The sequence below is a fragment of the Hyaena hyaena genome, unplaced genomic scaffold (genome assembly GCF_003009895.1).
Source record: "Hyaena hyaena isolate Hyena2069 unplaced genomic scaffold, ASM300989v1 scaffold_592, whole genome shotgun sequence".
In the NCBI taxonomy this organism is placed as follows: domain Eukaryota; kingdom Metazoa; phylum Chordata; class Mammalia; order Carnivora; family Hyaenidae; genus Hyaena; species Hyaena hyaena.
Genome location: NW_024081223.1, coordinates 383,594 through 455,682, shown reverse-complemented (window position 1 = coordinate 455,682; position 72,089 = coordinate 383,594). Strand labels below are relative to the sequence as shown.

At 37.2% G+C, this 72,089-nt stretch overlaps 1 protein-coding gene across 4 annotated transcripts; it reads left to right on the top strand.

The window, feature by feature from the left end:
* Positions 1 to 17,829: 17,829 nt before the first annotated feature.
* TMEM144 (transmembrane protein 144) lies at positions 17,830 to 61,682 on the top strand. 4 transcript variants are annotated; one of them, XM_039256880.1, is made up of 12 exons: positions 17,830 to 17,999; positions 31,594 to 31,765; positions 34,093 to 34,215; positions 36,171 to 36,270; positions 38,080 to 38,160; positions 44,089 to 44,170; positions 46,335 to 46,411; positions 48,867 to 48,985; positions 51,766 to 51,885; positions 53,000 to 53,097; positions 55,576 to 55,629; positions 60,947 to 61,682. In XM_039256880.1, the coding sequence occupies exons 2-12, from the start codon at positions 31,657 to 31,659 to the stop codon at positions 61,028 to 61,030; spliced, it is 1,047 nt and encodes a 348-aa protein (XP_039112811.1). In that variant the 5' UTR covers positions 17,830 to 17,999; positions 31,594 to 31,656; the 3' UTR covers positions 61,031 to 61,682. The 4 variants fall into 4 exon arrangements, with proteins under 4 accessions (XP_039112811.1, XP_039112810.1, XP_039112812.1 ...); XM_039256879.1 differs by lacking the exon at positions 17,830 to 17,999 and adding an exon at positions 28,148 to 28,267; XM_039256877.1 differs by lacking the exon at positions 17,830 to 17,999 and adding an exon at positions 28,282 to 28,409.
* Positions 61,683 to 72,089: the final 10,407 nt, after the last annotated feature.

Below are 72,089 nucleotides of genomic sequence, written 5' to 3'. Positions count from 1 at the left end.
AAGGTGGATTTCAGCAACCAGGCAACACCAGGGTGTTAAAAGGTTATTATTCAAGATGGAGGAGACTTGAAGCCTGAGATCTGGGAAGGGGCATTCCCTAGGGCTAATGACCATCCCTATGAGTAAAAGCAAAGCAAAATGGAAATAGGCATAACAAAGCTGAAAAACAAGTCTTGACTGGATCAAGGCCATTCACTGTAACTCTTTGACTAAAAATCTTAATACTTTTTGGAAGAATATCCTATAAAGCCTCTACAGTTTATCATTCATAATCTGAAAAGCAACTGAATTTATAAGCATGCTATAAATAAAAGAAAATTACCAATATGAAAAGACAAGAAATAAAGAGACATAGGTGCCATCCACAGGGCCACCACAGAGCCTGGTGTACACTGGCCGGCATCACCTGGAGAAGCCCAGTCCAATGCTATTTGGCCACTATTTCACCTGGGAGCGCACCTCGCTTCACACTGGACTTCCTCTAGCCCAGGCTACTGTTTGGTCAGTCTTCTTCCCATACACTTCTGTAAGTCAATGCTCTCCTGCACCAAAATAGCTCCCATCATAGGCTACCGGTGGTCATCTCCTCCCAAAAGGCAACTGAAAATTTCTTGTCAGAAGAAATTTGGCTGGCATCCCCACAGTTCTGTAAAATAAGACTTGAAAACTTTGTCCTTCTCTCTGATTTACATAAACTTTGTATCAAACATTAAAAGGCAGGGAAAAATGGCTGTCCATCACATTTTTAGCTGCTGAGAGGTACTACAGCTTTAACCAGGAGATGACTGACCTGTACTTACAAGATTCAGACTTTTTAGAAAATCATTTGTTCACTGTAAAAAGAGTTTAAAGAAATCATGATGGAAGGCAATAAATTTCACCTCGTAATCTTTATAGTATCCACATGACTATAGCAGGCTATAGTCTTTATAGTAGCCACATGACTGTTCAAAGTATAAACACATTTATCCTAAGAACTGGGTAGTAGATAAGAGCCTTTTGTAAAGTGTTGCTTATTTGTAAACTGGTATATATGAAATGGTCCTAATGAACAATGAGGGTTACCTAGATTTGAAACAAAGAACTTTGTGCCTGTGAAAGTTATAGCGGTCTTTCTTATTTCACGTGTATTATGGTACTCACTCACTTTTTTTTATTCTTTAAACATTAAAGTATGCCATACTATAAAGTACTATAATCTTGTTACTGAAACAAGAAAAAAATTTCATAACGATTCCCACTTATGTATAAAATGAGATGTTCTGCTGCCTTATTCTTCTAACTGTCCAATATATTCATGATCCCCTGATGTGCTTTGGGGCAAGTCCATGAATTGACAGACTTTCTGCTAGAATTAATTTAAGAGAGTCTGATTAGATGGTGAACAAGTAGGCTGAGGCAAACCTCAAGTGATAATGTCTTTTTCTTTGCTGTGGTTTTAGCTTGATAATTAAGGTATATTTCTGTTTAAAACCAAATGGCATTAGTTTTTATCTGTTTCTGAAACTGAAAATCTTTTTTAGTCGATATTTTAAAGAAATAGGAAACCATAACTGTTTTACTCTGAAGTGCTAATTAATGAATGCAAAGAGGCTAGAGAAATTTAGAGCTATTCATCATTTAATGGTATTTAATGTTTACTTTCAGTGTGTTTAATATGGGTAATTTTTGCAAGTCCTCTAAAGAGGAATCGTGCTTATTGATTAAATGTGGGAAATTATGGTTATGACGCGAAATTCTGCTTAAGACCTGTGACTGTATTATACATTATACAGAGGATTTCATTTTTCATGAAATGTCTTATTTTTCTGAGCCATAAAATAGAGATAATGATTTTAAAGAGAGAGAAAGAGAGGGGTGCCTGGGTGGCTTAGTTGGTTAAGTGTCTGACTCTTGATTTCGGTCATGTCATGATCTCATGGTTGGTGAGTTCGAACCCAAGCCCATGTCGAGCTCTGCACTGATAATGAGGAGCCTGATTGGTATCCTCTCTCTCTCCCTCTCTCTTTGCCCCTCCATTGCTTGTGCACATATGTGTGTGAGCTCTCTCTCAAAAGTAAATAAACTTTTTAAAAAGAGAAAGGGAGAGATAAAGAACTCACAGGTGACTCAGACTTTAAAATGCTAAGATTAGAAATTTAAAAAACAAAAGATGAGCAGAAAAGATGAAGAGTGAGAAAATTTCAACAGAAAATTGGGACCACGAGAGAGAACCAAATGAACATTCTTCATCTGAAAAATAAAAATATCTACAATGAAAAGTATTTATTTGGGTTTGAAAGGCAGAGTGGACAAGGTAAAATGCAAGGTTTGTAAAATCAGAAACAGGACCCTAGGAAATATAAAAACTAGGTATCAGAGAAGAAGATGGGGAAAAATAAAAACTGAGTGTTTAAGAGTTACATCTGACAGAATTAAAAGATCTAATATATAACTGGATGCTCAGAAGAAAAGAGAAAGATAATATGGCAGAAACAATACTGGAAGAGATAATGACAGAATTTTCAAACTGGCAAAAGACATAAATTCAAAGTTGCAATACACTCACTGAACTCAAGGAAAGATATGTCAAGGAAAAGTATCAATAACCACCTCTCAGCTAGTACTAAAAAACAAAATAGATACAGCTGAGAATTTGTAAACTGAAAGGTGGGTCAGAAAAAGAGATACAAACTGAAACACAGACAGTTACGAGGATAGGAAATACAGAAAGGAGTTGAAGAGAATTCTTTGACATGGTTATGAGAAAAGATTTAAAACAAGAATAATTTTAGACATAGAAAGAAAGGAGAGAATCTGACAAAAGCAGAAGCTGAAGAAAAACAAATGGCCGCCATAGATGAGATTCAAGAAAGGCTACAAACCCCAGGAAGGGTTATTACAAACAAACGTTTTACATAAAGGACACAGTATCAAGTTTGGATAGCTGTATTTTACAGTGGAATCTTAGAACTGGAAGAAGCCTGGGAGAAAAGCTGTTGTAACACACTGATTTTAGAGAGGAAGCAGATGGAGACCAGCACAGGCAAATGACCTAAGGAAAGGCACAGATAAGGCACGGCCAGATTCAGAATTCTTGAATTCAAATTAGTCGATACTTTCATATACAAGGCTTTCTCTCTCATTTAACTTTATGTGTCAGCAGCCTTATCCAAAGGTATAGATCATTCTATCATTTTTAAATTATATTTTCTTTTTTTTTTTTTACATATAGTTTATTGTCAAATTAGTTTCCACATAACACTCAGTGCTCATCCCCAAAGTGCCCTCCTCCATGCCCATCCCCCCCTTCCCCCCACATCCATCAGTCCTCAGTTTTTGTCAGCATTCAAGAGTCTCTCATGGTTATGCTGAGCGAAATAAGTCAGGCAGAGAAGGACAAATATCATATGTTTGCACGTATAGGAGGATTAGGAGGAACTTGACGGAGGAAATTATATTTTCTTAATTAAACTATTTTTAAATCTTTCTTGCTGACTTCCAGATTACCAAACAGACTGACAGTGTAAAAAAGTAATTCTAGGTCAATCAGGCTGCTTAATGTTAGAGGTAGAGCAGGGACAGAAATTCAGATTATTGAACTTCAATTGCAGAGTACTTTTCATGTCCAGCCTGTTGGTGGTGTTTTTTAATAGCTCTTGAGGATTGCATCAAAGACCATAAAACTCCTGTTCTTTTACATTCAATTTTAGCAATTATTATCTTGTGACTCAATCAATTTTTGTTTCTTTAGTGATTTTTTCCAGATATATTTGGGTATAATTGACAAATAAAATTGTATGTATTTAAAGTGTACAGTGTGATGATTTGATATATGTATACATTGTGAAATAATTTCCACATACAGGCCCATGCACGTGCGTGAGTGCATACGCGTGCGCGCACACACACACACACATGTACACATAAACACACAGCTTCTGTCTCCAGCAGCTGGTCTATCTCAGCCAGATTTCACCTGTTTTCTGCACACTTCCAGTCTGGGGACGTGCTGTGGAAACCCAGTTCTTAGTGTTCAAGGAAGAGTTGCGAGCAGGGAGTAGTTCATTGGGGTCAAGTACAAGGTCCAGGTACTTGATGGGGTTTACCAGGGCTTAACTAAAAGCCAAAAAAAGGTAGAAATAGTTCAATAGTGTCATCAGCCCACCTTAACCCTGCCCACAACCCAGAAACACCACCGGCTTTTAGAGACTGACCTTTAAATTAGGGCAGCCAGATTGCCAATGTGCAGCCAGGCCTGCTACTTTGACTACAGCCAAAAGGGGCAGTGTAAGTGAAGGGCCCTGGAGCTTACTCCTCTTTAGGTTCATGCTACATCTATGTCTACATGGAAGCCTGGGTTAAGAGAGACCCATTTTGCCAGTAGCCAAGCAACCCTGGAGAGTTGGACAATCAGGCACTATGCTGATAGAAAAGTTGAATTCTCTACCTCACAATACAGGAAATTTTATTTTCCTGCCCTCCTTTCTCCAAGATTAAGTTAGTATTTACCTATTCTTTCTCCCTTGATTTATTCTTTCTCTCTACATCCAAGAATTCCCGCTGCTTGTTTCCATTATTCCAACTCATCCCATGGTATTGTCATTTGACATTAGTTGGATATTCTTTTCAGTTTCTGGCAACAGAAAACCCAGAGACCCTACTCAAGCTTCCACAAAAAGAATTTTATTGGCTAGTTTCGCTCAAATATCTAGAGCTAGAGTAGGCTTGAGCTCAGTTCAGCCATGTCTGGGCTAAGTTTCTTTGTGACCTTTTAGGCTGTATCCTTGGCTGACTTTCCTCCTGATCACAAGGTGGCTTCTTGAAGAAACCGCAGACTCTGCATGCTCCCTCTTTCGCATCTAGGTAAAAAAGATTATAAGCGTCTCACAACCATCAAACAAGATTTCTGAGCTTTGTGCAGAATGCAATCACTATAGATAAGAGTGTCATAGAGGTTTACACCTTGGCTTCATGCTTATTGCTGAAACAATAACTGTTGTAAATGATTTTGAATTGCCCCTGGAGCTGGATGTGATATCCATCCAACACGAATCCTTAATCTCCTGGCTGCTACACAATGGGAAACAGAGCGGTGTTAGGCAGACAAACAAAACATCCATTATAACTATGGTGGACTTTTTTTCTATTGTCTCTATAAAACCACGACAGCCCAGAAGATAGAGACATATCTCTGTATCTTCAGGCCTTACCTCATGGCTGGCATATAATCAGTATTCAATAGTCACCTGAAAGAACAAATAAAATAACTGATTCTCCTCAGAAATCTATTTGTCATCAACCATCCTGTAATTCTCAAAGTATATTGTGGTTGTAATAATATTTGCACAACACTTTATTGTTCAATCCCACCCTTTGTGGTTATAATTTTTACCTATTCCTTCCTGGGTGTTCCACTTTGTTTCAACACATTACCGATTATTTTTAGAGCTGCTATTAACACAGACTTCAATTGCTGTCCTGTTTTCCCCTTGAGCAGTGAAGCAGTTGTCATGGAAACAGAATCCAATCTCTCTCTCTCTAGAGCCTCACATCAATGCAATTTGATGTGGGGGATGAACACACTACCTCCTACCTGTATTTTAGAAGTCTGAAGATATATTACCACAAAAGATGCAGGTCGTTACTGGGTTAAGGCATACTCGATGAAGTATGGGTTTGACAGCTTGTCCAAAAGATGTATCAGAGCTCTCATCTGGAATTAATACCCTAATCAGAGTTGGAGAAAGGTTTTCATGCCTGAATTGACTAAAAATTCTAAGTCCCAAGGTAAATTTTATTTAAAGACGGGAGGAAGGATCATTTTCATTGGCACCACACATTCAGCACAAAGTCACAGACACATAACCTTTCTCAGAGAACCATGTATAGTGATTACATGGGCTCGTCCCCCCTCCCACCTCAACTCCATCGCACCAAAAAAGTGAGGTTTGAAATTGAATCCAGGTTGACTGATAGGGTAAGAGAGGAATAATTTCCCAAGAATCTCGGCTGAGTCGGCTCCCATCAGCCAAGGACAATTCTCTCAAAAAGTTGTAGATCTAAGGCTTAGCTTCAGTGATCTCAGCAGGTGGGAGAAGGATACACTAGTTATATGGGAGACTATGTAGGGAGCCAGCAGCATCGACTGCATATGAGTAGAAATGTTCACCACCAGGTCCTAAACTCTCAGATGAAACAAATTTTCATAGTGTAAAACCAAGCTTTGACTTTGTTGGCACTCCGGAATCTTTTATTTGGTGGCCGGATGTGTCATGATGGAATTTTCTATCCTGCAGCGAGATATTTACATAGCCCATCTCTATAGGTATAAATCTGAGGTAACCTGAGTTAACCCAAGGACATGGAATAGAAGAAATGAGGATGAGGTAGATACAGGTGAGAAGAGGGCAAGCAAGAGAAATATTAAAATACTAGGCCCAACTGTATCAACAGGTACCTAAAGTATAGAGACCTAAGCAAAGTGAGTAGTGAGGAGACAAGATGCAGCCAACTAATCATAAGGGGTATTGAATCTTAGAGATAACAGTGAGCACATAGATGAGAAATACAGCAAAAAAGGGACATGTGCAGACTGAAACAGCATCAATAGACTGAAATCATGGCACCAGAAAAAGAGAGGAGGCTAGGCTATAAGACAACAGTCAGGATCCCACCCTGATTTCGTTGTAGGATTCTAATAGATTCTGTTATGGGATCTTTTTCTTGGTGCAATATTTTTCAACTGGCAAAGCCCAAGACTTGTTTTTTGGATTCGTTTTGTTTTTGACTATCTGCTTGTTTGGTTTACAATCCTGACCCTATCAAGGTGACATTTTAAAGATCATACTCAGTATTATCTACTTTCAGGCTATGCCTTTTCTGTCTTTGGGGGGAAAAAAAGGAAGCTTATCCATGAGATAGATCAAGCCTACTTCTCCAAATTCCCTGTTTTCCAGTTCCGCTCTTTGTTGTGTTAACCCTTGTCCTCATCCTATAGCCTCATTCCAACTGCTCCCTGGGAACATTCAGTTCTCATGATTTTCCCAGGAGAGAAGCAGGTCAATATTATTAGTGGAGTGTATTCTGCATACCAGCAGCTTTGGAAATACTTTTTGTCAAGACATGCATAGGCATTCTCACACTGAATATCTACCTCCACAACAAAGCTGGCCCACACTTGGCCCATTTCTACCCAGGACTCAGGAGCATTCAAGCTTGCCAGGTTCTCTGCAAGGTATTAGTTGGGGCTGGGGTTTTTTTTAGTTTAGTTTAGTTTTGTTTTGTTTTTTGGCTCCTTCATACTAGACCCATTTCCAAGTGGTTGGGTATAGGTCTTGTTCTTACTTGCTTTGCTTTGGAAAAATTCCTGACCTTCTCATATTCTGACTCTCTTTTTTCTCTATACTCCTTAAACCCCAACCCTCCACACCTGCCCCCACTTCATTCATTATGTCTGTCCTTGCTTGCTCACTCATCTTATTTTCACAACCCTACTACATTTTACTCTCTTAGTCCATTATAGAATGGCTAGAAGGGCTAGACTGGATTGAATGTGGGAATGTCATATGAAGAAATGTCAGAGGATGGCTTAGAGCAGGGCCAAGGCCTTGTAGGCCATTATGAAGACTTTAGCTTCTACTTCTAAGGAAATGGGGAGCCAATGGAAGGTTTTTCAGCTAAGGAATTGACATTGTCTAAAAATGATGGAAAAGAATCACTCCAGTTGTTATTTTAGGGACAGACTGGGGTGAGAATGAGGGCTAGGAGGGGCCACAAGAGTGAAAACCAGGAAACCATCTTCTGGCCACCATAAAACAATTTAGATTGAGATGATGGAGGCTTGACCCAAGGCGGTCACAGTAGAAGTGATAAGATGAGGTCAGATCCAGACATAAATATAGATACAGATATAAATATATGCACACACGTATACATATGCATATACATGTATATACACGTATGCATATATATATCCATAAGGTAAAAGGATTTCTTGACAGAGTGGACATAGGGTATGATAAAAAGGATAGAAATGAGGTTATTCCTATGGGTTTCTATCTGAACAATTATTTAAACATTTACAGACTATTTCAGGAAATCATGATTATGCCAGGCATTATCCTACGCCTTTTGCCAATCACAACTCATTTAATCCTCATAACCTTATGAGACATATGTTATTAGTATTCTCATTTTATAGATATGGAACTTGATACACAGATTGCTTAAGTGACTTGTGTAAAATCCTTGTGGCTGTTGTTGCCATTAACTGAGATGGATCAGTGTAGGAGTGGAACAGATGTGAAACAGGTTTAGAGTCCTACTTTTCTACTTTTTAAGATCTAGAGACCCTTAACTGTCCAGGCTCAGTCCACATTTGCTTTCAGCTACTATTAATCCATGGTATATGTTTTTTACCCACTAGGATTATAGCGGATGCTCCAGGTTGGTACCAGGACTCCCACACCTTGGTCTTCTACTAGAAATAGGGTTGACTGGTAACATTTACTAGTCCTTAGGGTGGGGGTGCGGGGTAGCATTTTCTGAGTATTTGCTGATTTTTGTGATGTAAATATTCTCACCATAGCCAATTTCAAACAACATGATTTTTCTGAATGTAAAATTTGGAAGAGATGCACACAATTTGCCCTTAGCTATAGCATACCACTAATTGGAGCCTTGACAATAATTTTAAAGCACTAGTAACTACCTAGCAGTTGCAATTCAGGGCTCTCAAATCAGAGGGAGAATTTGGGATTGGAGATATAGCTGAACTAGTTGGGAAAAATAATTTATACCTGAACTAGAAATTGAAGTTTAGATGATAAAGCAAGAATAGACAGAATAAACCCAAGAATATGGAATAATGAAGGGGCTATTTAACTACAGGAGAGGTCAATGGTTGAAATAGCTGATTCCCAATTGATGGCACAAAGGTCTAGAGCAGAGATGACTAGGATGTAAACCTGAAGAGACAGGTTCAGCCAATCAGAAGTCTCAGGAATAGGTAGAGGAATCAGAGAACTTCAAAAGCAGGCAGTAGCAAGAGATACTCAAGCACAGTGTTAGCCAAATGAATGTTTCTACAAACCATCTGCTTCTGCTTCTGAATCTCTAAAAGGCATTTAAATAAAATATTTCAGATGCAACCTGGAACCTGCTTAGGATTCTGTGTGTCCTTCTCTCTGTTTGCACTCTGTCTCCTTCTTTCTCTCAAAAATAAACATGAAAATATCTTTTAAAAATAAAACATAAATAAAAATAAATAAAAAATATTTCCGATGCAATATGTCTGGGTTGAGTAAGAGCCAAGCTCCATAAGTGATTTATATGTAATACTACATTTGAGAACCTGGTAAATAGTAAAGGTAGAAAGAGTCAGGTTATCAAGGTATTCCAAGAGCAAGTAAAAGATACCTGATTCGATATTGGCATTTAGGAAAAGCTTTTCAGCAACACCTGCAAGCAACAGGACAAAGATAATACAAAGCGAAGTAAATGTGACACACAGGTAAGACGGATGCTAAGACCTTACCTTAGTAAAAGTCCACAAAGAGACACCAAGGGACACATGAGGCATCCTTAGCAAAAGTGCATAAAAACTTCTGTACACAGAAGATGTTTTTAGCTTCTTGGCAGTGAGTGCCAAGAGAAAATTTTATTCAGGGACATGACACCACTATTTTACCTGCACACTAGGGTGGAGGATGGAGTGCAAAGAAACAAGACCAAAAGTAAGAAAACTAACTAAGGGAGTAAATCAAGCAGATGATGCTAAAAGCATAAAGAACAGTGGTGACAATACGATGGAACAGTGAAGTTGGTTTGAGAAGTATTTCAGTTAGAACTCATCGGATATTTGACTGGCTATAGAGAGGAAGGAATAGGCAGAAACGGAATAGGATTCCCACATGTCCAAAACGGGTGATTCAGCAAACACTTCCATTCTGAGAGATAAGCACCTAAGAAATAGAGAGATGAAAAAGTGTATATTCGTCAAGACTCTTGATTGCAAATGAGAGAAAATAACTCAATTGACTTAGGGGGTAAAATGACTTCTCTTGCCACATGCAATCTAAGAAGGTATTAAACCAACAACAGTGTAGCTAACTGTGATAGCTATGGTGTTGTCTTCCTAGAATATATTTTGATATCCGTTTTAATAAGACTTGTTATCTTTTGAGTACAGCTATGTCTGGCCTACCCGCACACCTAGAAACAGCACACGACTTGGGCCTGGCCAATCAGAACAGGCCATGCTTTTGGCCAGAGTGATTAGCTCAGAGGTGGGCCTAAAATCTGAGGTGAGCCAATCAATCAGGAGCCTCGGGAGACTTTTCATTAAAACTAACAGAGATTTCCCCCCTAGCTTTTGTCTTTGGGGTCACGGTTTAGGAAGGACGAAAGAACGCCGCAGCTTACAACTTCAGCAACCTAGAAGAAGCCTAATTGCATGGAGTTCGATTGAGACCAAGTCAAAAGCTGAGGCAAACTGAGATGAGAGATGGATAGAAAGAGATCTGGCAGTTCTGAAGTGTGAGTTCCAGGCATAAATAGAGGCCTGGTTAATGCAGTTATTTCACTGATCCTATTAGCTACTTTAAGCTCCTTCCCAACCATATAAGAAAATAAATTCCTTTTTTCTCCCCTTAGTTGGTTAGCAATGGGTCTCTGTAATATAAAGTATACTATTCTTCGTTAATACCTCTGAAAGGCCAGAGATACAACTGAGCCTCAGGGAAACTAGATCCAGGGACTGAAATATGACTAGTCCTCCCCTCTTTCATCCATGCCTCTCTCTGGATACTGGTTTCATTCTCTCTCACTATAGACTACTTTCTTTTACAGAGTTGGAAATGTGGCCACAACAGCTCCCTGCTTTTACTTTTCATAGGTTCTATCTCTATTTTTGAACCTGGTCCTCTCTATTTTTAAACTAGGTTTTTATCTCTATTTTTGAACTCGGACGCACAGAGAGTAAATGGTAGTTTTACTCTCTGCCTTTTACTCTCTGTGCTTCCGAGTTCAAAAATTGTAAGAAAGGATTCTAATTGACCTACCTAGTGTCATATAATAATAGATCAGTTCATTGTAACTAGGGTTTTGAAAGACTATGATTGGCTTGGTTTAGAGGAGGTTGACATCCCTGAACCAACCAAATGAGGCCACTGGGACAGACTCATGTAAGAAAATAGCAACACTCAGGGAAGCTCAAGGAGGAGACAGAGGAGTAAATCCAAGAGTAATTGAAGTACTAGTTCCAAGAGAAGAGTAAACATAGCTGTCAGTGTCCCTTACTGGAAAGATGATGTTTTAAACGTGGTTGAATTTGAGTCCCAGTGCAGGGCCAAAAGAAAGCCAAGGAAATGTGGCCAGTTAAAATTATCAGCCAAGTCTATCAGGGGTAATTTATGGATATAATTGATTCTGATGAAACAGGTCACCTCAGACTATAAACTGCAAATGTAAACTGTAAACTATATATAATTTTACCCTAAGATTACTCAGAATTCCAGTTTTCAAATACAATCATGCACACTTTAATGTGGTTGTATGCTGTAGTATAGTGACATTGTGAGGTAAGAGAAGAGAAAGCTTTGAGAATCACAGAGGCAGGACCTCAGGAGCAAAATATCCTGATCTACGTCTCTCTCCTGTTGGGCAGGAGACAAGGTTATGGAGTGGCAGAACCTCAGGACTCCAAGATTTTTGGTGTGAACAACTGGAATAAGTTTGCAGCTAAGAAAAGGAAGATTATAAGAAGGGCAGAGTGGGAGTAAGTTTGAGTTTTCTCTCAGACCTTTAAGTGGAGTTGTCAGGTAAGCTATCCAAAATATGGGACTGGATTTCAGAAGAGCTATCTGAACAACATTAAGAGGTCAGGGATGAAATGAGAAACCACCCTAGCCGACTGATGGAGCCTTCAGAGGATAGGAGACAAACCAAGAGAATGTGGTGTTCTGGAAGCCACATCAATGAAAAACATCAAAAAGAAGGGGGAAATCAACTATGACAGATTCTGCTGAAAGGTCACATAAATAACGACAGAGACATAATTGTTAGATTTAGCAATGTGGCTGCCACCAATGATTTTGACAGTTTCCATTAAGTGATGGAAGCAAAAGACAAAAGTTACACTTTGACCATGAATGTCAGCAGAAAAGACTGAAATTAGATCAGATGCAGTTCTGGAAACTAGAAGATGCATAAGATAGCTTAGGATTCTTGACTCTTCCATGTTCCTAATATTGCATAAGCCACATCCTTCCCCTATAGTCAGGGACACCATGAGAGAGAGAAATACGGGGACTGAGAGGCTATTTGATAAACTGAGCACTATTGTGTGGCTTTTATTTTGCTAAAAGAGACCAAGTATTAGACAAAGCTCCTGTTTAAATGAATAGATTGGACTAGGCTTTCAATTAAGTTAATTTTTTTATTCCTTCTCATGAGCAGTGGAGAAAAAAATCAAATCTTCTAAAGACAAAACTAAAGCAACTACATTTTATTTTCATATTGGATTTTTTTTTGCCTGTGTTGAGTGTTTCACCTTCATGGGTCCTTTTTAGTATGTTTTTTCTTGTTTTATTTAGATATAATTGACAAATAAATATGGTGCGTATTTAACGTGTACAATATGATGATTTGATGTACATATCCATTGTGAAATGATTATCGCAATCAAGCTAATTAACATATCCATCATCTTACATCCAGCTACCTTTTTGTGAGTGTGTGTGGTGAGAAGGCTTAAGGTCTCTCTCAGCAAATTTCAAATATATAATACAGTATTATTCACCACACTGTACATGACATTTCCAGAAGTTATTCATCTTATAACTGAAAGTTTGTAGCCTTGGGCCAACATTTCCCCATTTTCCTTGCCCCTCCACCTCCCACCAGACCCTGGCAACCACCATTCTATACTGTGCTTCTCTGAGTTTGACTTTTTTAGATTCCGTATATAAGTGAGAATGCAGGGCTTTTTCCCTTTCTGTGACTGGTTTATTTCACTTAACATAACATCCTCTAGGTTCATCCATGTTGTCTCAAATGGCAGGATTTCCTTCCTTTTTTATGATTGAATTCTCTTCCATAATAATATATATATAATATTCCATTATATATCATATTTCCTTTATCCATTCATCTATTGACAGGCACTTAGGTTGTTTCCCGAGGTTGGCTACGCTACAGTGAACGTGAGACTGCATATCTCTTTGAGATACTGATTTCATTTCCTTTGGATGTATACCCAGAAATGGGGTTGCTGGATCCACTATAAATATTCATTAATACACTTTGCATATCAGATGCATAGCTTATGGTTTTCAATTTTTTTCAAATATATCTAATATTTTCCTTGTGATTATTTGGCAACTGTAAAGCTCTCTCTTATTAGTGGTTTTGGTCCATGAAATTGAATTACGTCCAATTTTTATCTTAAAGGGAGAAATCAATACGATAAGGTTGAAAATGAGACATCTACCTGAAAAATATAAGGATAGTGATGACAGAGTCAAAATAGGAAGACTCAGAAGTCAGAAACCAAAAAAGTCAAGATGTAGCTGATTATAGCAGTGAAGGAAGCAAACTTAGAGAATTTTCAAGGATGCATGTCAAGACACATAGATAGGTTAGTTCTTTACCTGCATCAGATACTACTTGCATGTGCATTTCAGGTCTATTTAGTCAGAAAAGAGCACATATCTCCAATATTTTGAAAATTATATTAAGAACTAATAACTCTAAGTACTGAAACCACAGACATTTTGGCTTACAACTGCCACTGTCACTTAAGTGATTCCGAGCAAGTTATTCTTTGAACTTTGGTGTCCTCATCCATAAAGTGTAGATTAGAATATCATGTGCTTCCTCAAGTTGTTCTAAGCCTGGAACAAGATAATGACGATAAGAGTCTTATGTGCAGTGCCTACCTGAAGTAAACGTTCAATAATTATTTGTGTTGTTTTTATACTCCATCCAGAAGGCTTTCTTTTAGAGCCCCATCAATACGTTTTTTTCCTGACTTAATTCTCCACCTCACTTAGAGCTCTTGCTAGATCTCATCAATGATATGCCATCAGCAGCCCTGATGACCATTCTCCTTTGTCATTCCACCGTAAGTATTATGCTGACTTTCCCCCGTGGGACATTGTTAAAGAAACATCACATGGTCATACCAACCAGCAAGGTGTGAGAGGCCATATATGTTCATTGGAGGGCATGTTAAAGATTATTTATGCAAAAGGATATCTTGGCTAAGATTGAACTCAAGAGATTTTAAATTTCTGAAGAGTAAATTTAAGCAAATCTTTTCACTGAATGTAGCATTATAATAAGTTTTGGTCTTCTAAAGATGTAGACAATTACCTAGACAAACCATTCCTTTGTTTTTAGAAAATCAACAGGTGAGCCCTTTAACTATATCAATTTAGGGCAAGTCCTTTGTTCTTGACAAAATTGTGGTGCCCTGTGGGCTGGAATCAAGTGTTGTGGTTTGATCAGTCATTATGCAAGGTAGAATCAGAGTTGGATCTGTGAGAATATGGACTTCATTTCTATTATTATTATTATTATTATTGATTGACTTGTTTCTCTGACATTTTGTTTTTTTTGTTTGTTATGAGTCTCGAGGATTACTTCTAAGAGAGGAAGCGCAGAAGAGAGAAGCAGCTTCCCTGAAAGACTTAGCATGAACAGAAAGCTCCAAGCCCCAGAAGGTATCATAGTGAGGAGAGACATCTCCTGAAATCCATATGGAACTAATCAATGCTTGGTTCCCTTGGAGAGCACCAGCTATGAGAACATGGCTATGATGCCACATACTCATCAGCCACAGCAAGAGGACGTCTTTCTCAGCTGACTTGGATGGTAGTGATTGTTAGCCCAGGAAGCTAAAACAAGAAAGGAAGAATATAAAGACGTCACACTGGGAGTGTGAGCACTTGGGAGGCTCCCTTTGGAGACTGCCAGACATAATTGCAAGATACTTGGATGCTGAGGTCTTGTTAACATACTGTGGGAGGCATCGTAATTTGGGCATTAAAATAAAAGAACCTTGAGATACCACCTCACGTGGGTCAAAGTAGCTAAAATGAACAAATCAGGAGACTATAGATGCTGGTGAGGATGTGGAGAAATTGGCCACCCTCCTACACTGTTGATGGGAATGTAAGCTGATGCAGCCACTCTGGAAAACAGTGTGGAGGTTCCGCAAAAAATTAACAATAGAACTCCCCTATGACCCAGCAACAGCACTCCTAGGAATTTACCCAAGGGACACAGGAGTGCTGATGCACAGGGGCACATGGACCCCAATGTTCATAGCAGCACTTTCAATAATAGCCAACTCACGGAAAGAGCCTAAATGTCCATCAACCGATGAATGGATCAAGAAGATGTGGTTCATCTATACGATGGAATGCTACATGGCAATGAGAAAGAATGAAATCTGGCCATGTGTAGCAACGTGGATGCAACTTGAGGGTGTTATGCTGAGCAAAATAAGTCAGGACGAGAAGGACAGATACCATCTGTTTTCACTTATAAGCAGAACAAGAGAAACTTAACAGAGGACCATGGGGGAGGACAAGGGGAGAAAATAGTTGGGGAGAGGGAGGGAGGCAAACCATGAGAGATTATTGAATACTGAGAACAAACTGAGGGCTGATGTGGCTGGGATAAGGGAAGCGGGGGGATGGGCATGGAGGAGGGCACTTGTTGGGATGAGCACTGGGTGTTATATGGAAACCAACTTGACAAACTATTTTTAAAAAAGAATAAATAAATAAATAAAAATAAAAGAACCTTAAATTTGTATACAAAGACTGATGAGGATTTCTCCCAATCTCCTTGCACTACCATTTTTTTTATTGGATACAAACTCTTCAAGTGTCTTGAACAAGATTACCCAGGAAGAGACAGTGACTTATGCCCCAATATTTTAAACTATAGGAAGTTATAATAATACCAACTAAGAAAGTAAAACAAAGCAAAAATCTTCTCTACTGTTCATTAGTCCAGAATCAGAACTATAGATAAAGCCAAGTGCTAATTTATCAGAAAACAGCATTTCTCCCTAATACATGCTACAGCCATAAAGTATCATAAGAGCCCAAGTCTTGTAGTATCTAGTGACTTCTTACTGAGAAATCTTTTTCTCTAAAAATCAGAGACTATCAGAAACACTTTGGTTTGAAATGATTTCAGTAGTAATAAAACATCCCACTCTTGTCTGGAAAAGTTCAGCTGTGACACAGAGAACCAGCCATGATTTAGAGGCCACGTACAGAGCTTCAGACAGTGAGTCTCTGCAAATAACACTTGACATTTATTTCAACTTTCTTTCCAAGAAAGGTCCACTTTAGGGGCACCTGGGTGGCTCAGTCAGTTAAGTGTCCAACTCTTGATCTCAACTCAGGTCTTGATCTCAGGGCTGTGAGTTCAAGCCCTAAACCCCAACTTGGGCTCCACGCTGAGCATGAAGCCTACTTTAAAAAGGTCCTTAAAAAAAAAAAAAGGTCCATGTCACATTCCAGAACTGATATTGGCCCCTTTATGTACAACCCATCAAAACACTTGCATTTACACTGAAACTAAACTTCAATCTTTGGTAAAATCCTTAGTTGTTTTTCCTTCCTTTGCTGAAACACCCCACAATTCCTTTGGTGTGCTGCCCCCAACATCTCAATGAGTCAGTAAACCTGGCTTATTTAGTGTACAGCTTTGTTGCACATGATCTGGGGAAAAGAACATATCTCACATTGTAGAGTTTCCCTTAAGCACATGGAGTTATCTGTATTTTATCCTATTCCATAAGCAGAAGTAAAGAAAACAATATAACTGCAAAACAAAATTTGTTTATAGATAAAAAGTTTCCATATTATAAACATAAAAAGTTCTTGAGACTAAAGAAGAAAAAATCACTGACTTTAAAATGAAAAACAGGGGTGCCTGGGTGGCTTAGTCGGTTAAGCGTCCGACTTTCGCTTAGGTCATGATCTCGCGGTTTGTGGGTTCGAGCCCCGCATCAGGCTCTGTGCTGACTGCCAGCTCAGAGCCTGGAGCCTGTTTCAGTCTGACTCCCTCTCTCTCTGACCCTCCCCTGCTCACGCTGTCTCTCTCTCTCTCTCCTAGAAATAAATAAAACATTTAAAAAAATAAAATAAAATGAAAAACAAAAAAAAGCCAGAATTGGTTTCCTTTCACTTTACTAAAATGTGGGCTGCTGCCTCTTTGAATACAACAGTGGTCAAAAAGAGGGGGTTTTCTCCTTATTAATATGATGAAGCAAGTAATATTACAATGACCACCGCTTCCCTTGAGAGATACTGAAAAACTTGAAATATGAACCTCAAAAACTCCTTACCCAGTCCTTATTCTTGACCTATGACCTTGCTTTCTATCTCACTGAGAAGCAGAAAAAACAAAAAGCCAGAAGAGAATGTGCTCAAACTCCCACCACTTCTCACCCTTCTGCAACTGCACCGATACACTGTTCCTATGGATGACCTCTCCGTGCACCTAACAAGAGCTATGGCCTCTGCTTTTGTGCTAGATCCCACGTGCTCGTGCCCAGGCAAGGGCATTGTTCCAGTAATTCTCTTCCTGTTTTCCCTGGCAGTCAGCATCCAAGTCAGCCCCCCGTGATCCTCAGCTCTTGGTATCCATGTCTCCTCTCTCACTGAATCAGGGATGAACTGTGTGACCCATAGAACACTGCAGAAACAACGGTGTGTGACTTCAGAAGCTAGGTCACAAAGGACAATGACACGTCCACCTTTTTAAATTTCTCACACTGGGGAAAACTGCACCATGTCATGAGATCATTCGAGCAGTCCCATGTGAAGCCCATGTGTAGAGGAACTGAGGTCTTCTACCATCAGCTGGACCCAACTTGACAGTCATGTGAGTAAAGCAACTTGGACGTAGAGCCTCTAGGCTACACGGATGACTACATTGTCAGATGACTGGAACCTCAGCCAACATCTGACAGCAACTTTATGAGACATTCGGTGAGAGTCTGTCCAAGATGCTCTTGAATTCTTGACTCACAGAAGCTGTGAGATATAAGTTTTATGTAAGCTACTGCATTTGGGATAATCTGTTATGCAACAATGGATAACTAATACATCTCCTGTGATCAAAATACTTCAGTGGCTCCCAATTTTCCTGAAAGAAAGCCAAAGTCCTCCTGATGACTTCCATCCTGTTCACCACTGCTACCTAACTTCATCTCCTAACACTTCCCTCTCCATCTTGGTCCCACCTATGGTGACCTCTTTGCCATTCCTCAAATATGCCTCGAGGCCTATACTCACCAGTCCCTCTCCCCTCTCCCACCTTATTCATGCCTTTATTCAAATGTCTCTCTCTGAGTGAGGCCTTTTCTGACTACCCTTCTAAAAATACATCTTCCCTACATACACCTACACTCACACACATTCTCCATTATTTCTTCCACCTTTGTTTTTCTTATTTCCCCTAGCATATATTACTGTTTAATATACTATATATATCGCTTATTATCTGGCTCCCCTTTTAAGGTGAAACCTTACTTGATGCAGAGATTTTCATCTACTTCCAATCTTTAGAGCAGTGTTGGATTTATTATAATACATACTTCATAAAGATTTGTCCAGTAAGCATATGAATGTTAAGGATGTAAAAAAAATTCAATTAGTAGTAACAGTAAAATGCTTCAAACACAGACCTTTTGTGACCCACTCCACGTTATAAAGCTGCTTCTAAATTTGATGTTACTAAAGGCTTTCCTCTCCTGAATAATTGTTTTACAAAAATAGCAGTTAAACGGAAAACTATCCTAACCAACTGTTTGCCTTTTTCTTTGTGAAACTCAGACCAAAATTGAAATTAAATTATAAGAATTATATGAGTCCTTAGGATCTGTACCTTTTATTTTGTTTTATCTTGATATCTTTCCTCTTTAAGCTCCTTGTTCTGTTTTTTAAGTATTTATTTATTTTGAGACAGAGAGAGTGCACGTGCACAAGTGGAGGAGGGGCAGAGAGAGAAGGTGGGGAGAGGAGCCAAGCAGCCTCTAAGTGCATAATTACATTATCTGATGAATCATCAGGTTTTTTATGCCTTCGCACAATTTGTAATTTCTCTTTATAGAGAGAGATCCTCAAAATGGGGAGCAGAAGTGCATACCTATAAGGTGTAAGCCTCCAAGATCATCAGCAAACAGGGGAAGGAGAGAAAATAACAGATTTTTTAACATCTTATATCCATACATATCCCAAAGGGTCATAAAATGATAAACATGAGTTTAAAGATTACACATGGGAAACATTGGTTTTGATTCTATAGAAAAGAATAAATAGTACTTGACAGTAAAAGCCTCACTTTATAAATACTTCTCATATTTAGTGAATGGTTGTAAAAGATTAACAAATAGTGTGTGTGTGTGTGTGTATACATATATGTACACACATACATATCACTGTATTTTAAATTTGATGTAGTTGGTATGCTTCACCTGACTGAGAGAAGAGTGTAAGTGCTATAAAATAATCACAAACACAAAATAATAATATTTTCATAGATTTATTATTTTTGGAACAGTTTTAGATAACAGAAAAAATAAGCAGGTAGGACAGAGTATCCATATATGGCCTCTCTCCCCCCTCACATTTCGCCTATATTAACATGTTCATTGGTGTGTATCATTGCATATTAATGATGTGTTGCATCTTTACAATTGATGAGCCCATATTGATAATTTACTATGAACTAAATTCCAGAGCTTATATTAGGGTTTAGTCTCTAGGTTGCACAGTTCTGTGGATTCTGGCAAATGTCATATACCCATCATTAGAGTGTCATACAGAATAGTTTTGTTGCCCTTACAATCCCTGTGTTTCACATACTCATCCACCCCTTCTCTCCTTGAACTCTTTGCAAACACAGGCCTTTTCACTGTCTCCATAGTCTTGCTTTACCCTGAATGTCATAGAGTTGAAACCATATAGTATGCAGCTTTTTCCCATTAGCTTTTCTCACTGAGCAGTACACATTTAAAATTCATCCATGTCTTTTTGTAATTTGATAGTTCACTTCTTTTTATTTTTAGATAATATTCCACTCTATGATGTACTATGATTTGTCTATCCATTCACCTATTAAGAGACCTCTTGGATGCTTCTAGTGTTTAGCAATTATGGATAAAGCTGCTATAAACATTTATGTAGACCCAAGTTTTAAGTGATTTCGGTAAATACCTAGAACATGATGGCTAGATAATATGGTCAGACTATATTTAGTTTTGAAAGAAATTGCTAAAGTGTCTTCCAAAGGAACCATATACCATTTTGCAGTCCCACCCACCATGAATGAGGGTTCTAGTTGCTCCACAGCCTTACCATCAATTCACTTTGTCAGTCTTGGATTTTAGCTATTCTAGTGGGTGTACAATGGTTTTAAACTGCAATTTATTTTGCACTTGTTGTTTTAATTTTCAATTGACTAATGATATATTACTTTGAGCATCTCTTTGTATGATTATTTGCCATTTTTATAATTTCTTTACTGAGACCTGTTCTGATCATTAGTCCACTTTTCAACTTGTGTTGTTGACTTTTAAGGATCTTAAATATTTTTAGATGGAAGTTGTTCATTAGATATGTATTTTCCAAATATTTCTCCCATATGAGGGCTGTCTTTTCATTTTTTAATGTCTTACAGAGCAGTTCTTTCATTTTAATAAGTCTAATTTATCAGTTGTATACTTTATTGATTGTGCTTTTAGGGTTGTTTATGAAAGCTCATCACCAAACCCAAGTTCACTTAGATTTCGTACTATGTTGTCTTCTACAAACTTTTAAGTTCTGTGCCTCACATTTAGGTGTATGGTACATATTAAGTTGTGAGAAGTGTAACGCCTGCATCTAGCATTGTTTTGCACATGGATGTCCAATTCTTTCAGCACCATTTGTTGAAAACCCTATACTCTGTCCACTGAAATGCCTTTGCTCCTTTGCCAAGGAACAGATGATTGTATGTGTTTGAATCTGTTTCTGGACTCTCTTTTCTATTCCACTGATCCATGTGTCTATTATTTTACCGATACCACATTGTCTTCATTGCAGTACTGGATAATAAGCCTTGAAGTTGGGCAGTGTCATTTCTCCAACTTTGTTCTTCTTCAGTATTGTGTTTGTTAGCCTGGGTATTTTGACTTTCCAGATAAACTTTAAAATCGATTTGTCAACATTCACAAAATAATTTGCTAGGATTTTGATTGGGATTGCATTGAATCAAGACCCACTTGGGAAGATGTGACATCTTAACATTACTAAGTCTCCTGCTCATGAACATGATATCTCTCCATTTATTTAGTTCTTTGATTTCATTCACCAGAATTTTGTTCTAGTTTCTTGCCATTAAATATGTTTGATGTAGGTTTTGGTAGATGTTCTTTATCAAGTTGAGGAACTTCCTTCTCTATTCCTAGTTTGCTAAGTATTTTTATTATGAATGGGTACTGGATTTTGTCAAATGTTTTTGCTGTACCTATTGATAGGATCCCATGACGTTCTTGTCAAGATGTTGATATGATAGATTACAGAGACTGATTTTTGATTGTTCAACCAGTTTTACATACCTGGGATAAATCCAACTTGGTCATGGCATATAATTCTTTTTATACATTGTTGACTTATATTTGCTAATATTTTGTTGAAGGCTTTTGCATCTATGTTCATGAGACAATTTGGTCAGTAATTTTCTTCTCTTCTAATGTCCTTCTAATTTTCTTTTAATTTTCCTAATATCTGATTTTAGTATAAAGACAAGGCTGGTCTCAGAATAAGTTAGGAGGTGTTTCTGTTGCTGTTTTCTGGAAAACATTGTAGATCATTAGTACAAGTTCTTGTTTAAATGTTTGATTCAAGGGTGAACTTTCCTAGGCCTGATGCTTTCTGTTTACAAGGCTACTAATTATTGATACAATTTCTCTAATAGATACAGGCTTATTCAGATTATCTATTTCTCTTCAAGGGAGTTTTGGCAGATTGTGTCTTTCAAGGAATTGGTCTGTTTCATCTAGGTTATCAAATATGTGGGCATGAAGTTGTTCATAATGTTCCTTATCTGGTAACATCCAGAAGATCAGTAGTGATGATATCTTTTCCATTTCTAGTAATAGTAATTTGTGTCTTCTTTTTCTTTTTTTTTAATTAGCATGGACAGAAGTTTCTTAATTTTATTGATCTTTTCAAATAACCAGCTTTTTCTCATAGATTTTCTTTACTGATTTCTGTTTTTCAATTTTATTAATTTATACTCTAGCCTTTTTCTTCTTTTCCTTACTTTGGCTTTAATTTGTTTTTCTGTTTCTAGTTTCCTATTGTATACACTTAGACTATTAATTTCAAAGCTTTTTTCTCTAATATATGAATTATATCCCTCTAAGCACTGATTTCACTGCATCTCATAAATTTCATAAATAGTATTTTCATTTTCATTTAGTTTGAAGTAGATTTTATTTTTATAGCTCTTTTTTGATTCATGACTTATTTAGATGTGTTTTTTACACTCCAATATTTTGTGATCTTCCAGCTATCTTTCCATTATCTATATCTAGTGTAACTTCATTGTGGTCTGAGAGCGTGCTTTCTATGGTATTTATTCTTTTAAATTTATTAAGATACATTAAATAGCCCAGAATGTAGTCTCTCTTAGTCCCGGCTCTATGTGAGCTTCAGGAGAATGACTGGGCTACTGTGGAGAAGCAAAATATTATGTGGGTTAAGATTAGATACAGAGGATGATACTGCTATTCAGTTCAACTATATCTTTATTGATTTTTTTTTTTTTTTTTTTTTGCCTGCTGGGTCTGTCAATTACTATGGAGGGGTATTGAAGACTCCAACTGTAACAGTGAATTTATGTCAATTTCTTCATGCAGTTTTAACTGTTTTTTCCTCATATATTCTGATATTCTGCTGTGATGTGCTTAGATAAGAATATCATGTCTTCTTGGAGAGTAAACCGCATTATCATTATGTCATTCCTCTTTTTGTCCCTGATATTTTCCTTGTCCTGAAGTCTTCTTTTTCTGAAATTAAAATAGCTATTCCAGCTTCATTTTGATTACTGTTAGAATGGTGTATCTTTTCCACTCTATTTAATCTGTGTCTTTCTAATTAAAGTAGATTTCCTGTAAACATCGCATAGTTGCATTCTGTTTTTTATTTGCTCTATCTTTTAATTGCTGTATTCAGTCTATTCACATTTAAAGTGATTATTGACAGAGTTGGAATAATATCTACCATACGCTATTTTCTATTTGTTGGCCTCTTCTTTGTTTCCTTTGTCTTCTTCCCTTTTATTTTTTTCTAATTTCTCTGGTTTCAATTAGGCATTTTGTTTGATTTCACTTTCTCTTCTCTCTTGGCATATCAGCTATACTTCTTCTTACCAGAATTTCAGGAATTGCCTTAGACTTTGCAATATACGTTTACAACCTATTTAAATCCACTTCCAAATAACACCTTACCTCATCACAGATAGTGTGAGTACACTATAATAGACTATTCCTAATTCTTCCCTCCTGTCACTTCGGAGATTGCTATCATTCATCTCACTTACACTATAAGCTATATAACCATATAAGCTACAACCATAAACTGTAACCACTTAATACACTGTTGGTTTTATTGTTTTGCAGCTATCTATTAGATCCGTTAAGAATGAAATTAAAAGTCTTGTTTTGCTTTATTTTTTTCCAATGTCCTTCCTTTCTTTATCTGAATCCAAGTTTCTGAACTATATCCTTTTCCTTCTCTATGAAAAACTTCTTTGAACATTTCTTCCAAGATTGGTCTACTGATTAAAAAACAAAAGGAGAGCCTGGGTGGCTCAGTCGGTTGAGCGTCCGACTTCGGCTCGGCTCTTGATTTCACTGTCTGTGGGTTTGAGCCCTGTGCTGGCAGCTAGCTCAGAGCCTGGAGCCTGTCCTCAGATTCTGTGTCTCCCTCTCTCTCTGACCCTCCCCTGCTCACGCTGTCTCTCTCTCTCTGAAATAAACAAAACATAAAAAATTAAAAATAAAAATAAAAATAAAAAACAAAACTATTCACTCAGTTTTTGTCTCAGAAAGTCTTTATTTTCTCTTCACTTTTATAAAAACAATTACCCTTGATACAGATGTCTAGGTTGGTGGACTTTTCTTTTAATATAAAATATTTCACTAAACTCTTTTCTTGCTTGCCTGGTTTCTAAAGAAAAGCCTGATGAAATTATTATGTTTGATCCTCTATAGATAAGGTATGTATTTTTCCCCTCTGGCTTCTTTCAATATTTTTTCTTTGCCTGATTTTTTGCATATTGAATATGATATGCCTACATGCAGATATTTTCTGCTTTCATCCTATTTGGTGTTTGAGCTTCTTGGATCTGTGATTTGGTATCATCTATCTAATTAATTTTGGAAAATTCTCAGCCATTATTACTTTGAATACTTCTGCTACTTTCTTTTCTTTCTGGTATCTCATTACCTATATTTGATACATTTTTGTAATTTTCCCACATTTTTTTAATATTCTGTTGTGTTTTATTTTAATTCTCTGTTCTCTTTACATTTAAGTTTGCAAACTTTCTACTGATATATCTTCAAGCTTCCTGACTTCAGCTTTAAAAAACCATTTTGTTTCAGTTGCAATGTTTCTGTTTTCTAGCATTTTCACCTCTCATATTATACATCTTTTCTTGTATGTTAACTTTTCCAATAGAACTCTTAGTATATTAATAATAGGTATTTTAAATCTGAAGTCTGAAAACTCCAAAATGTCTACCATATATATCTGAGTCTGGTTCTGAGGTTTGCTTTATATCTTTAAACTGTTTCTTCTTGCCTTTTAGTATTTTTTGCAATTGTTTTTTTTATAAGTCAGATATGATGTATCAAACAATAGACACTGTTGTAAGCAGGTCTTTAGTGTGAGATTTTCTTTTTACCTAACCAGGAGTTAGACTTTGTTTAATATTTGCTACAGCTATAGATGTCATAGGTTTCAATTTCCCTTAATTCTTCCTTCTGTCTCTTCTTTTGCCTTTGTGTTATCTTAGAAACTCCTTTTTTTTTCATTTTTAAGTGTTTATTTAATTTCGAGAGAGAAAGAGTAACAGCGTGTGAGTAGGGGAGGGGCAGAGAGAGAGGGAGACACAGAATTCAAAGCAGGCTCCAAGCTCTTAGCTGTTAGCACAGAGCCCCAGGCGGGAGTCAAACTCAGGAACTGTGAGATCATGACCTGAGTGGAAGTCTGATGCTTAACTAACTGAGCTACCCAGACGCCTGAGAAATTCCTTCTTAAACACTGTCTGTCTTGCAGCTCTCTCACTTGTAATCCACTGTTATTGTACCAGAACACGTTTAACATGGTCACAGGAGTGGAAGCACTCTGTAATCTTGTGTACTCCTTAATTTTAGTGAGTCAGCATCCCAGGACCCCTTTTTTTCCCCTCCCCTGAAGAGAGACAGGAAGGCTAAAAGGGGCTCAAATCGCCCAGTTGCTCTTCTTCCAAGTCAGGTAAATTTCTGATAAAGAAGTTTACCTAAAAGGCTAGTTTTTATTTCTGAGAGCAGAAGGCTCTGGGCGTGTTTCATAATGGTTACTTTTTCCCTCCCTTTGCCAGAATCAAGAGGGAATTTTTCTCTGATCTTCACTGTGAGAACCTGGCAGGACTCCTGAAGGTAGACTCTTATTAAAGTGTGGGTGCTCCCCTGTCACTGGGCCCCCATCATTACTGTTGAAGAGCCCTCACCCATTACTGGCTCTAGTGGCTCGTAAGGTGCAATTCTCTGCATATACCTACCTCCACCGTTTTCAGGGAGGTGATTTACCTTGTGATCGCAATCACCTGGTAGATCTAAGAAGAGTTGTTGACTTTCAGTGTATTTGGCCTTCTTCTTGTCCTGATGACAGAAATGGTAACACCCAAGATCTTCAAATGCCATGGCCGAAACCAGAAGTCTTAATAATATTTTTTATCCATTTTATCCTTTGACCACATAAAAGGGTGAGGTACACAGATCTCATTATGTCACAGATCTCATTATGTCAATAATAATATATACAAGGAAACAGGTTTAGAGAGATTAAATGACTTTTCCATAGATAAATGGCTAGTAGATGAAACTAACCTGAATCTTCTAGTGGCTTCCCAAGCTCTTCCAACATACCTTTATGTTTAGACATTAGTGCATATGAAACAACTTCCAAGGAAAATCTGAGTTTAAGCAGAGGATCATCCATGTTTGGGTTGGATCTGTGGCATCATGTGAAAAGCACCAGTCCTGGGACATCCTTGTAATAAATGTCCTCAAGCCTGACTCAGCCCCCAACTCACTTTAAGATTTTAGGGAATTCACAATAGCGTGAGTCTCAGTTTCTCAATGTGAAGTCGAAGCAAGAATAAAGCACATGATCACTGAGGTCTCTTATAATCATGAAGTGAAACAATTCTAGGTTGGATTTCGGCCCTATATTTTGTGGGGAAGAGCATTTATGAGGAAAGGGGAACTGCTTCCTCAAATTTTTCTGTACTGCCAAATTAATCCCTTCCCTTAGGTAAGAAGCCTCAGCTTTCTTAATTCTTTAAATGACATGATGCTTTTCCTTCTCATTTGCTTCTTGCACTCTCATGTATAAATGTGAGTAATGTCTAAAGCACAATTTCCTTCCAGGATCCTTCCTCTGGGCACTCCCTACGCCTTCTCCCCTCTTGTAACTCTACAATCATTACCAACCCCTGAAATATCTCAGTTAAATGTCACTTCCTCTGAGAGGACTTCCTTGATCTCTTAGACTGGGACAGAACCCAACATTTCTCCTTTCCCTTTTCTGAACTTATTTGTTTGTATCTATGTCCCTTGTTGTTCTGGAATCTATATAAAGGAAAGACTCTCTCTAGGCCACAGCTGAACTCTCAGGGCTCTTGAGTCCAGAACAGCGCTGCCCAACAGATAGTTTCTGCAATGATAGAAATATTCTAAAACCTGCACATGTGGCTACTGAGCACTTAAGAAGTGTCCAATACAGGGGTTCCTGGGTGGCTCAGTCAGTTAAGTGATCCACTTTGGCTCCGGTCATGAATGATCTCGAGGTTAGTGGGTTTGAGCCCCGCATCAGACTCTGGTGCTGACAGCTCAGAGCCTGGAGCCTGCTTCAGATTCTGTGTCTCCCTCTTTCTGCTTCTACCCCACTCATGCTCTGTCTCTCTCTCTCTCTCTCTCTCAAAAATAAAATAAAATATTAAAAAATTGTAAGAAAAAGAAGTGTCCAATACAAGAGAACTACTGAATTTTTATTCTAATTTAAATGTGAATAGCCATGTGCAGTTAATGGCTACATATCAGGCAGTGGAGGACTAGAGCAATCTTTCTCAAGCTCTAAATCGAGATGTCAGGAATCTGTATTTTAGCTCATTCTCCAGGTAATTCTTCCCAGCAATAAAATTTGACACCTATTGATCTAGAATATGATTCTCTAGGCTGGCTTCACAACAGAATCCCTTGGAGGAGAAAATTATCCTTAATCCACATCTCCAGAGATCCTATTTCAGCTGGTCTGCTGTGGGGTCCAGGTCATTAGTATTTTAAAAACTAAACAAAGCAGAAAAATCCTCCTCAGTGATTGTAATGCGCAATCAACTTTAAGAGGCATACACCTTACATTCTCACATGGTACTCAGTACCTATTAGATAAATATACAGATAAATGGTATGGGTGCATTTATGAAGAATTACTGATCACAAGTGGTATCTTGTGATGTCACAAGAGATGTTAATGACATTAGTGGTTCAGACGAATTTCTTGATAGTTGTAACACATTCAATTTTCACAAAGCCTTTTACCATTGTGTGAAATTCCTTGCCCTTTTGTTTCATCCGTGAACAGGACAGATACTACCAACCTCTGTGACATTTAAAGGGTGACCCGCAAAGAGCTCCCTGAACAATCACCTCCTAAAATACACAAAAGCCGGTCTAGTTCGCTGGTTGATTGACAGATGGTCTGAGGACTCCTTCTCGGAGCCACGTCAGTCACAAGACCTTGCACTCCTGCGCTGGAGGAAAGTGTTTCCCAACCGGCTGCCTCCGGGTCCCTTTTATTAGAGCGCTTCCTCCTCCACCCGTCCGTCTGTCTGTAATTGTCCCCGCAGGAAGTAATGGCTGGCCAGGCAGTCTGGTCGAACCGAGGCGACAGACCTCTGGGTCACAGGTGCTAGACTCCTCCCTTCTCCCGCCCGGTCACAGGTAATTGTCCAAGCAGGAAGTGCAGGCTGGCCACGCTGGCCCAGCCGCAGAGAACCGGCGAGCGCAGGCCGGCAGCCCAGCCGCGCGGTGGAGGCTTGGGTGGGTGCTGTGCTTGAGCGAGTTTCCGCCCGCCCTGAGCGCAGTGAGTACACGCTATCGCAGGAAACCCAGTAGCTTAGCAGCCGAGTGTCTCGTGGTTTTTCAGAAAACGCTGATGATTAAAAAGAAAAAAATCAGGGCTCTGAATATGTACTTTCAGGCACTGAGAATGTTAGCCAAGATGCCGGCAGAGCCTGGCAGACTTGAGGAAATTAACACGAAACTAAAACTGAACTCTTAGTTGAAGAATGTTGGATCAGAACGTGCCAAACACTAACAATAGGAGTTTAAATGGACAGAAGTGAAGAGAAAAAAGTATTTACTAATACATGAAACCAAAGTACTAAGATACAAATGAATGAATGTAGTTTAATAAAATGTCAGTGGACACTTGAAAAATAAACATTTGAAAACTACTTTTGTTTAAAAGTGGTTTGAGACTTGTTAACATGTCTGCATTAAAAAGAATTGGGAATAATGTGCTAAACGTGATACTGCTTTGCTTTTTCACATTAATTTCATTGATTTAGATAGAGATAATGCATATTGTCAATCGTTTTTTAAATTAGATCACTTCCTTTCTGAAACATACCAGAGCTGTATGAAATAAATTTCATTTATCAACAAGCAACAACTTTAAGTAAATTAACATTGATAATATTCGTTCAACAGTCAAAATGCAGTACTCTGATTAACACTTCAAATTATTTCTTCAGTTGGAGTGGAATCTTAAGAAGTTAGAGCTGTTCGTGGTCTTTCATAAAGCCATCTTTTCACTGAAATAATTGGCCACTTTTGAAAGTTAGACATCTTCTTATCAGTGTGCTTGTAAAGGTTTTGTTTTGTTTTGCTTGTTTCGATTTAAATGGGGGGAAAAGAACGTAATTTCTTAGCTAACACCAAATCATGAGTCTTCTCAGTCCGCTGATCTCCATTTCCTGTGGCCGATTACAGTTCTGATATCTTAGTAACAAATCCTCCTGCTTGACTCTTGAACAGTAGCCCGTGGATAAGCCATTGCAGGGCTAAAACTTTCTTTGCGCTTCACAGTAAGACTATTATTTTTATTGAAGTAGTGTTATTATGTCAGTGTTTTTGTATGTCACAATGTCTCTTCCTTGACTACATCCCCACGGAAGATATTGTCTTACAGCATTTGTTTGGGTTTGTTTTAAGAAAGCACATACAATTTCAAATAGATGTTTCTCTTATTAAGATTTATTCAGCAATTTTGAAGTTATCCTTGTTTTCAGTTAAATTATCCATGATGGTGCTAAAGACTATATATTGTAGATAGTTTTTACTTAATATTCTCTGCAAGAACACATAAGGAACAAGAGATGGAAAAATGAAATGCCTTTAAAGCAAATATTGTCATTATAAAATAAAATAACAAGGAAAGTTGATTTCAAATATACTTTAGTCAGGACACCTGGGTTGCTCAGTCGGTTAAGCATCCGATTTCAGCTCAGGTCATGATCTCACGGTTCGTCGGTTTGAGCCCCGGGTCGGGCTCGGTGCTAACAGCTAGCTCAGAGCCTGGAACCTGTTTCAGATTCTGTGTCTCCCTCTCTCTCTGACCCTCCCCTGTTCATTCTCTCTCTCTCTCTCTCTCTCTCAGAAATAAATAAAACATAAAAAAATTAAAAAAAAAACAAAAACAATATACTTTAGTCAATACATATCCACAAGAAGTCATCACAACATTAAATTTGGAGAAAAAGAAAGACCGGATTATCTTAAATTCTATTACAGACTGCTTAAAGAGGTGACGTGAACCAAAAAGTCAATGTGCAAAATATGATTTCAAAATGGTTTTGTGGAAAGACTGATTACCTCCTGTGATAAAATGACCCTTTTGTGTTATTTTTTTTCTCATGTAACCTCTACAACTAAAAGGGTGAATTATGTTCAATAACCTTTTCCAAATGTTATGAAAAATGTCTGATTCTTGGCTATTTGTGAGTTTGGTCCTTTCATCATAGGGAACCAGAACTTTTTAATAAGCTTAGCAGAGCAGTCCAAGACAACTTTCTGCAATGGTGGAAATGTTCTATAATCTGCACTCCCCAGAATGGTAACTACTGGCTCTATGTGGACATCAAGCACTAGATATTTAGTTAGCTTGGCTAAGGAGTTGAATGTTTTTTACTTACTTTTAATGAAAATTTAGTTATCTACATGCAGCTAGCAGCTACCAGATTGCACAGATAGCTGAATAGCTGCTTCACATAGTTCTTGCTGACCAGGTGAAGTTATTTTGCATCATATCACTGTTGATCTTATACTGTAGGAGATTCCTGAAGGGATTCTTCAAGGATCTAAATCTTAAAGAGACTTAAGAAATTCTTAAAGAGATCTTTAAGGGATTCTTCTATCTGTTCATTTTTTTAAGCATAAGATACAAAGTTTCATGAACTACTTAAATGAGTACAGACCATGAGGGCACTAGTGATAAGAAAACTGCCTTTGCCTCTAGATGATTCTGAGTATTTAGCACCAGTACAACCTAAATGTGTCCTTAAGCTCCTATTTGCTTTGGAGGCATTAATTGTTCTGAAAGTCTTCACATGTGCTCTCATTTTGATTGTCACACAACTAATTGAAGTAACTGAGTCCAGGTCCACACAAATGTTTTCATTATACTAGTCAGCCTACACAAGAGAATTTTTTTTTTTATAATATAATAAGAATTGTCCCCAGATCTTGGAAGAAGTAAGGTTTTCGAGCTCTGAAGACAAAGTTTTTCTTTTGGGTTTTGTTTTTGTTTTGTTTTTGGGAGAGAGAGAATGCAAACAAGGAAGGGGCAGAGTGGTGGTGGGAGGTGGAGAGAGAGAGAGAGAGAGAGAGGGAGGAGAATCTTAAGCAGGCTCCATGCCCATTGCAGAGCCCACCTCGGGGCTCAATCTCAAAACTGTGAGATCATGACCTGATCTGAAGTCAAGATTCAGAGGCTTAACCTACTGAGAGCAGCTCAGGTGCCCCCAAAAGTATTTTTTTTAATTGTAGATTAGTGACCAAAAAGTATTTGTTGGGAAAACAAACAAAACAACAGATGAATGAACATGGAGTGTGAACGTAATATGTAATTTCATAATGTCCTAACTTTTTTTCTGGAGAAAGGAATCTTAGCATACTTTGGAAAGGCTCAGTAACTATCACATATGAGCCACAATTTGTTCACAGATTCACAATTTCTTAATTGTTTTATTTTTATTTTATTTCAGAAGCTCTTGCAAAGTACATCAAGGCTAAAGTGAACCAGCTCACTCTCAGGCAGTACTGGAACCATGAGCAATAATGGAACAGACTTAATCACTGGTTTCATCTCCTCTTCTGTAGCTGTTCTTTTGTTTGGCTCCAACTTTGTACCACTTAAAAAATATGATACTGGTGATGGTTATTATTTTTCCTTCATTAGCTAACTTTATATTATTTTTAAACATGAAGTCCTCTGTTGTGGTCTTTTTTTAATGATGGCTGCCAATTTTCTTGTGCTTGGTGCAAAATGAATAGAGCTTAAGATACATCATTTGATAATGCTAATGCCAGTTTATCTGTGATTTAGTCAGTATAGGATCATCTTAAGACTGTGTGTCATGGTAAAGCTAAGAAAGAGACCATCAGGAAGACTTTTTAGCCATATCTCTTATATTTACAAAAGAAGGAAGTTAGTTGTTTCTACCAATATACACTTGTTTTGAAAACATGGATTTCAAACAAGCTTGGTATAATAGAAAACAGTTGGATTTTGACTCTGCCACAACACTAGGTAAACACGGAAAACTGCACCCAGATGGATAAAGATGCACCTAAGGCACAAAATGCGCTTGCGCGTGCACCCTTCAACATCCCTAGGCTCCGTCAGCACCGCACCCATTCACATCTGGTGTTAGGATCCCCCATCCACCAACCTCACAAAAGCTCACAAGCTGCCACACTTCCAATGCCCACTTCTAAGCAAACTTCAAGTCTTTTTCATGTTAAAGGGCCATATTTATTGTAATACTTCTGAATTTCTTCACCACTTAGCAAGTGTAAAACTGTACTGCCATTTTTATTAGGTTCTTGCCTTTTGTTTCCATATGTGTTAATGAAATTTTTGAGTGTTGTTCCCTTTTTCCCCATTACAACTCTGAAGTTTTGGTTATGTGATTTTGCATAGTGCAGTGTTTTTAGACAAAGCACACTACAATCGACTTGACTGTAATGTGAACTTAAGGAAGAAGCAAGACGGGTTTTTTTCCTCTTTTAAAAATCTACTTGCCTTTATTATTTTTTAATATTTGTTTACTTATTTTTGAGAGTGAGAGAGCACAAGCAGGGAAGGGGCAGAGAGAGAGAGGGAGACAGAATCTGAAGCAGCCTCCAGGCTCCAAGCTGTCAGCACAGAGCCCTACGTGGGGCTCGAACCCGCTAACGAAACCATGAAGTCATGACCTGAGCCAAAGTCTGTGGCTTAGCCAACTGAGCCACCCAGGCACCCTCTATTTGCCAGATGCTCCACATTGTAGCCAGAAGAAGAAACTGGAGATGTTGCTCTGAATACCTGGTGGGAAGCAATTGTGCTGTCCCCTCAGTTCCTCGTGACTTGCTACTTAATTAAACAATAGAATTACAAATCTTTCTTCCAAGGCCTTTCTTCTCTTTTTCTTTGGAGTTAGAATGGAAATGGAAACTACTAAAAGAAAAACAAAATATATATGAAGGGGTAGAGGAACTGGCCTTTAGGTGTCTCTCAGCAACCGTGTGATCCTGGGCAAGTCTCATCAGGTCTTTTGTTCTTAATTTCTCATTTGTGAAATGAAGAACTTGTAAAATTGAGTTCTCTTTCACCTCTGTGATCTTCCTTTTTTTGTCTTAGAGGTTAACAGCCATTTTTTTTCTCTCCTCCGACATGAAATTGAATGGAAATAGGCAAAAATCTTCCCCAGTTAGAGGCAAAAGAACTACACTGAGTTATAAATGCCCTAGTCTTTCTTCCAGTATAGACTTTTTCTTTAACTTTTTAATCCCTAAACTCTTGATGGTACAGAAGCATCAGGTACAGATAGACTTTATATCACCATGTCATCTTCGGATAACTGGCAAATGGCAACCCAGAGCCCAGAAAGAGAATTCCCTGACCCAGAATGCTAATTCTCAGGTTTGTGACATCTGGTTCATCACAGGCACTCAACTGTAACTGTAGGAGGTCTACAGGTGGCCATAAATGGCTTTATTTTTATCCCAAGGGTGACAAAAATGATCCCCAAAAGTTTTTAATTACTGTTATGCTATTCTGTAATTCTTATAGCTGTGTTTGGGTGAGAAGTGGCAGTAGATGCAGCATATTGGCAAGAGCTCTTTGGTAGAAAGGGCCAAATACTCTTTGGTAGAAAAGTCTTGATTTGTCTAAGAAGTCAAACAAACCAACCAACAAAAGAATGTCAAGCAGGAATGCACTGTACTCGGTAAGCTTCAGAGTCAATGCCTCGGTTTAAATTCAAGGCCTGCAAACCATAAGCTCTTTAGCCAAGTTGAGTCATCTCACATTCATTTTCTCCATCTTCAAACTCGGATTAACTGTGATGCTTAGTAGTTGTAAAAATTAAATGTGCGAAGTACCCAAATACAGGCATTCAATAAGCTGTGGTTATTCTTATAATAAGATCTCTTTGATATTCTTAAGCATTAAAATTTTCAGATCAGTTTGAACGACAGAAAGCAATTTCTTTTATTTCCAGGAATGTTTCTCCAGTGGGTACTTTGTGCTGCCGTATGGTTGGTTGCCCTGGTGGTCAATCTGGTATTACGTTGCCCTAAATTTTGGCCTTTTGCAATGGTTGGGGGCTGCATTTGGGCAACAGGTAATGTATGATATACTTTATTCTTTAATCATTTAATACTGATCAAAATGACTCTGATTCATAATAAAAGGAAATAGCACCAACAGCAATTCTGAGTAATCCTGAGTCATAGATACTAGAAATTAATTTTGTTTCTTTCATTCAGATACTCTGCAAAGATTTTGGGTGCATTTCTTTTTTCCTCCTAATGATTCTGTTCTTAGTTCTTGGTAGAGAATTACAGCAAAAACATTTCTATTGTTCTCTATCTATTCAAGCGTAGCTCGTATATTAGTTTAAGCGCTCCAACCCTTTTTTCTCTATGTTTATCAGAAAATATTTTTTGAATAGTAGTCTCTAAGACTACTAATAGTCTTTAAGACTTGTCCTTAAATGTAGGCAAACAGACACACATTCCCATCTCAAAAACACTGGCAAAAAAAATAAAAACAAAAATCTTCCCTCTGTTGCTTTATGAATACCTGAAACTATATAACTAGAATGTATACCTTTGCTTGGACAGTCAGGATGGTTTTCCTTCTATTAATATAAATGCACCCTAGGAGATTTCTATTCTATTTAGCAAAAAGAATTCGAAGTATCAAGGCTCTTCAGGGGTTAATTTGATTAAAAGCAAATACATTTTAGAATGTTAAAAGTTTTTTGGGTACCCATTTATTTTGAGTCTCTGCAGAATTAAGTGATTTAGTAAAGTTCATGAGTTGGAGGACAAAAGAGTTCACTTTTAAATTTCCATTATTGTGATCACTTTTATCATGTTTAATGGGGAGAGAGGAACAGAGAAAGTATCCATTATCCTACCGATCTTTATCACAACTATAGTATTTATAATCACCCAGCAGATTCCTTTGGGATTCAGGGGGGAGGGCTATAACTTGAGAAATGTTGCCAGCATGGGTGAAATAGGTCATAGTAACTGAATGGATATGGGGTGTAGAGGAAAGGGAGAAGTGAGTGATGATGTAGGGATTTTATTATAGGTGATGAGGAGGGTGGTGGTACCATTGACATGAGCAATGAAAACAGAAAGAGGTATGTGTCCAAAAAGAAAAAGGATAGTTCAGCTTGGGACCTTGTGAGTTGAAAGTTCCTGATGTTCCCGCAGCGAGGGACTTCTGGTGGGAGGCCTCTTGCAGTGGTTGGGAACATAGCACTAAAAGTTTGTAGAAAGTCCAGGCTAGAACAATACCACTGGGACCGTGTGTCTCTAACTGACAGCTGAAATCCTGAAATTAGGTCAAGTACCCAAAGAAGAATATAGCAAAAGAAGAATGTGTTCAGAGGAAAGTTTTTAGGGGGCATCTAAATCCAGAAAGTATGCCAAGAGAGAGCAACCAGTGAAAGGGCTAAGGAGAGACAGGAGGGAATCAGGAAATGAAGGCATCTTGGAAGCTATGAGAGGAAACCTTTTAAGAGAAGATTGCAGGACTGAAGCCAGACTGCTGAGAGGTTAAGAATTGTAAAAAAAACAATCATGCATTTGGCCTTGAGTGACCTTCCAGAGCACAAAGCAATGAATGCAGGATTCCAGAAGACAAGTCAGGCAGCATGGAAGAGCAAAATCTGGAGCCATATTGGGCCAGAAACTTCTACCAGTGGTTGGCCCTAGTTCAAGTCTAAGAGGACAGCCACTACTAATTTTATAATTGATACCTTCTGCAAAAAGTTACAGAATAAAGACCTATGTTAAGGATAAAAAGCATTGATGCAACTAGGCAAAGAGCTAATTCAGTATTTTTCTTTGTAAGATTTTGTCTTATGTCTGTTTGTTTTAGCAATCATAAGCATGAGTTCAATGCCAAAAGTGTAGTTACTTTATTTCAAAAATGAGGAATTGTACTTTATTATATTTGTCAAAATCTCATAAGCTTTAGTTGAAGTTAAAAATTAATTCAATTTATAAATGTATTTTTTCTGTTAGAAATAACATTTTTTTCTGTATGTTACATCTACAGGGAACATTGCTGTTGTCCCAATTATCAAAACCATTGGTTTAGGCCTTGGAATATTAATCTGGGGATCTTTTAATGCCTTAACTGGCTGGGCAAGCTCAAGGTAACACAAAACAATTTCAACTAAGATTCTCTACACTCATGTAAGGCAAGTCCTAGGGATTGGGCTAGATGAGAGGAATAACATGGTTCTTACCCTCACAGAGATTACAGTTGGTAAGACATACACATAAAATATGCTACTTCTAATTATTATTTGCTCTAAGTTCTGATATCTGGTCTAGATATTTGGTTAAGATATAGTAAAGAATTATCTCCTTGGAGCAGAAGAAGGAAGGAGGAAGGTGTTTATTTTCCCTTTTTATTGTGTGACAGTTTGCTGGACATATTATATGCATCATTCTCATCTCATTTTCACAAAGATGAGGTAAGCACTACCTCATTAGGGACCTACAAGACAAAGAGGTAGAATAACTTGCTGAATATCACAGAACGAATAGGATAGGCTTCAAGTCCAGGTCTTCTAGTTCTAAAGCCCATTTTCTTTTTAGAGCCTGGGTCAGGGCCACCAAACCAGCCATTTTTGTAAATAAAGTTTTATTGGAACACAGCCAAATCCATCCATTTACATTTTGTCTATGGCTGCTTTTACACTATCTTGGTAGAGTCGAGTAGACAGTCTGGCTCACAAGAGACAGTCTGGATCACAAAGCATAAAATATTTACTCTCTGGCCCTTTAACAAAAAGTGTGTCAGCCCCAACTCTAGAGGGGTCCAACAGGGTCACCACAAGCCACAGATGTCCATTTATGTGTCAAGTTAAATTAGCTAAAATTTGATAAAATTAAACATTCAGTTTCACAGCCACACTACCCACGAACCATGTGCTCAATAGCCACGTATGATTAGAAATTACCCTGGTATATAGTGCACTAGAAGAAGTGTCCCATCATCATAGAAAGTGCTATTTGTGCTGCCTTTGTTAAGCATTAAAATTAACATTTAAGTTGAATTTGGAAAGACAAGTAGAAGGGAGGATGTCAGGGTGCCTGGGTGGCTCAGTTGGTTAAGCATCTAACTGTTGGTTCCAATTCACTTCAAACTCTCATGGTTTGTGAGTTCAAGCCCCACATTGGGTTCTGTGCTGATAGTGCAGAGTCTGCATGGGATTCTCTCTCTCTCTCTCTCTCTCTCTCTCTCTCTGCCCCTCCTGTTCTCTCTCTGTCTCTCTGTCTCTGTCTGTCTGTCTGTCTCTCTCAAAATAAATAAATATACTTATAAAAAAAAGAAGAGAGGATGTCACCCTTACCTTACTTTTTGGGCTCCTCTTCCCTGTCAAAGCATTATAACAACCTCAGTAACAGCAAAAGAAACTGACCTCCGACCTTACAAATTCTATTTTCTTTTGCTTTTCCTTGTTGCCTCTTTCACTCTTGCCCTGAATGGTTCACAGTGATTGTTGTCACTGCTATAAAGTCAAGTCATGAAAAAAAAAATTAGTGTGATGCCAAAAAGGAGTGCTCTTTAACCAAGCAGTTGTTTAAAAGTCTATTTCAATAAATGCTATACAAAATTGCAGCCAATGAGTTAGCATTCAATTAGCCTCTTAATCATTTGTCTTCCTTCTTCGTTAGTCTTAACAAGAAAGGGACACTCACTTTTACAGATACTAACTAATTTAATCTTCATAAGAAAGAAGGTGTATATATAACAATCATACTGACCGTATAGGTACCCCATTTTAAACATGGGGCACTGAGCAGAGTAAGGTAGTTAAGTTATTCAAGTCACAGTTAGTAAGAGAGGGATTTAGGATTTGAATTTAGGAATCTGACCCTAAGTCCATGCTCTTAATGTAACACGACTGTGAACACCAAAAATACCTCCTGTGATGTAACTTTCTCAATTCCAGGTTTGGCTGGTTTGGAATGGATGCAGAAGAAGTATCAAAACCAGTGCTAAATTACATTGGAGCTGGATTATCGGTAGTAAGGTACACAGTCCTTTCTAATTCAACCATTCTTCCAAACGTCTAGAGTATCTTTCAGAGATCCCCATGTGTTTACATTTTTTTAACCTGCATTTGCTAAAAGCCACATGATTTGTCCTCAGATTCTTTATCCACATTCACAGATTTGACCTTCGAGGACAAAAAGGGCCAGGTCTGGAGTCACAGGCCCAGCTTTAGTTCTCAAAAGCTCTGAGAACCCAGGAAAATCAGCTAGCTCTTCTGAAGCTCATTTTTATTATCTGTGATTTTTAGAAAAATCATAGCACATAGCTCATGCATTAGAATCAAGTGGCACATTATTTTGCAAACCAAAAAACACTATATAAATAAATGTTATGCTGTCTCCCTGATGCCCCTGGAATAGCCATTGATTCTCTCCTTTTATCATTACTTACTTACTCCTTGCCACCGAGTTTCCACATTCCTGCCACCTAATCTCTCCTTCTTACTCCAGTTAGATAACTACTCTTTCATATATGAAAACACATATTCATTTAAATATGTATTTTTGGATGTATCTGTATCTAGTGGAATGCACTATATGAATGAGGATGAAAATGACTTTAAATCCCTATACGGCAGTGGTCAATCAATAAAACTCCAACAAGAATTGGGTCACCTTAAATTCAGTCCCCTTTCCTTTCTCTACTCCATTTATATTCCCTGTCAGTGCTTCACATAATGGATGGTACTGCCTGGAAAGATTTTAGTACTTTTTTATTCTTCAGGGAAAGAACACTATATTTCTCTTCCTCTTGCGATGATGGCTTTTCCCCAGCCACATTCAAGAACAATCTCTTTGTCATTGAAATGTTGCCTAAGAGAGTGGTTCCAGGCCAATTGGAGAAGAAATAACATAGTTTATTCTAAAACAGCAGATTCCTGACATTTTTGGTTAGAGGCTATTTTATGTATTTTGTACAATTCATACGGCATGCTAGCTTTGAAGAGCTCTCTCAAAAACAATTTCTTTACACTCCCAAATTGTAATGCAGCATGCTTTTAGGCCTGACTTTATGGTAATTTAAGGCCAATTTACTCAGTCCATCAGGCTGTTTCTCTCCATATTTCTTCTTTCTTTAGAAAGTGTACATTCTCTAAAATTGCAAATTATTCATGTTCTACCACTTATACTTATATGACCTTGGGCAAATCTCTTAACTTCTCTAGGCCTTGGTTTCTTCATCTAGGGTTAAAGTGGGGAAAATAAATGTACCAGCTTTGTCAGATATTTTGAAGATGAAATGAATAGAAATACGTTACGTGCTTTGCATATGGCGAGGCACGTGATTAATCCTCTATAAATTGGGTAACTTTTAGTAGAAGAATCATTACTTTTATTAATAACTAGTTCATTTTCAACTCCTGTTTCCCCTTTGGTCATGTGTTGTCCATCTCTGTGGTAAACTAGTCAGTGCACATGGGGAATCACACAGCTTGATTGGAAGCTTGGTGTGTGGCACAGCCATGCAATGATCTCTTCCTGCAGTGTATTCCGGCTCTCTTCTATGTTTCTTCAGCAAGCAGACCTTCTGGGAACTTTCATTTCATTATTTGAACTCAGTTAAATCAGTTTGTTCGTAGGGCATCCACTGAATAAGTCTGGAGTTTCATGGCCAGTATAAGGAAATTTGGAATGCGGTCACATTTGTTTGGAATATTGGTTTTCTTTTTAAAATTAGAACCATTGCTCCTATCCTCTATACAGCCCGGTTTTTAAAAGATTGGTTAGATTATTTCCAGTCTTACATTTTTCCGATATGTAAGGTAAGTCTCGGTCAGGCTCTACAACCAAAACCACTCTAGGTATTTTAAACAGCAGAGGATTTCAAATAGGAAATGCTTTACAAAACTGTGATAAGGCCCAGTGAAGCAAAAGGAGGAAGGGGCTCTGCCCAAAGCCCTGGGGCTCATCCTCCAACCAATACAGTTACCTCTGCCCTGAGTTACCACTGCTCCTGAAACCACCAGAGCCACCATCAAAACAAAATGGCTTCCTCCTCCAGTCTTTAAGCCTATCTGGATGCCTCCCATTGTCAAACTTAGCTGCTAACACAGTTGGGGAAGAGAAGTTTTCAGCCTTCTAGTCCCCATGGTTCAGGAGAGAATATATAAAGGTGGTGATGAGAGTAGAGCTAAAACTAAAAAACAATGTTCTCTTAAACTTTAATGAAGATCCGGAAGTCAGAGTTCATAAAAAAGCAGATTTCCTTTCCAATTAAAAAATGCTTTGGATTATCCTTCAGTCTACTCCCTGTTTTTTTCTCACTTAACTTGCTTATCCTGGAGAGTTGTGTTGTGAGGAAATCTGGTCTTTGTATCTAGCCATTACTTTCTTCAGAGCCACAGTCCTTATATCTCCTACGGACCAAGTTGTATATCTCTATCTCTACAAGATAGATGCCCCCCAGGCACCTCCTACCCAATCTGAAGGGAGATAAGGCACGAAAGAAGACCGTGGTGGGTCAGGAACATGGTCAGCATTCCACAAACACTAGACTTTTAGTTCTTTTCTCTCTGCCTTCAGTATTTCACAGTCAGAATTACTTTTCTTGTTCTACCCTTCCCTGCAAACTGGTTCCGCTTCCTGTGTTTCCCCTCTTGTAGAATGTACTAGCCACAGTTATTCAGATTCAAAGCCTTGGTGTTCTTGAGGTTTTTTTCTTTTCATATCCATTCTATATCTAATCCTGCAAAAAAAATTTTCTTAATGTTTCACAGGCTCTTCCTCTCCTTTCTGCTGATTCCCTACTATATATTCATCTGTATATGATTATAAAAATCTCTCACATCTACTTTCCCTAGTTCCATTTATTCCTATTGCCAAATTAACTTGTTTGTATCTGCTATCAAATCAGTCATCATTCTTCTAGTTAAGAACCTTGGAAGATTCCTCATTGGATTCAGAATAAATCTGTCTCCTTGATCTGGCCTGTCCTCCACAGTTACAGATCAACCCTTCTTCCCAGATCAGCCTTCTCCCTGTATTGTCAATTCACTGCATTAGGATTATTTATCACACCATGCTACAGAAGTTTCCCTCAGCCCTAAGACCCTTTCCTCAGCCTCCGTGGCCACCCTTACATATCAGTGGAGAGTTTCCATCTTATATGTTGTTTTCTTGATTTCTTCCTAATTAGAATGAGTCGTTCCCAAACTTCCACTGCATTTTGTATGTCTTCTATTATGGAAATTTTCAGGGTCTATTTTATATCATTCATGCAATTCCTTTATCCTTGAACTACAAGATCCTGAAGGGCAAAATCTGTTATTTTTTTTTAATACCACCATCACCATTAGACTTTGCCACAGTGTTTGATACTTGATAGCTGCTCAGTAAAGGCTTGTTGGATTCAGTTGTCAGTGTAAACACATATACACCAGCTTTACTAATAATAAGATATATAAGATCACAAATCTAGGAGAACTGGAAAGGTTGAAAATTTAGAGCAGCACCTCTGGGTAAAACGTATTGATTTTCCCCCCATGCTTTTGACAATATTCATAGACTTTATCATGAAACTTTGTGTCTGACACACTGTACCAAGTTCTATAAGACTAAAGCCCAAAAGACCTTGTGATGTATTTGGTTTTAGGCTTATATACATAAGATAAATGTCATTACCTTGTCTTAATTTAGTGCCCTGTACCCCCTCTATATCTAATTGAGCTGACTTACCTATTTTGTGACAAACATGACTCACACAAGCTAAAAACCACTGCTTGCTTAGTCTTGATTTTTGGCTCATGCTCAAAACCCCCTCTCCCATCCAAGACTATTTACTAACATATTTTGAGATTTTACCATGTTCCAAAAAGCACACTGAGAATTTTATAAATTCTTTTCTATAAAGAATTAAGTAGGTACATCCCCATTTCCTTAGATGAAAAAGTGGGTACATTCCCATTTCCTTAGATGAAAAAAGCTGAGGGTCAGAAAGGCTAATTGATTTGCAGGGGGGGGGGTCATACAGTTGTTTGAAGAAACACTCAAAGACTTTCATTGGTACCTTTCAAGTATGTCTAATGCATCATCCTGTATTGTTATTAGGAAGATACACCAGTCGATACAAAGTAGAAAGTTTTCACTGTAACTTTGTGAGGAAATGCAGTTGAAATGTCTAATGATAGCTTTGAAAAGTAACACGTATGTAAGCACATGTTTAACTAAGACATACACATTTAATTAGGTTTTATGCATTCATTTTTACCGAGTGTTAAGTACTTTGAGAACCTTGAAGGAGATTTTATCTTCCATTGAATTAGAAAAGCTGTAGAGAAAAAACTTTTCAAGGACTGTGGTAAATGGTCTGGTTTATATGATGACTATCCTTAGTGTTGTGGGAATTCAGAGAAGAGCAAGATTCTGTGAGGACTGAGCCTGGAGGAGGGAGGGTTCCTCTCACATTCAGCGCTTCAATTCTTCTTTAGTTTGGATAAGAAACGGGGAGTTCGTGGTGTTTCTAGCTAAGGAAGAAACACAAGCAGGAGCAGTTGGTTGAAGACGGTGAAGGAGAAGCTGAAGCAGGGACTGGTCAGGGATGAAAGTCCATGTGGAAAACTATGTCTAGTAGGTTGTGAGGAACATAATGCTGAGAGCAACAGAATTCAAAAAGGAAAGTTAAATTTGCTTTAGAGGGTAGTATGGAACCATTCAAGCTTTTAAAGCATGTAAGAGACTAAACAAGGAAACTAAGAAATTTTAATTTGTATTAAAAAATAACACATTATATGCAGTATTCTGCACTTAGCTACTATGATATTTCAATGTCATATGTACTTTGAAAACTTGTCTTAACTTTTGAACCATGCAAATGTATTTTTAAAAGGAATGCCAAGGGGAGCCTGGGTGGCTCAGTCAGTTAATCATCCGACTTCAGCTCAGGTCATGACCTCACGGGCCGGTCCGTGGGCTCAAGACCTTGTCAGGCTCTGTGCTGACAGCTCGGAGCCTGGAGCCTGCTTTAGATTCTGTGTCTCCCTCTCTTTTTGTCCCTCCCCTGCTCTCACTCTGTCTCTCTTTCAAAATACACACATACATACATACATATGTACATACATACATACATACATACCATTAAAAAAAACATAAAGTTTTTTAAAGGAATGCCAATAGTATACCACAGCTATTAGTTTCCTTAAGTTAATTCAGTATTTCAACACATTTTAACCTATTTGCATGATTCAAAAGTCAATGTTAAGTGAAACATTTGTTACAAAGATACTGGACATGAATAGACAATGCATTATGAGAGAATGTTAAATGGGAAGAAATCATCAGGTGTATGTGTGTGTGCTTTATCTCTTAAAATATGCTCTGGATATCTTTCCATATCAGAGCACAGAGGGCATCCTCATTTCTTTCTTTATAGCCATGTAACATCCCACTGTGTAACCCTGAAGGTTGCCTCACCTGAGTGTGGGTGTCCTGTGTTGTAGGGTCCCAGAGTCCCCTCCATGTAGGTTACACAGTTCTGCACTCACATCAGTGGCACCCGTCTTCTATAGTTTGTCCACCTGAGGGTGTTGTTAAACTTTTAAGGTTTTGTCAGTATAATAGGTGAGAAATAGTCATTCATGTTGGTTTTCATGTGTAATTTTTTACCATGTGATTCCAGAGTTAAGTAAGAATTGAAAGAAAAATATAGCTATTGGCTGAAACAATAAAGTCAAGAGAAAAATCTGATTTAAGGGGAAATCTTATAAGTTAAGCCTCTAACTTGTTGCAATTAAGGATGAGAGCTGTCAAAAAGAATGGCCATCGTAGAGAAAAGACAGGGCCACCGAAGAGGCAGTTTGGAAGTAATCATATCATCAGGACTAGAATTAAGCTGTTTTCTCATAAAATTCAGGCAGCTTGATATGAACCAGGCTGATGATAGCCATCACTAAAATTTACTTTTGTTACAGTGCTTTCATATTTTTGTTCATCAAAAGCGAAATACCAAGAAACACGAGTTCTGTGGATACCACACCGTTAATGACAGAGCATGTGAGTAGAGTATGAAAAACCATATGATTTGAAACATAAAATTAAGTTAGAAGGAAAGTGCATGGATTTGAAACAAAGATGGGGAGGTAGTTCCTTTTATCTTCATCTGGTCTGTCTAAAATATGTTTGCATATTGTATATGTATTATAGTTACGTCAACGTAGCAGTCCATCAAAATTGCCACAGGAAAGCTTCTCACCAATCACAGAGGCCTGCTTCCATCTATTATTGGTAGATCCCAACTAGGAGATGTATATACAAGCCATATTTTAGCTTAAGGATTTCTGCAATAGGAGGACCCCAGATGCTGAAGAAGAATTTGAAAGTTACTTTAGAAAGAGGGAGAAAGGAGATCTGAAAGTAGGGCTCTGAGAAAGCAGTGGAAACAGATCAGAGGCAGCCAATGAAAGAATAAGTCAAGTCGTAGGAAAGTTGGAGTAGGACTTGATTTTCTTCCTTTTTCTCTTTTCGCCACATCCTTTCCACTCAAGATAAAGACAAGAAATATGTAACAAATCACTGGTTGACTTTAAAGAACTTAAATGAGTCTGGAGTAGCAAATCTAAATTAAATAGAGAAAACATTTGCAAGAAATCTCACAGAACACTGGCGCCGGTGGCCACATATACAGAAATTACCTCAGGATGAACCCCCATTGCCATTAGCCCAGACTCTAGTCCTTTCTATTTCAAGTATCTCTCTTATCTGCCATGGCTCCAGCGCTATCCAGCTGCCCTCTGAAACTGGAGTCCCATGCCCCCACTGAGGTACTGTCTCCCTGGGGGGTGCTGCCTGTACTCCTTACTTCAGAGTTAACATTTTCTTCTCCCTTTCTTCTTCCCCTATCAAAACCCTCATCAAATAAGGTGACTGAACCCTTAGTTAAGTTGACAAAATTAACTAATAATTAGCTTAAGTGTAAGGGAAAGAGATTTGTTAACCCATAGACACCTATTCTGAAAAATGCCGCAGAGAGAATAGACAAATTAGGACTGAGTAAAGGGAGTAAAGGTGCCTTCCCATGTTCCTTGCCGACCCTAGGGATTCAGATACCTCCTGACCAACCACTCTTCAAACCAAGGAAAGAAAGAGAAATATCACTTGGTAAAAGATACATTGTAGGCTAACTGCCTTAGATTTTCCTAAGCAAGACAGAAGGATATTAACAAACCAAATGTAAAGATACATAAGCAGCATGATTGGATATTACACAACCATACGTTAGGAGCTCCTCATCACAAAAGAAAGCATTACTGGGGTGCCTGGGTGGCTCCGTCTGTTAAGCATCCGACGTCAGCTCTGGTCATGATCTCATGGTTCATGGGTTCAAGCTCCGTGTCAGGCTCTGTGCTGACAGCTAGCTCAGAGCCTGGAGCCTGCTTCAGATTCTATGTCTCCCTCTCTCTCTGACTCTCCCCTGCTCACGCTGTGTGTCTCTCTCTCTCTTAGAAATAAATAAAAATATTTTTAAAAACTTTTTGAATTAAAAAAAATAGAAAGCATTACTGCCAAAGGAAAGCTTGACTTAATACATGGCAAAGAACTCAAATCTAATTTCTTATCTCTTACAAAAGCAGTGGGAGCATTACATCAAGGAAACTTCCAAATGGCAGCCAAAAGGCAAAGATGATCACATCCAATATTATAAATATTATAAACTTCCTTATAATTTTTCCAGACTCAGAATATTAACCTAATCATGAAACATGGCTAGACATGTTTTACTGACTAATTCAGTTAAAAAAAAAAAAAAAACTAAGAAAAGTGCCTATCAATCTTAGGTATTCCTTAAAAAAGTCTGAGTTTTCCTTGGTTCTAATTTTTTTTACAGATTATTAAAAAATGCAAAGAAAACACAAGCGTTGTTAACTTCTGTTACTTTTGATAAGTGTATAAAAATAGTCATGTATTAAAAAATTTAACTGAAAAAAATTTAAACAGAGAAGTCACCAATTGCCAAACCATTCTGAATGAAAGAGGAACAGAATCAGAAACATTTGAGTCTGGAGATATCCGTGGAATCAGAATGCATAGTGTCACGTGTTCATATTTTAAAGTCTGTTTGAGAAAGAAGAGAAAAAAGAACACTGAAAATCTTTTTGTCACCAATATGATTATCAATGAATGATGTTGCTGTTTTGGTTTGTGCTAATATTTTCAATAGGCAATCAACAAAATTCCAGATCCCTGTCGTGATTATTCCTGGGTGGATAAACTCTCCACAGTGCAACAGCGCATAGTGTAAGAAGAGGTTCCGTTATTCTCTTTCCTATTTGGTTATAGCAAGGATTACCGGAGTGAAGTGATACTCATCTGAGTTCAAGAAGAAAATGGTAACATAAGCATTGACTCCTGTGGATCCACGGTGGAGAGACTTTCTTGTCCTCTGCTGAATTTTTAGGTACAGAGGTCCTTGATCTCAGTGTTTCAGGGAATTCTTAAGCCACTGCAATACTTCTAACCAATAAGAAGCTGAGAAAAGCAATCTCATTTTGCAGCAATTTTGTGCCTAAAGTAAAAGAGGTAATATAGGCCACAGCATAGAATGGCCAACATGCTGTCAGCAATCAAGTCGCATTAGGCAGTACACTTCTCTAATATTGGACTGTCCAGGACGCCAGCCCTCCCCCTCAAGTCCCTATACTCATGTGCTAGACGATTTTATAATGTCAAGATATTCATTTTCAAACATACTAGAAATGCCACGTGGAGAAAGTCCACGTAGTTCTACCCCCCACTGTCATAAAGGCTGAGAGAGTTTGGCTCACCATCAGCCTCTATATTTTAGGGTTTCTCGTGGGACGTTTTTGGATTAGCAGAGAAATGTGAAAATATGTAAGTATACAGCTTGTGATTTACAGTCAATGACTGTTTTGAACCTTATATGGTGACACACATAAGCACTCTAAGACTATAAAGCATTTCCTATTAGTATGTACGCTATCCTCACAGTGCAAAAGAGGCAATGACCGGTGCATAATAAATGCTCGATAAATGTTTAAATCAATTGAGTGAATGAAAGAATGAGCTCACAAATAAGTTTTGGAAGATGAATATGTTGCCATTTTTGCTTCAAAGTAAAACAGGTCTCTCAAAAAACACACATTTTTTTCATAAAGTTTCTCCTTTCTAATGGATTAATTAAGGAAACCATTTTTTAATATATATTTATTTTTTAATTCTCAGGTTAGTTAACATACAGTGTAGTCTTGGCTTGAGGAGTTGAATCTAGTGATTCACTACTTAACATATGACACCCAGTGCTCATCCCAACAAGTGCCCTTCTTAATGCCCATCACCCATTTACCCCACCCCCATCAACCCTTTATTTAATAAGAGTCTCTCATGGTTTGCCTCCCTCTCTGTTTTTCCTTCCCTTCCCCTATGATCATCTGTTAAGTTCCCAAATTCCACATATGAGTGAAATCATGTGATATCTGTCTTTTTCGGACCATTTTTTATTGTCTCATGATTGGCTAGACCTGGTCTATTAGTCCACTCTGTGTCTAGGATACCTCTTTCAGGACTATGAAGTCCAGGCTTCACCATGATACAGGGATTTCCAATGTGGATAAAGCCGATGGGCCCTGTGAGCTCCTCTTAAAATAGACTTAAGAATGTGCATTTAGCTTGGAAAGAAATGGGTTTGGTTTTTGTTTGTTTTTTTTTCCTAAAACTTTCCTGTCTCATGCCATTTCCCTTTATATTAATTTAAAGGGATTGTTCCAATATATTAACATTTTTCTTTTTTTTAATGTTTTAATTATTTCTGAGAGAGAGAGAGAGAGAGAGGGAGAGAGAGAGAGACAGTGAGCAGGGGAGGGTCAGAGAGAGTGAGGGAGATGCAGAATCTGAAACAGGCTCCAGGCTCTGAGCTGGCTGTCAGCACAGAGCCCAACACGGGGTTCAAATCCACGAACCGTGAGATCATGACCTGAGCCGAAGTCAGACGCTTAATGGACTGAGCCACCAAGGTGCCCCTTTATTAACCATTTCTCCCTGAGCTACCAAGGTGCCCCTTTATTAACCATTTCTCCCCAAAATTATCGGGAATACTTGCTTCATGCAACTAAGTCCCAAGTCTGAGGAGTCAACATGACCCCCGTGCTAAAGATGAAACATTTTCTTTTTACCAAAAGTAATGTTTTATTGGAAATAAATATCCAAATTATTTGATTCAGTAAGCACATCTTGACCATACCCTAGTCAACTGAGGCATAGGCAAGTCTATGGATTTCAATAGTTGTTGTGAACAAGCATGCAGTTAGTATTTTGTCTCTCCTAGCCCTGTGCTGGGTATTATTGTTTTAAAAAGAAGCAGAGGACATAGCGTCAGTTCACAAATAGTTCATGTTTAGAGAGCCAAGTTTATTATGTAGATGGCATAATGATAGCAACGATCCTATCTATGTAATAACAATTTACAATGATAATCCATTATAACTTCTGTAAATTGTGTACTTCCAGTATTGGACAGCAGGGGACTGAAGCTGCAGTCTGTGTCCTGATGCTGCTCTGACCCTGAAGGGTATTTCTTTGACTTTTGACAGTCACAGAGCTTGAGATAGATGAGTGATTTCTGCATAACTGCTTGTGATTTATACTCTGAAGCATGCTTTCATTATGATTCCATTTGTGTGTTTGTCAGAAATATTGCTGTGGGCCAAGATTAACAGTGATGTATTTGTTTTTTAAGGGGCTGCAGTCTTGCAGTGATATCTGGAATATTCTACGGGTCGACATTTGTGCCAGTCATTTATATCAAGGACCACAGCAAAAGAAATGATAGTATATATGCAGGGGCAAGCCAGTATGGTAAGAGTAAAACATCATTTCACTTTATAAATAAACTCAATACCTGTTTTTCTACATAAGAATATAAAAAGAATGTGATTACATAGTAAATCCGGGCACATAGATTGGATCTTTTTCATTGTAAGTGGTGACTTAGGAAGTCAATGAAGAATAAAAGTAATAAAGGACTGTTTGAGTATTTTCACATGATCATCAAAATATAAATATAATTAACTCTAGTCAGGATTTATATCAGCTACTTGGATCTTAACACCTGGCTCCTGGCTTTATAGTAATATTTGGAGATTATTTTCCAGTTTGTTAATCTCTGGGGAAATATGTACTCTTCTCAAAAAAAATTTTAAAAAAGGGGGCGCCTGGGTGGCTTAGTCAGTTAAGCGTCCGTCTTTCGCTTAGGTCATGATCTCACGTTTCGTGGGTTCGAGCCCCACGTCCGGCTCTGTGCTGACTGCCAGCTCAGAGCCTGGAGCCTATTTCAGAGTCTGTGTCTCCCTCTCTCTCTGACCCTCCCCTGCTCACGCTGTCTCTCTCTCTCTCTCTCCTAGAAATAAATAAAAATTAAAAAAAAAAAGCTAAAGTGCAGTACATATCACTTTAAAATCAAATAAAGGTCAAAGGATAGCCTAGCTAGAGGATATTGTTCTTAAAGCATAAAGTAGTGCATTGAAAAGCCAAATTGTATCAGTTTCTAGTGATAGAATTAGGCTCTCTGGTGTAAACTCAACACTATATGAAATAGCCGTGTACAGGCTCATCAGCAGATGAGAGTGTCTACTGCAGGGATCCTTTCATTATGCTGAATCATGGTTTCCATCCATGAAATCATAAAAAAATGAGATGGTGGGTAATCAAGTTCTAAATTAGATGGTACTGAAAATCAATGTGATCTATATTCAGATAAGGGAAAGATTTGGAGAGCAAAGGTCGTGAAGGAAAGGCTGATAGAAAAGCTGGGATTTGAACAACTTTAACTGAGTGGATACAGTGAAAAAGGAAGACTGTTGTTTCTTGCTTTCCTTTTATCTTCAGCCCCATGGATACCACTCAAACCTTTTACTAACTTCTGTCTTCCAAATACTTTTGTGTTTTTATTATTTTCATTTGTAAAGGACAAAACCCAATAAAAATAGAATAACATGGGATAAATTAAAAGAGAAGGAAAAAAAGAGTGAAAAAATAAAATGGAACCAGAAGTGAGTCTAAAATTTGTGACACATCTGTACACTGGCTAGATATAAGCCATAAATTTGGCTCTAAGGTTTCTTATAGACACAAGGGAAATCAGATAAGTCCCACAACTCAGTGAATGCAAGATAAAAAGAATTAATTACCCAGAAGTACAGTTGTTCTTGGTCCTGGGACTATATAATAAACAATGTCCTCAAGAATCTTTGTATGTAAATAGTACAATCAATTCTTAGGGATTTATCTTATGACAATTTTAATGTAGTCTAGTAGGAATATACTTTATTCTAATGTATTCAAAATAATCCTAGGGAGTTATAATTTTTTATTTCATTTATTTAACAAACACATAAGTAGTACATGCACTGTGCTAGACACTATTCTAAGTGCATTACAATAATAACTCAGTTGACCCTCATAGAAACATTTTTGGTTATATACCATCGTATCCTTGTTTTACAGTTGGGAAATTAAGACAGAGAGAGATTAGGTAATTTGCCTGAGTCTCAAAGTTAGCAAGTAATGGATTGAATATCCCACCCAGGTGGTCTGCGCTTTTAATAACTATGTTATATGCCTCTTGTGGTGGTCCATAGATGTGTTGATCCAGAAGTAGGGTTTAAGATTTTAGAAGACTAGACAAACTCGTTGATGTTCAAGCTTTTCTCCTTAAACATAGCCACTCATCTCTGTCAAAATTTTAGTTGAGGGGAACATCCAATGTGGCCTTCTCAGTCAAGAAGTTGTAGTACACCCACCTGGATGACCAAAGTGTACAATCTAATCAAACAATCAGTGGGGTTGGGGTTTCTCAGATACTGGACCATCATGATGTAATGAGATTTATAGTAAACAATTGAATAAAACTCTCTTTGGGATAACTTCCTAAATATCCTTCCATATAGCTGTCATCTGCAACAGAGATGCTGGTCTCCAAATTGGTCGCCATATAAAATTAGCACTCCCATAATTTTTTCACACATACTCCAAATACAGTCTACGAAATTTGCTACAATTGCTGTAGCCATTAATAAAATTAAGTCTGAATACTATTTTGTTTTTATTGTTTATTTATTTATTTTGAAAGAGAGAGAAAGAGAGCACGTGCATGAGCAGGGGAGGGGCAGAGAGAGATGGAGAGAGAGAATCCCAAGCTGACTTCACACTGTCAACCTAGAGCCCAGCGCAGGGCTCAATCTCATGTACCATGAGGTCATGACTTGAGCCAAAATCAAGAGTCAGACGCTTGACAGACTGAGCCACCTAGGCACCCCAGCCTGAATACAATTCTTAAAAAGAAAATCATATTCACATAATGTTTATAGCTTTCTATTTATCTTTCCAAGATAATCATAATAAACAATCTTTCAGACTTGATTATAATAACTAATTTACCACTTCATATTTCTAAGTTTTAAATATGTTAATTTAAATTGCATCTAACCAGCATGTCGAAAACTAAGATAATAAAATATAATTAATGGCTCTTTACTTTTAAGGTTAATTTTGGTGGATTTGTTTTATTATTAGAATTCTAAATATATTTGAAATGAATAAAATGATGCAATTTAGAGTTTTATAATATGTGTTTTCAGATTTAGACTATGTTTTTGCACACTTCAGCGGCATCTTTCTTACAAGTACAGTCTACTTTCTCGCCTACTGTATAGCCATGAAAAATAACCCTAAGCTATATCCTGAAGCAGTCTTGCCAGGTAAGAATATTTACTACACGAAATCTTCTTACTCTGTGAGTGTATAATCGCCTAACTTGAAAAATTGTCATCTGGAAACCAAGCCATCCTGTGCGTGTGTGTCTGTGTATATGTTTTTTCCCTAATTGCTTTGACCCAACTCACTGCTAAATATGAAGGATTTAAAAGCCATGAAACTGGACATGAAATACGGTAATTCCAGACCCTGAAACTTGAACAGTGAAGCTAAGGTTCACTGGTTTCTTATGCCAAAATATCTTGTAAATTGAGCATCAGACGTTATTATTTCTTCTTCATTATCTAAGCATGCTTATTAAAAGTCAGAGTCCTATGACTATTTTTTAAAGTGTCAACAAATAGAAATTTGTAGTCACATAGATCAACAAACATCTTCTCTGAAAAATAAGGAGAAGCAATTTTAGAGTTTGAAAAAGTCATATGTTGAATGCACATGCTTTGGACTTAATCCACTCGCCATTGGTGGTAAAAAAAAAATATATATGTATAATTTCTCTCTCATTTCAGAATCTCCCATAATGCAATTTGGAACATAAGTCCACAAGCAACATTTTTTTAAGTACAAAATAAAACATATGTCAGAGATTCATTTTGAATACCTGATTCAGTAAGGTCAAAGCATGCCACTATACCATTATAAAAAATGATAAAGTATGTACTGAACACCTAGCTAAACTATCCTGAAATTTGTATCTGTATTTTCTTTCAAATTCTAGGAGGTCTTTTTTTCCCCCTTAGCTCTAAGCATCTTTATGTTCATAGCTTAGAGTAAATGGTGTTCGCAGAGCATGCTCAGATCCAATATCTTCCCTTGATCCTTCTCCACTGCCCAATCTTTACCTCAACCACAACATTAAGTATTTTATGTAATGTCAATAAAGTAAAAAGATTGACAATTATACCCACCGCCATCAAGTACAAAAAAAAATTGACTTGGTTTCCAAAATGATCATAAAACACAGCTCAAAAATCCATGTTGGCCAACAATGTCGATAGGAATGAGCTGACGTGAGCAACTTAATATTCCTGCTCTATGTACAGCGTGGATTTTTCAGGAACATAGCTTGTAAGTGTGCACTGTTTGCATGTGTTTCAGGTTTCCTGTCAGGAGCTCTTTGGGCAATAGCTACCTGCTGTTGGTTCATAGCTAACCACTCTCTCAGTGCTGTGGTCAGTTTTCCAATAATCACTGCTGTAAGTAGCAAACTCGTTTTTCTGCAGTTTTGTTTCTTAAATGTAAATCTGATTTTTCTGAAGCATCCTCAGTGAAGCCCTGAGGAGTATCATAGGGTTTGATATTTTTAAGAGTATAATGTGAATAGTAGGCTCGTGTGGATTCACCAGCACCCTTGATTCACCAGCATGGCCTTGATTGCTAATCTCATTTTAGCAGGTTTATTAATCTTTGATATCCTTGCAGTTTTTGTCTGGTCATCTCACCCAATGTTATTTTGGATACATTATAATTTGCTGTTTATAACAATATTCATCTCTAGATAACAGTTTATAAATTAAAAATGCTTTTGTGTCTATTCTGACGCTTGAAGCTCATGACAACCTTGTGAGACAGAAAGTACTTCAGTTTCCTCATATGTACTTCATATGGTTCTTTTTAAAAGCTTTCAGGAAGTGCTAAAGCAAATTACTGTCTCTGGATGAGTTATGTGATTAAACATTAAGTTTTGCTCTGTGCTCACAAAAGGGAGTAATACAATGGGGTAGCTAATTCTTTTTAACATATTATTTCCTCAGAAGAGACCATCTGTTTTCTGGCACTAAATTCTTTGTGTTTCTTTTTTTAACTTTTTTTACAGTTATTTATTTTTGAGAGGCAGAGACAGAGCACAAGTGGGGAAGAGGCAAAAAGAGAGGGAGACATAGAATCTGAAGCAGGCTCCATGCTCTGAGCTGTCAGCACAGAGCCCGACGCAGGGCTCGAACTCACAAACCATGAGATCATGACCTGAGCCAAAGTTGGATGCTTAACTGACTGAGCCACCCTGGTGCCTCTGGCACTAATTTCTTAATAGAATGTATCACATGGGATTTTTTACAGGGAACACTGAGTAACAATAAATAATATTCCTCAAAAATATTTACAGTATATACAGAAGTTCAGCTTCTCAAGATAGCTCAAGCTCACTTTGTTTTCAAAGGCTGATTTACAAATGTGTAATTTATATTCTCTTTATGGAAGGAAAATATGCAATCCCAAATGCCAAAAAAAAAAAAAAAAAAAACCCCAGCTATCTTTCTTATCTAAAATGTCCTTCCTCTCTGGCTGTCTTCTGCCTGAATCAAAGAGGATGTACACACTTTGACTTATGCTTGCATGGCTTTTAGCAAAGCCCATTCCTATAACCACATCACTCCCTACAATAACCCTAAACCATGTATAAACTAATATTTAGAAAATCATCAGCCAAAAGGCCTAAAAGGGCAGTGATACCTTTTGACATTGTCTTCTATTATGTTCTCTGAATGGATATAAACTTTCTGATTAGAGAGGATAAAATTCTTGAGTGATTGGCATGATAACATTAATATTATAGCCCCCATTCTATTGTTTCCTCCTATCCTGTCCAAAGTCAGTATGGAATTGCCCGAAGGACCCAGATGCTCCTTGTTTGATTTGGATTTTGAGGCTTAGGGTCTTACGTCATTGATTAAAGACAGTTCCTTTGACCTATTTCTCTGGCTCTTTTGATGTTGAATCTTCCAGATGCTGATAAACAGAGTAATGTATTTTTATTGCTTCTCTTACATGCTGGGAGTAGAGGCCAGCTTTGTTGACCCAGCCATGTAGACGGTTGGAGTAGTGGAGGGGGCTTCGGAATTGTTTATGTGAAAGTCTTCCAGAGTTTGTGCAGGGCTTGAAAAGGAATCCTAAAAATGCCGATATAATACACCTTCTCCACAAAGACCACAATTAACCCAAATTCCAAATTTTTTTCATTCTCAGCTAAAAAAGGGTAATAAACTTTAATAGCTGAACATTTCAAACTGCAGAATCATCCTTTCTTTCTACCTCACTTCTTCTCTTTTCCTTTTCCTTTATTATTTTATTATTTAGTCTGAGTAAACTCATTGCTTATCTTGGTTTACATGGCTTTTCTATCTTCCCATAATATTGTCTTTAGCATTCATTGGGATTTAATGTTAGACATAGTTCATCACTGTGCAATAGTATCAGTTTAAGAAATTTTTTTAAAGTACGTTATTTGCAAGGTCCCAAAGAACATACTAAAGTTTCTTCAATTATGAGATTGCCTCATGCCAAAAAACATTATCAGTTGTTCCTATACTTTCGCCTAATAATCCTATTTCTAGTGTCCTAAGTTCATTAGAAAAACATAAACCATTTGCTTATTAAAATATTATAAGTAGATAACATTAAAGAAAAGTATTCTATGGCACAAAGTATTACAGCATCATTAATACAACAAATATGAAAATCATAAAGAAACAAAAAAATCTTTTTTACCTAATGCTACCTTGCTTAATGTTGAATTAGAGCTGAGATTAGGAATAGTTTAAGTTGGCAATATTGTTATATTGTTTTCACAGTAAAAAGTTATTCAATGAAAGTGTTAGGTCAGCTCTCCAACTTACTATATGTAGAGTACAAGTCATAGAAAAATAATTTAATTAGAGTTTTTCTTTTTATTTAAGGGTCCAGGACTTATAGCGGCAATGTGGGGTGTCTTCAAGTTTAAGGAAATACAGGTATGTACAAGAAAGGGCAGATTTAGAAAGGTCAGGGGTCGGTCCAGGTGAGAAAAGTATTTAATACTATGTTTGTGTTATTTTTCTGAAAACTGTATGTGACTCCTAAGCCCAGGGCAGAAAACACATGAAAGGATTTAAGAAGTCAAGATTTTCAAAATGTTATTAACCCTAGAAAGGAAAGAACATACTAAAGCTATGATAATTATTATGAAATATGTTACTCTCCACCCCAACCCCCAGTCCAAAAATGCTTTAGTTGACTTTATTTTCCCTTAAGAGATTTTGGTTAAATAACCAATAAAAGAAGGAAATTTTACTCAATATAAAATATGGCAGATAAACAAGATGAAAGATTTTTTTTATCCTAAGATTAAAATATCCCTGAGGCAAATGGACTTTGGGAGTAGATTTTTCTGTTGGTTCTCATCCCTCTCAAAAGCCTCCATCACAAACCAGCAACTTTATAGGAAAATAGTGGGGTAGCAAGTGACTGTTCCCACTTCTCTTTCAAGTGTAAATGATGACGATTTAAAATTCCATTTATTAAATACTTTTAGGATGTGTGTGTGTGTGTGTGTGTGTGTGTGTGTGTTTTCATTAAAAATTATTGTAGGAACACCTGGTGGACTTAGACAGTGGAGCATGTGACTCTTGATTTTGGACTTATGAGTTCAAGCCCCATGTTGGGTGTAGAGATTGCTTAAAAATAAAATCTTAAAAAAATAGTTTTAATTGTTTAAAAATTTTTCCCATTTACCTTTATTTGAAGAATATATACGAATAATATTTTGTAATAGTTTTTACTAAATATATATATAAGTTAGAAACACTCTGCCAAGGCATAATAGACCTAATATTTTCTATCTTAACATGCAGCTGTAATAACAAAGAATTTCTGGTTCTAAGACAATCTGATGTTACTAATCTCTGGGAATAAAAATGCTACCATATACCTGGATAATCCTTAAGATGATTATCCAATATTAGACATAAAATATCATTTCATGTATTTTAAGTGAAATGTTTTGATTTAGAAAACCGTAATTTGACAGTACAAGATTCTCAGATTTAAAAAATAATAAATTGTTTGTAAGATATGTACCAGACAACTTAAAACATTTATAGACCCATAAATTACTTTCATACACATTTCTCATTTATTTTAGTTAGGCTTGTTTTTCACAAAAAAATAGTTCTATGTCCAAAACATGTCATGATTTCTTTGTAAATATTTAATCTGCCTCTCAAAGGGTAATTATGTCTATTTAAAAATTGGGTGTTTGTTATCTAGTATAATATACTGAAGTGTTAGAAAATCACAAGTGAGCATAGCTTATTTGCAACTATAGTTACAAAGAAGCGCAAACTAAGAATAGATTTAAAATAAAGGATTTGAAAATTACATTAGTTACTACTGCTGTAATAATGTAACTGAATTAAAAATCCTCTTTTCTAGTTACAATAACTCCTTGGGAGAGAGAATCCCTAACCATTGACGTCAGTCAATCATCTTAGAGAGCTGTTAATTCCTCAGTTCTCTATAAAGACATGAAAAGACATTCAAAGAAAGCTGTTTTTGTTGTTTATAGACACCTTTAAAAAGACAGCTCAGGCCAAATAGAGAATTTTTTTTTTTTTTTAATGATAAGCCATGGCCAAGTAGGGCTTAATTCAGGAGTGCAAGGATAGTTCATAATATGCAAATTAATCACCGTAATTTAATGTTAGGTAAACAGAGAAAATCTATGTGATGATATATATTCAAAAGGCATGTGCTGGAATTAAACATCAGTTTTTAATTAAGAAGAAAAAACTCTTAGAGATGCTCCAATAGGAGAAAGCTGTCTGTCAAAAAAACAATAGCAAATGCATAGCTAAAGTGAAACATAAAAGTTCTGTCTCAATACACCTCAATAAAGCTGGAAAAAAAGGCGTTCTCCGTAAGTTGGGAGTCAAAGATTTCTCCATCACTGTTACTATTTAATACTTCTGGAGATCCTAGCCAGTGTGATAAAATAAAATTAAGAAAGAGGCCGCATAGATGTAGGGAAGAAAATGAGACAATTGTCATCTGCACATAACATTCTCTTATTAAAAATTTAAGTCCGTCAGCTGAAAATCTTGAGATCCAATGAGATAGTTTGGTAAGGTGCTGATATATAGGATACCTTTATAATCAATAGCTTTCTAACACCAATAACCAATTAAAAACAGGAAAGTAAATATTGTTAAAAACGATAAAAATTATTAAAAGATAAGAAAATAATTAACAAGAAACATGCTAGATTTATAAAATCATTCACTTCACTACAAAAGCTTGCTATAGAACAGAACAAAATATTAGAACAAATGGGGAAGCTCGCCATATTCCTGACGGAGGAACTCACTGCTGTTAGCAGGAGGTTATTTCCAATTCACATTCAGCATGATTCCTACAAAATTCCAATGCAATTGTCTCTGGAATTTTGAGAGTGAGTTTGGCCAAGTATGTATGTCAAAATAAAGAGAGAGAGCAAAGAGTGACTTTTACTGACCTTCTGGACTTAAAAAAAAAAAAAGAACTTACAAATCTGTCTACAAACAAAACTTAAGAAGCACACAGTGAGACTTATCATCCAATGCAGGTGCCTACTTGCCTCTTAACAGGTGGCTTAAAGGCAAGTTTTAAATACTTTACATGCCATCGAGTTTAAGAAACAGCTATGGGCTGAACACTGAAACCAAATCCTATCAGAATTTTTAAAAATTATTTTTCTTAGAAACAAGATAAAACCCTAGAGGAAAACAAAAGCAACACATGTATGGCCACAACTTTTAGGCCCTATCAATTATGTCTTGAAGGAGTACTCGAAGATACATATTGGAAAGTCTACAACCTGCAGCAGTAAGCACTTAATCCGAGATCCAAGCACTTTTTGTGCTAGAAGGTTTAATGATTTCATTTAGTCTTAATGCCATCAGGGCACCCGTTGGATGCGTTCCACTTCTAGTGTTCTTTTATATCTGCTGTCTGTTCCTCTTTGGGAAGTTTGTTTTCGAATTTCATATTTAGCTATTTTAAGCTAGGCATAAATTATTAGTTTTAGAAACACACATTAGCCACAATGTCTACGAATGTAGGGAATTATCACCGCAACAATTTACAGGTCAGTAGCTAATCTCAGATAAAGGATGAGATGATTTGTGATCTTAGTAACTGTTTCAGAAATCGAAGTTAAAAACTTTTTGCCTTGGGGAGACTGTTAGTATGATCTTCCTAAGTGTTAATATGCACCCTTGATGAAGGGAAACTATTGCTGTTGCCCAAATGTAATTGGTCTTTTTCTTTAGGAGACTGGGCAGTTTGCACAGATTCTTCATCTTAAAGGGAAAAATATGTTACTCTCTGAGAACAATATTCTTCTGTCTCCTGACAATAAAGGAGTGCGCTTGGCAAAGTAGTCACATAATTAGGTTGTAAAATGCTGATAAGTGAGGGCCCATATGTTGTTTTTTTCTTATTTAAATAATTGTATCAACTGTTTAATTCAGAAAAGACATTTGGAAATCACCTGAGTGTATTCATTCTTTGAACAAATAGGTTTTGAGCGCCCGCCCTCCACTGGTACACGTATCTAGGTAAAGTTTGCAGTCCTCAACACTGACAAGATGTGTGTGTGTGTGTGTGTGTGTGTGTGTGTGTGTGTGTGTGTGTGTGAATAATGAATAAGCTCTTCTGTACTTGACAAAGCTTTGTGGCGCTGTTTTCATAAATCAGAAAATTCAGCTGTCCCCAACCCAACTTACAAAGACCACTCTCTGGTCCTCAAAAACAGGTCAATTAATCCATTCTATCTCAATTCTTTATTAAGTTAAAGAAAGAAGCTATACGCTTTTTGGAATTTTGGCTATGTACTAATTGGCATTAATCCTAACAAGAGCTAATAATGCTATTATATGATTTGACTTTCAGGAGATTTCAATGCACTTTTAGACATAAAGTCTAAACATAGCATAAAATCTAAAGTTAGGGAGATGCTGGTTCGTTTTACTTCGTGATGTTCAAACCTTACCTTAGGGCACCAGGATTTATATGTAAAGTGGGATATAGACAGCCTGGCAATCATTCAGATGGGAATAGCCTGGGAGCTTGAAACTATTTCACGTGAAAAATGATCAAAGGACCTAAAATGCTGATCAGGAAAAAAATTGCTTCAGGAATATAAGACAGTAATTTTTTTCATGTTTGAGGGTTTATCTTGTGGGAGAGAGATTAGAACTGACCTCTCTGTACCCCTGGAGATAGATAGAACTTACGGTAAATAAAATATTTCTACTTAACCAGAAAGATATTTGTTTGTTAATCGAAGATGGACTGGCCACATTGGGAAGTGTTTCTCAGTGTTCCCCATCTTTAAGATCAGTGGGCCTGCTGCCCATCACTGGACAAGGCAAACTTAGTATCTCTGTTCCTTTCTCACCCTTCAGTTCGAGCTCTATCTCTCCATCTGCACCTCATAATCTGTCCCCAAGAAGACAGTAGTTTCCTCCTTAATGATCTCCTTGCATCCATTTTGGACCTCTCCAATCTGTTCACCATCTGCAAAAAAGTGGGCTTTATAAAATGTGAATCCCATCTTTTCACCATATCCAGCTGCCTGTGTCTTTGCCTTCCCATTACTTGGAAAAATAAAACCTCAAAGTGCACATGGCCTATGGACCCCACGTGGGCTTGGGCCATATCTCTCCAGCTTGGTTTTGTTCCACTTAACCCATTGGGCCACACTGACCTTCTTTCAATCCCCGGAAAGTATCATACTTTCTCATACAACAGAGCTTTGCACATAAAATTCCTTCTACCTAGAATCCCTACCTGTTTCCCTGACCAATTAATTGGTACTTACAGTTAGAAGTTTAATTCCCCACTATCCAAACCAGCCTCATTGAGATTCCTTTGTAACACACTTCAGAAACAATCATTCTTGTTTACTTGTTAACATCCCTTTTACCTTGTTAACATTCTTTTCTGATTATCAACTTCTGTCTCCCCTATTACATAATTATCTGAATAAGGGCACATTTTGCTCACCATGTTAACTCCAGCACATGTTGATGCAAAGTGGATGTCCACGTTTATTTACTGAGTGAGTGAATTAGTAATGCTCTTGTGGGTTTTCAAGAGGATCTGGATGATTGCTTGAAGGAATGGCAAAAGGCATGCAGGTGGCTGGAGCAGAGAGTTAGCAAGGTCCCTAGCAATCTTGAGAGTCTGTCTGTGCTTTCTGCATGTTTTATTCAAATTTTCTTAATAACAGTTACTTTTTTTCTTATCCAGGGTCTACAAAACTACTTATTGATGATATTTGCATTTTGCATCATCTTGACTGGAGCATTATGCACAGCTTTCTCTAAAATCTAATAATCATAAGACCAGCAGATGGCAGCAGTGGGTAAGAGGAAACCGCTGCAGGACTCTGCGAATATGCCAAGAACAGAGTGCGTTTTCATACAGCAAAATGGATCTCAATCTGTCGTGGACTGGGTAAATGATTTTTATTTCAGACATGTGGAAATAAAGAAAAACTAAGTTTCATCCAAGTATAAAAATGAAAACTTCTTCTAATGATCTATTTATAAAGGTAGGACTTTCCTGGGTGACTAAAATGTCTGCATTCTTAGAGCATTACAGCTGAGAGTGCTCCTTTTACCACGGTATGTACTCAGTGTCACATAAGCTACAAAACAGTGTGGAGTTCACATACACAAAGAATTGTGTATATATCCAAGATTACCCTCATTAATGAAGAGAGGCAGAAAAATGTTGGGGAGAGAATTGGGAGAAGACCCACCTTATAATGGAATTCCAAAGGTATCTAGATCCTTTGCTAGAAAAAGTAAATGTCACAGTTGGTAACTGAATGTTAAAAAGGTCATTTCATTATTTTTAGCCCAAGCTTATTTTTATTTCAAATGAATATTGCCCAACTCTCCATCACCCACTCGTCTTAGCTCAAAATGCTCTTGATCATCTCCAGATAAAATCCATTCTCAGAGAACAAAAATTTCCCACCATTGGGAATGGATGTATAATACATATACAAACATATACAAGTGCACATACATAAATACACAAACATATATGTATATACGAAGAGAGAATTCTAGAGCCCCTATAGTGAGGGCCTAGCATATCAGAGTGAGAATTTAGACGGACCAAATACCTCTTTGTATGTATAATTTATTTTTTTTCTGAAATATACTTCCCTAAAAGCCCCTTTAAACTGGAGGCTTTCTTCCTGCTTTAACTGGTGGTTTCCATTAGGTAAAAGAAAATAACAGACATGTTATTTATATATAAGTATATATATGTGTGTGTGTATATATATGCATAGGTGTATACACACACACATATTCAGAAGAGACAGACTAGCATCTGCTTAAGTGTATGCACTCTGGAGCTAACCCAAATGAGTTTAAATCTCACCTGTGTTTCATCTTTTTTTTTTTTCTTTTTTTTTTTTTCAAATAGTTTATTGTCAAATTAGTTTCCACATAACACCCAGTGCTCATCCCCACAAGTGCCCTCCTCCATGCCCATCCCCCCCTCCCCCCCACATCCATCAGTCCTCAGTTTTTGTCAGCATTCAAGAGTCTCTCATGGTTTGCCTCTCTCCCTTTCCCCCACCATTTCCCCCCTTCTTCTCCCGATTGGTCCTCTGTTAAGTTCCTCCTAGTCCTCCTATACGTGCAACCTGTGTTTCATCTTAATTGTATGATTCTGAGCAAGTCCCCGAGCTTCCTGTATCAGATTCCTCACCTATAAAATGGAAATAGTGATAATGATGGTTATTGCAAGGTTCAAATTAATTAAAATCTGTACCGTGTGTTCCTGAGTGTCTGGCACTTGGCAACCATTATGTAATTCTTGATTATCATTATTATGTGCTGTTTGAGGGAAAAAAAATGTGTCTGTAGATTGGAGAATATTTTGTTAAGAGCTATTGCCCTCACCACCAGCCTATCCTAACAGCTACTTATTCTTCTCTGTGAGTGCAATTTTAAAAATGATACTGGAGTCTCTATTTCATTGAAGTATGTGATTGTCAGACCTTACCAAAATTCATTTTAACTTCAACCTGAAATGCCATTAATTATGGTGATAATTTTAAATAAATTAGCATGATACAAAAGCGATTTTTCTTATTTAAACATATTTTCAAATTTCATATTGACAGCATTTAATTATTCTTTAGTTGAGGTTGCCAATTTATATGCACAGTTTTAAATGTGAAATTAAGCAATTGCAGAAGGAAAAATATTTTTTTAATCTTACTACTGCCATACAGTTTCTGCTACCACACAATGCCTTTAGTGTTAGTAAGAGTGGTGTGAGGGAAAAACGGGCTTTTCAAAATAGTTACTATACAAAAAACTCACTGTATACAGGTTAGTCTAAATAGGCAACTATTGGGCTCCTGGGTGGCTCTGTTGGTTAAGCGTCCAACTCTTGATTTAGGCTCAGATAATGATCTCATAGTGGTGAGATCAAGCCCTGCTGTTGGGCTCCGTGCTGAACATGGAGCCTGCTTAGGATTCTCCCTCTCCTTCCTCTCTGCCCCTCCCCTGCTTGTGACCCCCAAAATAAAATAAACATTTAAAATTAAATAATCATTAAATTACTTAATAAATAAACATTAAAAATAATAATAAAATAAATAAACCACCATTAAAATAAATAAATAATAAACATTAAATAGTAGATAAACATTTAAAATAATAATCAATAAACAGGCAGTTGCCAACTGTCGTTGCTCAACTTAGGAAGTTAATGCCTCTCTAAAAGTTTTGCAGCTTTATTTTTCCTTGTCTAGTACGGTCAGATTGTTGTGTTTTAACTTTTTCTTGGTTGGCTGTCTGTCTCTGGGTACAGAGAAGGCTCTACCATAAGTAGGGAAGTAGCAGCCCAGTGAGGCTGCTGTCCAGATTATTAAAATTTTTTATTATCAGAATAAAAGCTTCTAATTCCTAAAAATTTCTAATGAGTTTTATGGATTTAATAGTACAGTATTTCTCCTGAGCTGCCAAATCTTCATTTATTCCTATTGTACTCATTTATTTGTACTTAGAGTTGCTAACTACTAAACCTATCAGTATCAATATTGGTAGAGCTGAAAAACACATTGAGTTAAAAAGGCAAGTTGTAAAACCATGGGCACAGCATGATACCATTTAGGTAAATTTTTTTTAATATTTTTTATTTATTTCTAGGAGAGAGAGAGAGAGAGACAGCGTGAGCAGGGGAGGGTCAGAGAGAGAGGGAGACACAGACTCTGAAATAGGCTCCAGGCTCTGGGCTGGCAGTCAGCACAGAGCCCGACGTGGGGCTCGAACCCNTCAGAGAGAGAGGGAGACACAGACTCTGAAATAGGCTCCAGGCTCTGGGCTGGCAGTCAGCACAGAGCCCGACGTGGGGCTCGAACCCACGAACCGCGAGATCATGACCCAAGCGAAATTCGGACCCTTAACCAACTAAGCCACCCAGGCGCCCCTTATTTAGATAAATTTTTAAAACTCAAAGTAATATATACATTTTCTATGCATTCCTATATATGCAAAAGTTAGAAAAAAATACCTACACAAAACTCATAGTAATGTTTGCTGCTAATGAGGGGAAATGAGATCAAAATCACAACACTAGGGTTAATGTCAGCTTCAGCATTATCTGTAATTCTCTAATTTTTATGGCAATGAATTCATATATTTATTCTCTAATATGTGTTAAATAATCAACAGCAAAAGAGCTCAGAACGTGTCTAAATGTTAAAGTAATTAAGTCTTGGTAAAGAGAATATGGATGAATGTCATTTTCCTCTTTAATTTTTTTAGTACTTTTCCATTTCAAAGCAAGCGTGCACACACACATGCACACAAATGAAGACAGAGATCCAGACAAAGTTGAGAAATGATCCAACTTCAAAGTTCCACAGTCTAAAGGTTGAATTCAGAAACTCACTTTTCTAGCCTCCCTTGCAGTAGGAGGTGCCATTCCTGATTATGTAGCCTCCAAAGTCAATTCCATGGTCCTGCTGGAGATTCTGTGAGCTACCTAAAACACTTGCTTCAGAAATTTAGCCTCATTAAAAAAAATAACCTCACAAGTATAGCCTATTTTAATCAACTTTAATAAGGTATGATTTGCATCCAATAAAATTCTTAAGTGGACGGTGTTACGAGCAAATATATATCCTTAGGTAATCACCACTACAACCTAGATACAGGACATTTCTAGCAACCCATTAAGTTCCCTTATGCCCCTGTGTAGTTAACCCCTATGCCACAGGCTACCAGTAATTTATTTTCTGTCATTTGGGATTACTTTTCCCTGTTCTAAAACTTCATTTAAATGGGATTATATAGTATATACACTTTTGTGTCTGATTTCTTTTCTCTTTCAGCCATTTTAAACTATTTTTATGGTCTAAAACAATTATAATTCATTCTCAAGTATTTTACCTAGTGGAAGAAAGCATATATGTGTATTCAAAATAACAACTAAAGCAAAAATGATTAATATTTGGAATTGTTATATTTAACTATGTGATGTGTCTTGTTCCAGAAATTCAGTCTTAAACTAATAGTGTAGTTAAGAAAAATTCTCAGTTACTCTTTGAGTCCATCTTCAGTCTATAATGTTTCTTTTTGAGGGGATGCAAAATATTAAGCTCCTTAAACTAGATCACCTACATTTTCTACATGTTGAAAAAAGTGTATCTTGGATTTCCTACAACTACCAAATGGATTATAATCCTTGGGGCTGGAGAGTGTGAATTTGCATTTTTACAAATACTCCTGGTGATTCTTATAACACTTGTGCTCCAAAATTTTTTAATTTGTGACTTACACCTTGCTATTTAAAAGATTTCAAAGAACTAGGTTATTAAAAAGTAAAACACAATTCTGCCTTCCCCTCCTAAAAAGAGAGAGAAAATTTAAAGTTAAGTATCCATTTAATTTTATGAAAATTTTTAGAAGAAAAAATGAAATGCATAAAACCAATCTGTTTAAATGGAATTATTTGGCCAAAACAAACACAATGGCAATAATAACTGAGCATTACATTATTTTTCTTTTTTGGGTCAAACCACTTAACTTCCACATAAATTATTTCTGAGGCCAAGTCTGTTTTCACTTAGATTCTGCAGGTTAATTATATCTTTCTCCAGTAACAAAACATCTAACATAATTCATGGTGGCAAAATGAAAACATACACACACACACACACACACACACACACCCAATTTCCAAATGGAGAATTTCCAGCAAGACCTACTGAAATAAATCACTGATATGAAGAGGAGAGGTGGGTGAGAAGTAGAGACAGTAGGTAAGCTAGGGCCTAACTTAAAGCATTCATATCATCTTCTGAAGAACCTAATAGGTCTTTCTAAGACACTGACTGTATTTTTCTTTTCTCTTGCCAACAGGGTCCTGTAAGCACTGTTCCTAATTCATTCATACCTCACATTAATAAAAAGAGTTTATAAATCTGTCTTTCACACATACCATAAGGTTTTGATTTATAAAACTCTCCTTAAGTAATTCTTTCCTACAGAGAAGACTATATTGTCTCCCTTTCCTCCAAAAATATTTGAGAATTTTATTGGTTTTATATGCATGTGATGTTTAAAATTACTGGTAACTCCTTGAGAGTAGAAGTTGTTTTATCTTTATATCTCAAGAACTTAGCACAGTGCATGGCACACGAGAAAAAAAATAACTTTTTGCTTTGTACCCTGAAGAATATCTTTAATTTATATTCCAAAATTTATTAGCCAATGATCCTTCTAAAGCAAATTCTTAGTAATGTTATTGAATCATACAATAAATATTTAGTGAGTAGATTCCTTGCATCTGAGGCACAGGCTAGGCATTGGGACACATCAGTAAAACAGCCATGGAACTTAATCAGAAAATCCTAAGAAATCAAGTAAAAATCTTAAAGGACTATGAAAGAAAGTTTGAAGGTGCTTTGAGTAAGAGGACCTAATCATGAAAGATAATCCATAAAGTGAGGCCTTAACCAAATTAGTTGCTCGTAATGAAACCCAAAGAATTCTAAGAAAGCTTTTTATTTTGTTTTTTGTTTTTTTAAGCACAGATTAGAGGCACCTGGGTGGCCCAGTCAAGCATCCAACTTTGGCTCAGGTCATGATCTCATGGTTCACAAGATCGAGCCCCACATCAGACTCTGTGCTGACATCTCAGAACCTGGAGCCTGCTTCAGATTCTGTGTCTCCCCCTCTCTCTGCACTTCCCCACTTGTACTCTGTCTCTTTTTCTCTCTCAAAAATAAATAAAAACATTAAAATTTTTTAAAAAAGAAAATTAAAAAATAAAGAGTACAGATTATATCTTGCATTTTTGCTGAACTCAGCTATTGGCTCTAATAGGTTTCTATGGAATTCTTAGGATTTTCTATCTGGACACTCATGATGTCAGCGAATAAAGAATTCTACTTCTTATTTTTCAATCCAGGTGTCAATCATCTCTTTTCATTGCTTTATGGGCCTGACTGTGACCTCCACTGCATTTTGAAAAGAAGTGGTAAAATGGGACACCTTGATCTTACTCCCAGTCTTAGGGGAAAAGCATTCAATCTTTCACAATTAAATATAATATAAGCTGTAAGGTTTTTTTTCCCATGTGCTCTTTATCAGGTTGTGGAAATTACTTTCTGTTTGTAGTTTCCTGAGCATTTTTATGAAAGAAGGATGCTGTATTTTGTGGGGGAAAAAATTGCATCTTTTAAGATGATCATGCTTTTTCTTTTTACTCTGTTAATATGGTGAATTACATTGATTAATTTTCAAATATTAAACCAATTTTGCATTCCTGTGGTAGACACTACTAGGTCAATATATAGAAAGTATAGAAAGTATAGCCTTTCTATATATTGCTGGATTTAATTTGCCTTTATGTTCATGAGGGATAGTGGTCTATAATATCAGGGTAGTAGCTTTAAAATTTTTACTAAGAATTAATACTACTCTTCCTTCAATGTTTGGTAGAATTCAAAAGTAAAACTATCTAAGCTTCACTTTCTTTAACATATATAGGATGATTCGTGAGGGATAGTGGTCTATAATATCAGGGTAGTAGCTTTAAAAATTTTACTAAGAATTGATACTACTCTTCCTTCAATGTTTGGTAGAATTCAAAAGTAAAACTAAGCTTCACTTTCTTTAACATATATAGGGTGATTCAGGTTATTTACTTCTTCGTGAGTGAATTTTCTTAATTTATGTCTTCCAAGGAATTTACTCATTTTGTGAATATTGAGACATATTGGCACAATATTGTTTATAATTTTTTTAATGTTTAGTTATTTATTTTGAGAGAAAGAGCACAAGCAGGGGAGGGACAGAGAGAGAGTGGTAGAGAAAGAATTCCAATCAGCCTCTGTGCTGTCAGCACAGACCCTAAAGTGGGTTTCAATCTCATAAACCATGAGGTCATGACCTGACCTGAAATCGAGAGTTGGATGTTTACCTGACTGAGCCACCCAGGTGCCCCTATAATATTTCTATATTCTCTTTTTCATATCCATAGGATCTGTAGTGATGTCCTTTCTCTCATTCCTAATATTGGTATTTTTTTTCTTCTTTTCTACTTATGAAAATTCGAGCTAGAAGTTCATCAGTTTTATTAATCTGCTCAGCAAATTAGCTCGAGATTTAGTTGTTTTCTCTATTATGTTTTTCTTTTCTATTTCATTGACTTGTGTTCTTCTCTATTATTTGTTTTATTTCTTATAAGTTTTTAACTTGCTTTGATTTGCCACCCCCTCCATCTTTTTCTAAGTCTCCAACTATACATACATATATTCTATCTGCCTTGATCTTCCCAAGTTCTCATTTCTATCTACTCAACTCAGGAAGGCTCTGGGCTCTATTTGTGCTGCCCTTACTACACTGCAGCCTGAAAACTCTATCAAGGCAGTAAAATTGAAAAATTATAGGGCTCACCTTTTTTCCCCCTTCTGATGGGGATCACAGTCCTGTCCTGCCTATGGCCCAGTGTTTCACATATTTTACTCATTTTGCAGTTCCTTTAATGTAGAAGGATTAACCTGGTTCTTATTACTCCATCTTTGCAAGAAGCATAAATCCTTTGATTAACATTTTGTTACATTTTAATTTCAGTTTCTCTTTTGTCACACTTTCATGAACAGCAACACCAATGAATAATTAAACATCATCCTTGGATGAATATAACTCCTCAAGAAATATGTCTAAGTCCTAATTTCCAGTACCTGTGAATATGACCTTATTTGGAAATAAGGTCTTTGCAGATGTAATTAAATTAAGGATCTCTATATCATCTTGGATGGTCTCTAAATCCAATGACCAGTATCCTTATAAGAGAAAGGAAAGAGATATTTGACACAGACACACAGAGAAGAGAGCCACATGAAGATGAAGGCAGAGACTGGAGTGATGGAACTACAAGCCAAGGAATGCCAAGAATTGCAGGAAGCCACTAGAAGCTGGGAAACAGGCATAGAAAGGGGTTCTCCCTCAGACCCTCTAGAAGGAACCAAACTTGCCAGATGTTTTAGACACTATAACTGTAAGAGAATAAAATTTTGTTGTTTTAAGCTACCAAGTTTGTGGTAATTTGTTGTCCCATCCGTAGGAAACTAATCCAATGAGCATACAAGACACTGCACAGAATAAGAGGCACAAATGCAACTCAAAACCTTTAGTCCTGGCAATACTACTCCTCAGATAAAGATATTGGCTAAGTTACAAAGCAAACATGGAATAAATAGAACAATTACATGTTGTGAAGTTCTCAAAAAAGTGGCTTTTTTTGCCTCAACAGAGTTGAGCATTTCATCTTTAGATAGTATAGGATGGGGCTACACCTCTCTCCCTCCAGGAAATGAAGTAGACTATGTCAAGTGATTTTTGTTTATTTTTTATTTTTAAGAGAGAAATAAACCATATGGCCTGAAATGTTGTATAAAGCATTTTAGGCACACATATCTGGATAGAAAAAGCTGTGACAAGACTGAGATAAGAAAAAGAGTAGGATTTTTTTAAAGTTTCTTGATATTGACAGTAAGATTCTTCTAGCAAACAAAGGACATCAGAGCTAACTCAATTGTTTTTTAGCTACTGGACTCCTTATGTGGGAGTGCATCTCATTTTTCTCCTGTTAAAGACAAACTTTCTCTCTGGACAACAGTTAAACTCCTATCTTTTAAGCATCCTGAGAAAACTGAAAAATAAAATTGAACAGAGAATTTTAATATGTGTGCAGTGACTTACCTAACACTTGTTTACACTGATGCTGGAGTAACCTGTGTATATATATATATATATATATATATATATATATATGGAGAAAATTATTATAAATAATCGGTTCACATCATTATGGAGGTTGAGAAGTCTCAAGATCTGCAGGTGGCAGTCTGGAACCCTAGGAGAGCTCATGATATAGCTACAGTCCGTGTCAAAAACCTGAGAAAGAGAGGTTGATGGTGTAAATTCTTGTTTGAGTTTGAAGGCCTGAAAACCAGGAGACCAATGCTCTAAGATCTACTCTGAGTCCAGGTCTCCCAAAGGCAGGAGAAAACCCACATTTCAGCTCAAAGACGGTCAGGCTGACAGGGAGTGAATCCTCTCTTACTCAGACTTTAATGAATTGGATGAGGCCTCTGACATTGGAGATGGCAATCTGTCGGACTCCATCTACCAATTCAAATGTTAATCTCTTCCCAAAACACTCTCATACACACACCAGGAAAAATGTTTAATCAAATATCAGGATGCCTTGTGACCCATTCAAGTCAACACATAAAATCAACCGTCACAAGCATGGCAGGCTATTTGTGGTAATTTGCTCTTCACCCATAAAAAGAATTTGAGTTTAAACCCTTAAATACACTGCTTGGTATTACTTGTGGAAATTGTTTTAGAATGTGTCTGAGACTATTGTAAAACCTTATTTATTACAAACATACAAAAGAACGTGCAATTCTTGGGAAGATTTTCCCTGGGTCATACCTGGTCTGACATTAGAGTTTCACTAGTTCTACTGAAGTCGAATTGAGTTCTAGTCAAATTAAATAAAGGCATGGGTGCAGAGCAGTGTAGCGATAAAGAGCCTAATAAAAATATGGTTCCAACTTTTAAAGACATTATGCATGGGGGCATCTGGGTGGCTCAGTCGGTTGAGCGTCAGACTTTGGGTCAGGTCATGATCTCGAGGCTTGTGAGTTTAAGCTCCACATCAAGCTCGCTGCTGTCAGCCTTTCAGTGCACGGCCCACTTCAGATCCTCTGTCCCTTTTTCTCTGCCCCTCCCCCATTTGTACTCTCCCATAAATAAATATTAAATACATACATACATACATTATGTACACTGAGGAAGGAAACTCAATATATTCTCTCCACATATATAATGTATCTCTAAATTGAAACCCAACATATAGGTCTTAAAAATCAAAGTAAAATAAGTTGTCATTTACTTGACTGGGCATATCATTATGAGGTTGGTGGTCAGTTCATTCATGATAAACTTTTAAAAATACATAAAATGTTTTATTATGTGATAAAATTCCATAACTTCTGAGAGGAGAAACATGTTAAGACTATGTTTAAAAACAATGTTTATATTTGGATCAAAATATGATTTAGTAAGACAGAGAAGTTTTGAGGGAACTTCAAGGATTACATATATCGGAGCAATTTATGAAATTTGCAAGTTGCTAGAACATGGATAAGAGGATTTGAAGAGACAACAATAAAAGCCCAACAAATTTTAATTGAATATGATACTTACTTTTTTGAGGCACAATATATATACAATACATGCACACGCTGATAAATTTTTACAAGGTTGTGTATTTGACCTGCCATCACACAAATCAAGTTTTAAAGCCTTGCTTCTATCACGCAAGAAATTTCCCTCATGGCTCTTTGTGGTCAGTTTCCCACCTACACTTGCTACCCCACTCCACACCCCGCACCCCCACACCCTGCACACACCTTTCCGGGCAAACATGTTCTTCCATCATTGTAAGTTTTTCTTGTCCTTACAATATACATAATGGAATCATGCAATCAATGTTTGGTTATGTTCTCTCTGCACAATGTTTTGAGACTCAAAGATTTTGTTGTTTGTGTTGATAGTTCGGTTTTGTTAACGGGTAGCAGTCCATTGCATTTTCTGAAGAGGCCACAATTTGTTTATCCATTCTTCTGTTCATAGACTATGGACACTCCTGCACTAGACTTTCTGTGGATATATGCATGCGTTTCTTTTAGACTTTCCCTGAGAAGATGAATTTCTGGGTTGAGATGAGTAAATGTTGAGAAATGCAGCCCTGATATCCAGGAGTTGGCCCAGTACACTCATGTAGGCTTCAGTGTTCTTCTGAACATAAACAACTTCACAGAACATCAGCA

Coding starts and splice junctions, on each gene's coding strand:
- TMEM144 (XM_039256880.1), top strand. CDS start 31,657: ATGAGCAATAATGGAACAGACTTAATCACTGGTTTCATCTCCTCTTCT. Junction 31,766..34,092: donor AAAATATGATACTGGTGATG/GTTATTATTTTT, acceptor TTTTATTTCCAG/GAATGTTTCTCCAGTGGGTA. Junction 51,886..52,999: donor TCCTGAAGCAGTCTTGCCAG/GTAAGAATATTT, acceptor CATGTGTTTCAG/GTTTCCTGTCAGGAGCTCTT.